This window comes from Primulina eburnea, chromosome 4, assembly GCF_022965805.1.
Source record: "Primulina eburnea isolate SZY01 chromosome 4, ASM2296580v1, whole genome shotgun sequence".
In the NCBI taxonomy this organism is placed as follows: domain Eukaryota; kingdom Viridiplantae; phylum Streptophyta; class Magnoliopsida; order Lamiales; family Gesneriaceae; genus Primulina; species Primulina eburnea.
The window spans coordinates 36,555,409-36,627,497 of NC_133104.1; the positions used below are offsets into that span (position 1 = coordinate 36,555,409).

Here is a 72,089-nt window from a genome sequence, read left to right on the forward strand (position 1 = left end):
CAGTTCAAGGAAGCCTCCAGCTCCGAATTTCCTTCGACTAACATTTTTTTCGAAGGGCCTACTTCTAGTGGCGCGAAACGCTTTAAGCAGATGCTCAGTCTTTCTGAGGCGGCCTTTCTAAAAAGTGTTCCGGCCTGCAATAGATTTCTGGAAGGATCGAATCGCCTCTATTCCGTAAGTTTTTCTCCTTATTACACTTATATTTTGACACATTCTTTATGACTTTTGCTCTTTGTTTTTGCTTAGGCTGCTCAAATGATAATGTCTGCTTTTGAGGAGGTGGCTGCAGTAGCCACCAAGACAAATAGGCAAGCCCGGGCGGCTCAAGAAATTCATGATCAACTTCGAGAAGATATTGCCCGGGCTACCAAGCTGCATGAGGAGAAAGTCACCGGTCTCCTGGCCTCCCTGGAAATGGCCAACCAGCATTTGGCTTCCGCTCAGCGTGCTCGGGATGAAAGTTTAATCCGAGAAGAGGCCTCTCAAAGGCAGATTGCTTTCTTGGAATCCCGGACCCGCTACCTTGAGGAAGAAGCTACTCGCCAACAACATCGAGTCGTGGCTGCTGAGGATAAGCTTAAATCCTTACAGCTTACTCAAGAGGAATGGAAGACTATTTTCCTTCAATCCTCAGATTTCCAAGCGGCTGTTGAAGATAGATCATACAACTACTTCAAAGTCGGTTTTGAGAAATGCCGGGAACAGTTTGAAGAGGAAAACTTAATCCCGGCTAACAAAGAAGGCTTCCCGGATATTGACAAAGCCATTAACTCCCTTCCTAAAGATGGTGATGCTGACCAAGAGGCTGGGGAGTCCGGGGATCAAACTGCACCTTTAGAGTAGGATTGTTTACCTTCTCTCTTTTTTCTTTGTAATTTCCGGCCTTCGAGCCCTTTAATGAAGAACTTTCTTTTCTTCCTTGTGACTAAATGATATGTGAAATACATATGTATTCCCAGACCCGGTCCTCATGGTCATTTGGGCCTTTTAAGAGCCAAAGCGCGGAGCCTTGGGCCGGGGAGCACGTCCCGGGACTTGGAATGGTCGAGGTGTGTGGCCCCGAGCCAGGGTGTAGTGCCCTGGGCTTTTGAGAACCAAGGTGCGGAGCCTTGGGCCGGGGAGCATGTCCCGGGACTTGGAATGGTCGAGGTGTGTGGCCCCGAGCCAGGGTGTAGTGCCCTGGGCTTTTAAGAACCAAGGTGCGGAGCCTTGGGCCGGGGAGCATGTCCCGGGACTTGGAATGGTCGAGGTGTGTGGCCCCGAGCCAGGGTGTAGTGCCCTGGGCTTTTAAGAACCAAGGTGCGGAGCCTTGGGCCGGGGAGCATGTCCCGGGACTTGGAATGGTCGAGGTGTGTGGCCCCGAGCCAGGGTGTAGTGCCCTGGGCTTTTAAGAACCAAGGTGCGGAGCCTTGGGCCGGGGAGCATGTCCCGGGACTTGGAATGGTCGAGGTGTGTGGCCCCGAGCCAGGGTGTAGTGCCCTGGGCTTTTGAGAACCAAGGTGCGGAGCCTTGGGCCGGGGAGCATGTCCCGGGACTTGGAATGGTCGAGGTGTGTGGCCCCGAGCCAGGGTGTAGTGCCCTGGGCTTTTAAGATTAGTACTCGTCGAACTTAAGATGTAAGAAATAATAGAACACTTCTGAGAAAAATATATCTTCCATTATATCTTCAATCAATACATCCATTTAAGCATAATACTGTTTTAAATTAAATACATTCCAAGGTCTCTTGAGGGAACGCCCTTGTGCATCTTCTAAATAGAAAGATCCCGAACTGACTTTTCGAGTAATCTTGTAAGGTCCTTCCCACCTGGCTTCTAACTTTCCGACTTCCCCAGCAGGATTGACCTTTTTCATGACGAGATCTCCTATTTGGAAATTTCGGATCCGGACCCTTTTGTTATATGATTTCATAATCCGATTCTTATATGCTTCCATTCGGATGCATGCTCGATCTCTCTTTTCTTCTATCAGATCCAATTCCATAGCCCTGGCCTGATCATTGCTGCTTGGGTAAGCTTCTACCCGAGAAGAAGTCATTCCGATCTCTACGGGAAGGACTGCCTCAGAACCATACACTAAGCTGAAAGAAGTTTCTTGAGTAGGTGCCCGGGGAGTAGTCCGATAAGCCCAGAGAACACTAGGCAATTCTTCCACCCAATCTTTTCCTTTACCTTGTAATCTGGTCTTTAGTGCTTGCACAATGATTCTATTGACAACCTCTGTTTGACCGTTAGCTTGTGGATATGCAACAGAGGTAAAAGATTGAATAATCTTCATTTCCTGGCACCACAACATAATTTCTTTGCCCTGGAATTGTCTGCCATTGTCCGAGATTAGTCTTCTGGGCACCCCAAATCGGCATACAATATTCTTCCACAGAAATTTCAACACTTCCTGCTCGGTAATTCGGGCTAAGGGCTCGGCTTCAACCCACTTGGAAAAGTAATCCACTGCTACTAATAAAAATTTCTTCTGAGCCCGAGCAGTTGGGAAGGGACCCACAATATCCATACCCCATTGATCGAAAGGGCAAGATGCCCAGATGGGCTTCATGAGAGTGGCCGGGCTGTGCTTAAAATTTGCGTGATGTTGACAGCTCTGACAAGCTTGAACTATCTGGGTGGCATCTCGGTTAAGAGTTGGCCACCAAAACCCGGCAAGCATGGTTTTTCGAGCTAGAGACATTCCTCCAAGGTGCTCTGCGCAGCATCCTTCATGAATCTCCCGGAGTACATAATCTACCTCCTCTTCAGGTAAGCATTTTAAGAGAGGCCCCTGGAATGATCTTTTATACAAGATTGAGTTTAAGAAAACAAACCTGGAAGCCTGTCTCTTAATCTTCTGGGCTTGACCTCTGTCCTCGGGTAGTGCACCTTTTCAATAAATCTGATTAAGGGCGTCATCCAAGAGTTTTCTGGATCGGGGGCTCTTCCTTCGTCGGTCGAGAGGATCAAACGGGAGACGTGCAACACTTCTCGGGTACTTACTTCACTTAGGGAGGCAGCCATTTTTGCCAGAATATCCGCCTCGCTGTTCTCCTCTCGGGGTATCTGTTCGATACTCCAATCCGAAAAGCCCTCCGCTCGTGTTTTGATAAGCTGTAAATATTTCAGCATCCTGTCATCTTTGGCTTCGTAGACACCCCTTATCTGCTGAGTGACAAGCTGTGAATCAGAATATATAATTATTCGGGAAGCCCCGACTTCCCGAGCAGCTCGAATTCCAGCTAGCACAGCCTCGTACTCGGCCTCATTATTAGTTACTCGGGAATCAATCCTTATTGCCAATTTGATTTTTTCTCCCGGGGGAGATATCATCACGACTCCTACTCCGCACCCTGCCAGGCTAGACGCCCCATCTACAAAAACTCTCCACACTTCCTCTTCACTGGGCTGGATCATCTCAGACAAGAAGTCTGACAAAGCTTGTGCCTTGATAGCCACTCGTGGTTTATATTCGATATCGTACTCCCCCAATTCCACAGTCCACTTAATCATTCGCCCAGATACCTCAGCATGAGTCATGATTTTACCAAGAGGGCTGTTGGTAAGAACCACTATTTGATGTGATAAGAAGTACGGTCTTAGCTTCCGGGAAGTTACGATTAAAGCCAATGCAATCTTCTCTACCTCTGTATACCGGAGTTCGGGCCCTCTTAGAGCGTGGCTGACGTAATAAATAGGCTTCTGATCAGAGCCTTCCTCTTTGATCAACACTGAACTGACAGCATGCTCTGTAGAGGATAAATATAGGAATAATTTTTCCCCGGGCTCGGGCTTTACTAATACCGGGAGCTCTGCAAGATGGGCTTTCAAGTCCTGGAAGGCTTGTTCACATTTATCGTTCCACCCGAATTGCTGGGCCTTTCTCAAGATTTGAAAGAAAGGATAACTTCGGTGTGCTGATCGGGATATAAATCGAGAAAGGGAAGCAATCCTTCCTGTCAGTTTTTGTACTTCTTTTACAGATTGGGGGGAAGGCATACATAAGACAGACTTCACCTTCTCTGGATTTACCTCAATTCCCCGATCTGTGACCATGAATCCCAAGAATTTGCCACTCTTTACGCCAAAAATACATTTGGCCGGGTTAAGCTTGATCCCATATTGCATGAGGGTGGCAAAAGTTTCCTCCAGATCATCAATAAAAGTAGTGACCTCCCGGGTCTTGCTTAAGATATCATCCACATAGACCTCTACGTTCCGCCCCAGCTGCTTCTCGAATACTTTATCCATAAGACGCTGATAGGTGGCCCCTGCATTTTTCAACCCGAAAGGCATTACAACATAACAAAATGTACCTCCCGAGGTGACGAAACTGGCCTTATCTTGATCTTTTTTGGCCAGGGGAATTTGATGATACCCCTGGTACGCATCCATAAAGCTCAGCAGCTCATAACCAGAAGTGGAATCTACCAGCTGGTCAATCCGGGGCAGTGGATAATGATCTTTGGGGCATGCTTTGTTTAGATCACGAAAATCTACGCACATGCGCCATTTGCCAGTGGATTTAGGTACTAAAACCACATTGGAAAGCCACGTAGGGAATTGAATCTCCCGAATGTGCCCTGCCTTCAGGAGCTCCTTTATTTGTTCGGATATGACCCTGTCCTTTTCAGGACCAAAATGCCTCTTTTTTTGCTTCACGGGGTGAGATCCCGGGATGATGTTCAAATGATGCTCCGATATAAGGGGAGAAATCCCCGTAAGCTCCTGCTGGGACCAGGCAAATACGTGAATGTTAGTTTTTAAACACTTAATTAAACTTACCCGGGTGGTCATGCTGAGATCCCGAGCCACCCGGATTTGCTGTCCCGGCCCCACTTCCACCGCCTCCTGCTCTTCTTCTGCCACAAAGTGGATCTCCCCTTCCTCCACTATTCTTTCTCCTGTCCTAACTCTCTTCCCCTCCCTCTTAAATCTGCTCCGATCCGCCCGGACCGCTTCTACATAACACTTTCGAGAAGAGGGTTGATCTCCCCGAACTTCTCCTACCCTTGCTCCCACAGGAAATTTTATTTTCTGGTGGTAGGTAGACGCTACAGCCCTTAACTCATTCATAGCCGGCCTCCCCAGGATAATGTTATATGATGACGGGGAGTTCACCACAGTGAAAGAAGTCATCACTGTTTTCTTTAGATCGTGAGAGCCCAGAGTCAGCGGCAAAATAATCTCCCCCTCTGGATAAACCATGTGTCCGGCGAAACCAAAAAGAGCAGTTTCCACTGTTTCCAGATGATAGCCCTGTAAGTCCATCTGCTCAAAAGCATCTTGGAAAATTACATTCACAGAACTGCCTGAATCTACGAAAACCCGCAGAATGTCATAATTCGCCACCCGGGCTTGGATCACCAAGGCATCGTTGTGGGGTAGATTCACCCCTTTCAGGTCTTCCGGGCCGAAACTGATGACTGCCTCATTGCCCCTCATTCCTTCCACCTCCAAGCACTCTTTCCTACTTCTTGACTTCCTTGCCCGATTGGAGTCTCCGTCAGTAGAGCCTCCGGATATCATTTTAATTGTCCCTACAACGGGGGGTGACTTCTTTCTCTGCTCAGGTTCAGGCCCCCTTCTTCTTCCGGGCTCGGTTCTAGAGTTGTTTCTCACACCTCCTCTCTGAGAACTAGATCCGGGCTGTCGGGATGCCCACGGCGGCACCCTAGACATTTGAGTATTGATAGTGGGTTTTGGGAAGGAAGGCGCAACATAATTTCCCTTTAGAACTTTGCAATCCTCAGTATTATGATAGCCTAATTTGTGAAGCGCACAAAATCCTGTCTTCTCTGGCCGAGCCAGTTGATGATCCGGAGCTAAATCCCTACTACACTCCTGCACCTCCCTCTCTCGGGCAATCTTCAGAGGCACATGATGAGAGAAATGCCCTGGATTGCCCCTCTTCTGTCCTCTCTCCTCGGGTTTGGATACCCGGTCTCCCCTTTCTTTCCTCACTGCTTCCCTCTTCTGTTTCTGGGCTTCCTCCATATTTATGTACTTCTCTGCCCGGGATAACAGATCCTCAAAATCCCCGGGCACTTTTTTGGTTAGCGATTTAAAGAATTCACCCTCTCTCAGACCCTGGGTGAAGGCAGTAGTCTTGGTCTCGGTGGCACAAGATGGGACGTCTAGAGCCACTCTGTTGAACCTTTTGATGTAAGCCCGCAAACTCTCCTCGGGACTCTGCTTCACCTCAAAAAGACTAAAAGCAGTCTTTTTGTACTTCTTGCTGCTACTGAAATGGTGTAAAAACACCCTCTGGAAATCCTGAAAGGAGTTAATACTCTGGGATGCCAGGCCTTCGAACCACCTCTGAGCTGAATCCACCAACGTCGTTAGGAATACTTTACACTTAATTCGGTCAGTGTAGCAATGCAACATGGCCGTATTTTCAAATCTGGCCAAGTGTTCCTCTGGGTCAGCGTTGCCATCATAATCTTTTACTTTGGCGGACTTGAAATTCCCGGGAAGAGGTTCCCGGACTATGATGTCTGCAAACGGACATCCTCTCAAGATTGTTCGGGCAACGCTTCGTTCTTCCAACTGTCCTTCGAGGACCTTCATCTTCTGCCGTAAATTTGACAATTCCTCTGCCATGGTAGGAGATTTGGATCCGGCGCTAGACTCCTCATCTTCCCCTGTTACTTCCTTTTCCCTCCTCTCCTGTTCTTGCTCCTCTTCATGTCCTTGTTTATCACCCTGTTTATCACCGGGTGGTGTAACAGGTCGAGAGACCTCCTTTCCAGCTGCATATAATGCGACGGCATCAGCCATCATTCTTTTTAACTCCTCAGGGGTCAGGGTAATGTTTGGCCCAGTATTATTGACATTGGCTTGTCTCGAAGTCTGTCCCCCATCCCCCTGGGCATGAGGATCACCCTGATCGGTTCTTCTTGTACGAGCCATATCAACGTCTTGAATTCAGTATATTTCCCACAGACGGCGCCAATGATGCGATCCAGGCGAAATAGATGAGCAGGGTCGGGTGCTCCACCGGATCGAATCAAGTATTTGTAGTGTTGTTTAGGAAAATGAACAAGGTATATGGCTTCAATCTTGACCTGCAAACAAGAAGATGAACTCGTGAATGGGCGCCGGAGGGGTGTCCGACGTGACCACTCCGATGATTAAATCAGCAGGCAAAGAAGAAATTAAGCAATATATATGCGAATATATGTGAACAATACTTTTTAGTTCAAAGAGTCTCTCTTTTAAATGAATTTAATACCTGCTATTTATAGGGGAGGAATGAGTAGTTTCCTCGATTTCCGTGACATCTACTAAGTCGGTTTACCTTCCTAGCTTCTGATGACTTCTCGGACACTCCAAGCCCAAGTTGCTCTGGCAGATTAGATGGCATGTAATGATTATACTCAAGTGTGGCTCACTTGTCGAGGTAACGCTATTTTCGAGGTTGCCAAAGTGGATATGCAACTGGGAAACACTACCCGGTCAGGGGAGAAGCACCCGACCAACTCTATGAGAGCCCGGGTAAATAATAAAGAATTGCGTACAACACCAATCCATCCGGGAAGAGGAGTTATACCATCCGGGAAGAGGAGTTATACCCGGATACTCCTGAAATCGACCCTGACTATGACCCGGATCCTACTAGGGGTATCACTGACATCCAAAACCGTCGAAGTTGGCTGAGAGACACCACGACGCGGAAGTCGGCATCCAAATCTGTCAAAGTTGGCAAAGACACCTCGACTTGAATACTCACATCCAAAGATCACATCTGTCATACGTTCATCACATATCATTAAATTTTTTTACAGTTTCTTTCTTAAAACTTTGAGAATATTCTGTCCAATTTTTAAAATTTACACACACATCCTAAAATCTTTTAAACTACACATAGAGCACGTTTGGTATCAAAAGTTTTTTGATTAAAAAAGTGATTTTTTAAGTTGGCTTTTAAAAGTGTTTTTTTTAAGTAAAAGTTGTGTTAATATTGTGTTTGGATGAATAGATAAAAAGCACTTTTTAAATTAATAAATGTGTTTGGATACATATCATTAAAGTGCTTTTTTAACTCATTAATTTATATATATATATATTTTATAACGGATTTCTAAACAAATGTGATGTATAAATATAAATAATTAAATTCATACCAAAACAATAAAATATTGAAATCTTAAAAACTATAAAAATAATTGTTAATAACAATGGTTAATGTTTACATTCTACTTTAATTTATTTAAATAAAAACTAATAGTTCAATGTCGACCTTGTATTGGCAGTGAATTTCTTATGTCATCTCTCAATTCTTTCATTTCCGTAATATTTTCTTGTGTTGGCTCTTGCCATCTCGTACCTCTGTCATGGACATAAACATTTTCACCATCTTGCTCGATTTCTTGTAAATCATCAATATTTTCGAGTTGTTCAAGAATATCTCCAGCCGCATCATATCATCTTATGAAATTGTGTAAAGCAAAACATGTCACTATAATTTTAAATTGATTATCTAGACAAAATGTGAGTATATTTTGTAATACCTTCCATCATGCTTTGCACACTCCAAATGTTCTTTCAATAACCGTCCTTAAACTGGAATGATGATAATTAAATACTTCGTTTTTTATCTGAACTTTGGAGCCAATCGAAATTGAGGTAAATGATATCTAGTATCTTTATACGGTCATAAAGCCTTTGAAAGTAGGATAACCTGCATCAACTAAATAATATTTACCTGCAAAAAATAAGAGTTAAAGTGTAAATATTTATCTAACAATTATTTAAAAAAACATATAAGATATATTAATATCAAACCTTCAGGTAGGAGTGGAAAATGCAATCTCTCTCTGCACATAGCCTCTTTAAAAATTTTAGAATCATGAGCAGAACCTTCCCAACCAGCCCATACAAAAGTAAAGCACATGTCGAAGTCGCATACAGCCATAACATTTGTTGAAGTATACCCTTTTCTTCCAATGAAATCTATTTGCTTGCTAGGCGGAACACGAATGCATATATGTGTGCCATCAATAGCCCCTATACAATCTTTAAAATAAGGCCAATATCTTTTGTCATTCTTAATATATTCAAGGACATCTGTAAAATTAAGATCGATAGGTTTGATGATATCTCTCGACAACTTCCATATGGACTCTAAAACGATGTGAAACTGTCTTGAAACAGTTTCCCCTGAGTGTTGAAAACGCTCTTGAACATTTCTAACTGAAGCAGGTTGACCCATCATGTACAAAAATAATCCCACCTTTTCATAGATATCAACTCCTTTTGTTGGCTGTAAGCTATATTTTTGGAGTAGATCGTCACATAGTTTATAAAAAACATGTTTCCTCATTCTAAACATTTCAAAGCATCGTGTCTCATTACCATTCAATATCTCTGCCACCCATTGAGACCCTGATAACCACGATGTCCTACATTTTTCTTTAACAATATATTTCAAAACATAATTCGTAACACCACACAAGGATAACAAAACCATTCTTTTCTTAGAGACATGTGTATTTCTAATAGAATCAACGGAAATGTCGGAATCACTTGATGCATCAGAGTTATCTGATATAGTGGAGCCTGAACTCGAAGACATCATGTAAAAATATATGAATAAAGATAAATATATAAAAAAAAACAATAAACATTGAAAGTTTTAGATTATTGCATTAAAAATTTAAACATACTACTTAGTAAAGTTGACTCATCAATCAATAAAAGAAAAAAAACAAATGCATTATTCAAGTATTTTTCCTAAAACATAACTAATGTTAATAACGCTTCAAATCATCTTTAGTGAATGTCTTTGCCCAACCAAGTTGCAGTTCCGAGTCCTTCAATCCGATAAATGTTTGCCTATTATGCTTTTTACCCAAAACTCTAGTAACTATGAAGAATTGCTTACTGCCAACCACCATATAAGGCAAACTACGAAGAACCTCCAGACAATTTTCAATGCTACATGGATCATCTTTTGGTGTTTCGTGTATAGACTTTTGAGTCTCAAATTCTTGAAGGACACGATCAAGTTGATCGGCTAACCTAGTGGCAATGGGACCTCTTTGTTCCCCACTCTCCCTTCTTTTTCTCTTCTTTTGCTGCATAGAGTTGTCAGCTCCCATTGTTGAGTTTTCCATAAATTCGTGGCTTTCAACATTAATATAAACATCACTTTGAAACTCTCCATCTAACTGAACATCCCAATCATTTGTATCATCGTTGAAATTATTATGAATTGGTTGATCCTCTGATGGTGCTATTACAGCATAGCCAGTTGCTATGGAACCTTTAAATATCTTTTCCAATAAATCTAAATTCTTGGGTCCCCTCAATCTAAACTTTGCATACTCGAGATTTTCTTGTAATTTGTAACGTAACAATAAATAAATAAAAATAATTGATTAAAAATTTAAAATGTAGTATATAAATTATGTACCTTAATCTTATCCTCCCACCAACTATTATCAGCTTGCACGGTCATCTTGTTATGATCCCAACCAAGGACAGTCTCATTATTTCCAATAAGTTGTGCCCACAGTGCAAAATATTTTCTCATAGAATCCCATTTATTTTTGAATTGTTTTTTATTCAAAGAAAGTCCCGTTCTCTCATGAAATTTTGAAACTAAATTTGTGTACCCCGTTTTGTTTATGTCACACCCTTACTCTATACTTAGCATAATTACCATAATCAAAATAGGTTTTGATTGATATCACTATAGTATGAAGCAAATCAAACAAGGAACATCACTTTGACGGTTTAGAAAAATTTTGGCATGATGCCCCTACATTTTGTTTAACCCAAAACTCAAGCAACTACATTCATATATATAAAAACATATTTCATCTACACAAACGTATTCTGCTTCATTCTACACATAGACATAAACATTGTAAAACATGTTTCAAACCCTGACATTGTAAAACTTATAATACATATGCGGAAGCTATACAATAAGAAACCCGGTTCTTGTCGAGGTGAGACACGTCACAAGCATCCATTGGCGAACCGGCATCCTAGGTCTCTTCACTACCTGATCCTGTAATACATGAGCTACGTGAGTTTATAAAACTCAATAAGTTGGCACTTGTATGTATCAATATGCATCGAAGGAACATACATATCAAGTCGTGGCAACAATGAAGCTTTAAACCATGTCATATCATAGCATATATTCATGTTCATTTTGTACTTGAGCCTCATTAGTTGACCTGTACTACCGTGCTTGCTTTATTATATAGCTACTACTGTGTTGGACGTCAGGGAGCAACCTTTGGCAACCCCACGCCCCATGAACATATATTGGCCAATAGCTTTGGTGGACTTAAAACCACCCATGATGTCAACAAGCTCTATATCATGTAAAATCAGTCCTTTTTCTTTCAATGTTCATGTTCATGTTCATAACATAGCACCCATCATCAATATTCATGAGGTTCTTACATATTTAATACATAACAATGGAATATGGTGCTATGTTTTCATCAATAAGATACTAACAATGTACATATAACAATAATCAATGGGAAGTGTTTGAAATCATAATAGTACTCATGTATTACTTCAAGAACATGCCAACTTACAGTCCAAGCTTAAGAACACTGGTTTGAGACGGTGTTTCACGCTCCTATACTGTCAAATATACCAATAATTCAGTCACTATTGTATAAACTAGCTGAAAATCACTCCTATACATGTAGGATAACTAAAAAGGAAGAAAACTTACACCTATATGATGTTCTTGAGGTGGAGTACTAAGATCTATCTTCAAAATGATGAAGGAAATGAAGAAAGAAGCTCTTTGGAGAAGTTTTCTAAATGTTTCCTTCGAGTTTTCTGTGAAAAAGGGGAAGAGGAGCTGATGGAATGGTTTAGAAACCCGTAACTTATCTTCTTATATGTAAGGCGGCGCTCGGGCGGTCATTTTCTACCGCCCGAGCGTGGAATGTTCTGTCCAAAAGGTGCAGTTTTCGTGCACTGGCGCTCGGGCGGTCATTTTCTACCTCTCGAGCGCCATATGTTCTGTAAATTTCGTGAACCATTAGTGTACCGGCGCTCGGGCGGTAGAATCTTACCGCTCGGGCGCCACTTGTTCTGCCTCTGCGCACTGACTCTTCAAAGATTGCTCCGGAAATGGTTCTTCCGCTCATAATCTGAATAAATGGTAAACTAGACAGTTGTAGCCCTATGTCTTGGCTTGAATCTCCCACTAGTTTCAGGTCATTTGGAGGTCTGAGTAAAAAGTTATGCCAATTCTCCTAACATGTGTCAGTGAAGGAATGACGGTATACACGACACACTTCGGGGCGCTTTTGGCTTGTCCTCCACAATGCTTTGGACAAAACCCAAAACGTGAAAGTTGTAGCATTATGTCTTAGCTTTCTAATGGTTATGGCCTCACACAATTTGGATCAATATTCAAATCATTATGCTAAAACCCGTAAAAACTACCATATCTACATCTCATTTCCTACCAACTTCATAACACTATTTCTATGTACACATCTTACCATCACTATTTTGACATTTATTCATTCTCAATGCACCATAAACAATATAAAAGTCATGTTCAATCTCAATATTGATACTTCAATCATCACGTGAAATCTAATAAGGTAATTAACTACAAAATAAACGACATAAACGTGTTATAATCATTTGTACGAGTAACCGGGCATTACAATTCTCCCCTCCTTCAAAGAATTTCGCCCTCGAAATTTGACGTACCATATAGTTCAGGATATCTCTGTTGGATCTCGTCTTCTCGCTCCCAAGTTGCTTCTTCAATTGCATGATTACGCCATAACAATTTCACCAAGGGTATTTCCTTGCCTCGTAACACTTTTGATTCCCTGTCAAGGATTTGGACCGGTCGTTCTTCATATGAGAGATTCGATGCCAGCTCTAATGGTTCGTAATGAAGAACGTGAGAAGGATTATCCAAATACTTTCGTAACAAGGAAACGTGAAAAACATTATGAACATTTGACAAGTTCGGTGGTAAAGCAATTCGGTAGGCCCTGTCTCCTATTCTTTCCAAGATTTCAAATGGACCGATATATCTTGGACTCAATTTTCCTTTCTTACCAAAACGCAAAATGCCCTTCAATGGTGATATCTTCACAAACACATGGTCACCAACCTGAAATTCCAACTGACGACGTCGCACATCAGCATAGCTTTTCTGTCGACTCTGGGCAGTGTGCATTCTTTCTCTGATCTTGGTTACCAATTCAGCCGTCTGTTGTACCAATTCAGGGCCTAATAATTTTCTTTCTCCTATTTCATCCCAATGTACTGGAGAGCGACATTTTCTACCATATAATGCAGTATATGGTGCCATTCCAATGCTTGATTGATAACTATTGTTATATGTAAACTCAGCTAACGGTAGTATACTGTCCCAACTACCTGGAAAGTCAATAGTACATGCCCTCAACATATCTTCTAAGATCTGATTCACTCGTTCTGATTGTCCATCAGTTTGAGGGTGGAATGCTGTGCTGAATGACAATCGAGTTCCCATAGCATTATGCAAGCTTTTCCAAAATACTGATGTAAATTTTGGATCTCTATCTGATACAATGAACACTGGGATACCATGAAGCCTCACTATCTCCTTGATGTATTCTTCAGCATATTGATTCATCGTGTATGTGGTCTTCACCGGAAGAAAGTGAGCTGATTTTGTAAGTCGATCCACAATAACCCATATAGCATGGAATCCTCTTTGTGTTCTTGGCAAACCAAGGATGAAATCCATTGTAATATGCTCCCATTTCCATTCAGGAATGGGTAGTGGTTTCAGAAGTCCTGCTGGTCTTTGATGTTCAGTTTTGACCTGTTGACAAGTTAGACATTGTGCAACAAATTGAGCAATGTCCTTTTTCATACCTGGTCACCAAAATAATGGTTTCAAATCTTTGTACATTTTCGTGCCTCCTGGATGGATCGAATAGGGAGTAGCATGAGCATCAATAAGAATGTCGGTTCTGATCGTTCCTGGTTTTGGCACACACAATCTCCCTCGATATGTCCATATTCCTTCCCCATTCAATTCAAAGTTCGCATGTCCTTTATTCTCATCTCGCTGTCTCAATTGCTGGAATTCATTATCCTGCATTTTGTTCGACCTTGATCCTGTCTGCAAGTGTTGGTCGAACCAGGAGAGATGATAATTGGATTGCAGTTCTCTTTGGCATAACATCAATATTCAAATTCTGTAAATCCCATAAGATTTGTTCTTGTACTAGCATTGCAGCAATAGAACTGGACTTTCGACTTAACGCATCTGCAACAACATTGGCTTTGCCCGGATGATAATTAATTACACAATCATAATCCTTCACCAATTCCAACCAACTTCGTCGTCTCATATTCAGTTCTTTTTGCTTGAATAAATATTTCAGACTCTTGTGGTCCGTGTAAATTTCACACCGTTCACCATACAGATAATGGCGCCAAATTTTTAACGCAAATACCATTGCTGCCAGTTCTAAATCATGTGTGGGATAGTTCTTTTCATATTCTTTCAATTGCCTAGAGGCATAAGCAATCACTTTCCCATGTTGCATCAAGACTGCTCCTAAACCTTGTTTCGAAGCATCACTATACACTACAAAATCTCCTGGTCCTTCTGGTATAGCAAGGACTGGTGCCGATGTCAATTTTACCTTTAACTCTTGGAAACTGCGATCACATGCTTCGTCCCATACAAATTTCACATTCTTTCGGGTTAAAGCAGTCAAAGGCAATGCTATCTTAGAAAATCCCGCTATAAATCGACGGTAATAACCAGCTAGCCCAAGAAAACTACGTACCTCGGTAACAGTGGTAGGTCGTAGCCAGTTATTAACAGCTTCAATCTTACTTGGATCTACTGATATGCCTTCTTTTGAAATGATATGACCCAAGAATGATACTTGTTCAAGCCAAAATTCACATTTATTCCATTTTGCATATAAATGTTTATCCTTCAAAGTCTGCAAAACTAATTGCAAATGTTCTCTATGCTCCTCTACAGTTCGTGAGTAGATGAGAATATCATCTATAAACACAATCACGAACTTGTCTAGAAATGACTTGAAAATTCTGTTCATTAAATCCATGAAAGCAGCTGGTGCATTTGTTAGTCCAAATGGCATTACAAGAAATTCATAATGCCCGTACCTGGTTCGGAAGGCAGTCTTAGAAATATCATCTGACTTCACTTTTAATTGATGATAGCCTGATCGTAAATCAATCTTCGAAAAGATGGCAGCTCCTTGTAATTGATCAAACAAATCATCAATTCTGGGGAGTGGATACTTATTCTTGATTGTCACTTTGTTCAACTCCCTATAATCGATACACAGACGAAGGGTACCGTCTTTCTTTTTAACAAACAAAACAGGTGTACCCCACGGTGAAAAGCTCGGTCTAATAAACCCTTTATCAAGCAACTCCTGTAACTGTTCTTTTAATTCTTTCATTTCTGTAGGAGCTAATCGATAAGGAGCTTTTGAGATCGGATGAGTTCCTGCCACAACATCGATTACAAATTCTATCTCTCTATCTGGGGGTAAGCCTGTTACATCATCAGGAAACACTTCTGGAAACTCACAAACAACATCTGTATCTTTTAATTCACGAACTGGTGGATCAATAACTAAAACAGATGCTAAATATCCTTGACACCCCTTCTGTAATAATTTACAAGCCTTCATACAAGAGATTATCCGTAGAGGTAAGGATATACCTGCACTTGATACTGTGAATGGTTCAGCTCCTACTGGCGCAAACTTGATCATCTTTAAGCCACAGTCAATAGTAACTCTGTACTTCGAGAGCCAATCCATTCCCAATATCACATCAAAATCAGTCATCCTAAGAACTATCAAGTCAGCATACATCTGATATCCTTGGACATAAAGTGGACACCCTCGCACAATTTGGTCTGTCTGTAATTCTTACCCGGAAGGTAAGGATATGACGAGTTGTGTCTCTGTTGTACTTGGTGTAATGCCCAGTCTCCTTACAAACGATTCCAAAATAAAAGAATGCGTGGCTCCTGAATCTAGTAAAACAATAGCAGTAATACCAGAAATCAAGAACATACCAGTGATCATCGAAGTATCCGCATCCACTTCTTCCTTGGTCATGGAGAAAAGGCGTCCCTGTACTTTCTCAGAACTTCCTGGACAATTCTTGGCGAGATGCCCTGGCTTTTTGCAACGATAACAGACATTAGAACCTTGCATACATTCCCCACCATGAAGTTTGCCACATTTAGGACAAGGTGGTATGTCATGTTCTTTACGTGGAGGGGGACCCTTACCACGGGATTCCTCGGGTTTGGTACCTTTATTGTCTGTCTTCTTGCCTTGGCCTGTTGCTTGGCTTTTCTGAAAGTACTGCTGCCTTTGTTGTTGTCTGTCTATGTCAATGTCATGTTCATCTTGTTCAGCCATAAGTGCTCTTTCCACTATCTCTCCATACGTAGCAACTTTGGACATTCGTACATCTCTTTTAATTTCCGAGCGAAGTCCTCGCATGAAATGTTCGCCCTTACTGGTGTCATCTTGTGCAATATATGGTACATATTGGACTCCGGCCTCAAATTGTTGTATGTATTCTGTCATTGCCATAGTTCCTTGCTTCAGGTTAAGGAAGTCGCTGGCTTTCTTAGCTCGTACGTCTTTACTGAAATACTTGTTGTAAAACACGGTTTTGAAAGTTCCCCATGTCAGTGGTCCAACCGGTAATGCCACTTTTGCACTTTCCCACCATATTCTTGCATGTTTTGTTAAGAGAAAGATGGCACAAGTCACTTGGTCAGCATCATCCATATGAAAGTAGGAGAAGATGGACTCCAATGACTTAATCCACTCTTCTGCTACTGCTGGATCGGTGCTTCCAATGAATTCCGGAGGATTCAAACGTCTAAAACGATCATATACGTCTGTTTGAACAGGCACATGTCTGTGTACTATGGCTTGAGCTTGTGCCTGTTCATGATTAGTCCGTTGCATCTCCAGTAGCTGCTGGATTTGTTCACCATGGACCTTTGCTTGTTGTTGGAGTAATTGGGCGAAGTCATCTACAGGTCGTGGCGCACTACCTTCACCTTCGACTGCTGGGGCCTTGCCCTTAGATGACTCTCCCTCATGTACTTTACGTTTCGGTGGCATCGTTGCTTATCTTAACCTACATGTAGGTCACGTAGAAACACATAACTTAGCATAAACTATGGAATACAAAGATACTTACTTGCCAAGTTCTCCATATGGATGAAGTGCAGTGTCTTCCCTGTCAAAGAACCGTGGGCTCTGATACCATATTAATTGTCACACCCTTACTCTATACTTAGCATAATTACCATAATCAAAATAGGTTTTGATTGATAACACTATAGTATGAAGCAAATCAAACAAGGAACATCATTTTGACGGTTTAGAAAAATTTTGGCATGATGCCCCTACATTTTGTTTAACCCAAAACTCAAGCAACTACATTCATATATATAAAAACATATTTCATCTACACAAACGTATTCTGCTTCATTCTACACATAGACATAAACATTGTAAAACATGTTTCAAACCCTGACATTGTAAAACTTATAATACATATGCGGAAGCTATACAATAAGAAACCCGGTTCTTGTCGAGGTGAGACACGTCACAAGCATCCATTGGCGAACCGGCATCCTAGGTCTCTTCACTACCTGATCCTGTAATACATGAGCTACGTGAGTTTATAAAACTCAATAAGTTGGCACTTGTATGTATCAATATGCATCGAAGGAACATACATATCAAGTCGTGGCAACAATGAAGCTTTAAACCATGTCATATCATAGCATATATTCATGTTCATTTTGTACTTGAGCCTCATTAGTTGACCTGTACTACCGTGCTTGCTTTATTATATAGCTACTACTGTGTTGGACGTCAGGGAGCAACCTTTGGCAACCCCACGCCCCATGAACATATATTGGCCAATAGCTTTGGTGGACTTAAAACCACCCATGATGTCAACAAGCTCTATATCATGTAAAATCAGTCCTTTTTCTTTCAATGTTCATGTTCATGTTCATAACATAGCACCCATCATCAATATTCATGAGGTTCTTACATATTTAATACATAACAATGGAATATGGTGCTATGTTTTCATCAATAAGATACTAACAATGTACATATAACAATAATCAATGGGAAGTGTTTGAAATCATAATAGTACTCATGTATTACTTCAAGAACATGCCAACTTACAGTCCAAGCTTAAGAACACTGGTTTGAGACGGTGTTTCACGCTCCTATACTGTCAAATATACCAATAATTCAGTCACTATTGTATAAACTAGCTGAAAATCACTCCTATACATGTAGGATAACTAAAAAGGAAGAAAACTTACACCTATATGATGTTCTTGAGGTGGAGTACTAAGATCTATCTTCAAAATGATGAAGGAAATGAAGAAAGAAGCTCTTTGGAGAAGTTTTCTAAATGTTTCCTTCGAGTTTTCTGTGAAAAAGGGGAAGAGGAGCTGATGGAATGGTTTAGAAACCCGTAACTTATCTTCTTATATGTAATGCGGCGCTCGGGCGGTCATTTTCTACCGCCCGAGCGCGGAATGTTCTGTCCAAAAGGTGCAGTTTTCGTGCACTGGCGCTCGGGCGGTCATTTTCTACCGCTCGAGCGCCATATGTTCTGTAAATTTCGTGAACAATTAGTGTACCGGCGCTCGGGCGGGAGAATCTTACTGCTCGGGCGCCACTTGTTCTGCCTCTGCGCACTGACTCTTCAAAGATTGCTCCGGAAATGGTTCTTCCGCTCATAATCTGAATAAATGGTAAACTAGACAATTGTAGCCCTATGTCTTGGCTTGAATCTCCCACTGGTTTCAGGTCATTTGGAGGTCTGAGTAAAAAGTTATGCTAATTCTCCTAACATGTGTCAGTGAAGGAATGACGGTATACACGACACACTTCGGGGCGCTTTTGGCTTGTCCTCCACAATGATTTGGACAAAACCCAAAACGTGAAAGTTGTAGCATTATGTCTTAGCTTTCTAATGGTTATGGCCTCACACAATTTGGATCAATATTCAAATCATTATGCTAAAACCCGTAAAAACTACCATATCTACATCTCATTTCCTACCAACTTCATAACACTATTTCTATGTACACATCTTACCATCACTATTTTGACATTTATTCATTCTCAATGCACCATAAACAATATAAAAGTCATGTTCAATCTCAATATTGATACTTCAATCATCACGTGAAATCTAATAAGGTAATTAACTACAAAATAAACGACATAAACGTGTTATAATCATTTGTACGAGTAACCGGGCATTACAGTTTAAATGTTTGGTAGGCTTATTGCCGGATTCAATTTCTTCCTCACAAATTTTTAAAAATATTTCGGTATTCTGATCAGTCCAATCCGCCTTATTATTCCCATCAGCAACAAATCCAGGTTCAATAGTCTTAATCGTATATCTAGGTAATTGACTTGGATTTGATAATCCTCGTTTAGGAGCTAACTTCGAATACATTCTATATTCAAAAAATAAAGCATAAAAAAACAATAGGGAGTGTAGATTCTGCAGCAAAAAGAAAGCAGAAAAAAATGAACGAACAAAAATCTCGACGGGAAAAAAAATTGTACCTTGTAGAAGAATGGAGAAAAGATTGAGAGGATGCTACTGGTGGATGTTTTTTTTAGGTTATTGAAAAAGCTAGTGGAAAAAACTATAAAATAGGGCTTTTAAAAAAGCTCTAATTTCAACTTAAATAAGTGCTTTTTTAAGCACTAGAAGCCCACCCAAACAAGTTAAAAATTAAAAAAACACTTTTTTTTTTTTTTTATAAAAAACACTTTTTTAATTGTAGCTTCTTATACCAAACGAGCCCATAATGTCCAAAATCTATAAAATGTACACATGCTTCCAAAACTTTTAAAAAATTTAATATAGGATACTGCACAGTACACGTTTACCATAGAACCAAAATTTCATTTTGAAAATCTAAAGGCAACCGATTATGCCCATAAATAATCAACATAAAATTTTCTTTGCAGTACCATTTTCCTCCAGTGTCCAAGACACGCGTCCCTCCTTTTATATATATTAGTAAAAGATTCATAAACGTTGTATCATATATGTGTTATTATTATTTTTAATTTGATCAAATAATATTAAACTAACGCGAAATTATTTTCAATTTAGAATAATTGTTCGATTTAAAAAGAAAATTTTATTTAGATTTTTTTCTATGTAAAATATGAAGTGATTTGAGGAAGTTTTTAGTAGGATAAAAATGATAATTATAAAATTAAATAAATATTTTGGTGTCTTTTAATATATTTAATATGATGACAATATTTTTTAATATAATAATGAGTGGGTCTCATGTGAGACCGTCTCACGGATCTTAATCTGTGAGACGGGTCAATCCTACCGATATTCACAATAAAAAGTAATACTCTTAGCATAAAAAATAATATTTTTTCATAGATGATCCAAATAATATATCCGTCTCACAAATACGATCCATAATATCTTCTCACAGAAATTTTGATATAAAAAAAATTTGCTAAGATTCTATTATCCGATTTGACTATATGACGTAGAATTTGTTAATATTATTTATTTGATTAACAGAATTTACAAGGTACTTGTTGTACTTTTTAAATTAAATTCCGTACATATTTATCATTTTCATATATAATAATATCTTTATATTTATATATAATATTTTACTTGAGTATCTTATGCTTAAAAATTTCACATTACGAAAAATTTAATTCGTCTCCTTTCTTTCTCCGCTAGCCGATTATCAGAATTTCCCCAAATTTAAATACAAAACCCTAATCCACATCCCTCAATCGACACGAAATCAATTTTCGTGATCCTTTTGACAATCATCCACCGTACATATCTGAGCCACTTTACCCCTAAAACTCGCAGGCGGATCCATTAATGTCAGGAGCGCCGGAAAAAATCCCGAATCAGAACTCGCTGATTTCACCCACGAGCTCTCGCTACGTAACGGAGACGATTAATGGTTCTCACAGGTTCGTGATCCAGGGGTACTCCCTCGCCAAAGGCTTGGGTGTCGGCAAACACATTGCCAGCGAAGATTTCACCGTTGGAGGATATAAGTGGGCAATTTACTTTTACCCCGATGGTAAAAACGTGGAGGATAATTCTACTTATGTCTCAGTTTTCATTGCTTTAGCTAGCGATGGTACGGATGTGCGGGCGCTGTTCGAGCTTACTTTGCTTGACCAGAGCGGCAAAGGGAAGCACAAGGTGCACAGCCATTTTGATAGGTCGCTGGAAAGCGGTCCATATACTCTTAAATACCGCGGCAGCATGTGGTAAAGTCCTATGTATTCTTGCTTTTTTTTTTCCATTATTTAAGCTGTTTTGTTGATATACCGTGGGTTGGGCAAGCCGTAGTTTTATTGAATTTTCATTTGGTTCTTGATGATGGTGTTTGTTTTTCTTCTGATTGATTGTGTTCTGAACCGTAGAAATGTAAATTTATTGGGATATTTGCTAGAGGAATTGTGTTTTAGATTTGGCTTCTGTTGGTCTCTTGATGACCATGTTCCATCTCGACAATGGGATCGGGAAAGGATTGTGGCATGCTTGGCATTCAAAGTTGAGAAAATTATTGTATTCATTTTCTAAATATTTTGCAATATAAAGTTTAAATTTTGTGTTGTCCACTGTGCTAGTTTAAATATTGGAGTAACCAATATATTTTGATCAAGTATTTGGTAACATCTTAGCTCTTATGAAACCATAGTAACCCTCAGTTTCAGAGTGTTGCGTCAAGAAAAAGGTACCCTTAAAAAATTGGTAGATATCATAACATTTATCAAACAAATACTCCAGGGGAACAAGTAGTTAATCTATTCTTGAATGAGCCTCATCTGAATGCTGTGGTTGATTTGATTACACTAAAATTCAGATAAATCACTTAGGAATTCACGACCTTGTGGGATTATAGTTTCTGATTGTAGGATTAAATTGGTGGTTCTCTTTTAATGAAGTTTGTTGAGCATGCGATTTCTGAAATGCTTGGCGCAGTTTCAGGTCTATTAATGTATCCTTTTCTGGGACTACCGAGGATGATTGCCTAGTGTACATCAATTTGGTACCTTATTTTCAAGCTTGTGGAGAAGGGGATTCGATTACCTCTCGGTTACTGCTGTTGCAGTTTTTTGTGACAGCATATACGTAGGATGTTTGGTGAATACTAAATAGGTTCATCAAATACTTCTGATGCTGCAACCAAGCCCGGCAATAAACTCGATTTTAGTTTTTTTGTTGTTTGCTAGTCGCCATATGACAATGAGCGAGTCCTGTAAATTGAAAAGTTTGGGTGATACTCAAATGAATTTCTTTTTAGGTTGAAAAAGATTCTCGTGGAATGGCAGTCTAGATCACAAATAATGTGATAAGGGTTGCTGTCTCTTGGAGCAAACGTGGAGAACACATTCTGAAACTTTGTTTGGAATATTATTTATATTACTTAAATTTTATAATGAAATTATTTTATTCTTAAGATTAGAAGATTTTCATCCCTCACCCAATTTTGAGCTCTCATAGGTGGTTATCAATATACTGAATACAGGGGATACAAACGGTTTTTCAGAAGAGCGTTGCTTGAAAGTTCAGATTATCTTAAAGATGATTGCTTGAAGATTAACTGTACTGTTGGAGTTGTGGTTTCTGCCATAGATTCTTCTAGTTTAAACTCGATTCATGTCCCTGATTCTGATATTGGGTCGCATTTTGGAATGCTTCTGGAGAATAGGGAAGGTTCTGACATTGTTTTTAATGTGGCTGGGGAGAAATTTCATGCCCACAAGTTGGTACTTGCTGCACGTTCCCCCACACTCCGGTCTGAGCTTTTTGAAGGATTTGATAGTGATGAGCAAGAGATTATTGTTTCAGACACGGAACCTGAAGTTTTTAAGGTAAGACATAAGAAATTGCAATATAATCTGTTCCTGGTACTGTTTTCTTACCTCTTACTCTACTGTTTACTTGATGGTTTGTTTCACATCTAGAGGTGATATCCTTTTAGGACGTCAACGAATTTTGTTTGTTTCTGCTACTCTTATTGATTACTGAAGTTTGTTGATATTTTTAGGCTATTCTGCACTTTATATACCGAGATGCATTGGTGGAAGATGAGCTCATTGCATCTAGTTCCTGTTCTTCTCCCTTGGTAACTGACACATTAACTGCAAAGTTGCTGGCAGCAGCTGATCGTTATGGTTTAGGAAGACTTAGACGGATGTGCGAATCTCATCTCTGCAAGGATATATCTGTGAATTCTGTGTCACAGATACTTGCTTTGGCAGATCGTTGCCATGCTTCAGAATTGAAAAGAGTTTGCCTTAGTTTTGCTGCCGAGAACTTGGCAGGTATAGGATTAAATGCCATTTTTGTTTATAAATCAATTTCCAGTGGTCTGTCATTACGAAGTCTCATCCGTCTGCGTTTTTTTCTGTTCTCGCCGTGATAATTCCCATTCTCATCATGGTTGCACTTATGCTTATTGTCAGGTCCTGACTGACTGACTGACTGACCCACCCACCCTACCATTTAATGTAATGGCAAATACTGCCTTGAATTTTCAACAATAACAAGCACCCATAAATGTAACCAACATGAAAAAAGGCTTAAGGTGGGTGGGGCCATGTAACTAAACTAATTGCTTCTAGGTCAAATTTACCTCATATTCTTAGTTAAATGGTTCTATTTGACTTTTAATTTTTATTATTAGTTTACCTATGTGGTTTGTAGCCATGTACTTTTCAGTTTTTTTTCTTTATTTTGAAAGTTAAAATGTTATGGGTTGCTTATGCATATTATAAGTGCGCCCAAAACTCGCAAATATAATTGGTTTGAAATTTTAAGTTTAATGAAATGGTGCAATATTCATAAGCTCGGGGCTGATATTTTTACTGAAATCTGATTTTTTTTTCTGATGTTTTTTTATTTGCAAAAAAAAAATCTTGAAAATTTTATGAGTTTTTCAAGTCCTTAATCATGCCTTTTCAGCTGTTATGCGTTCGGATGGCTTTGAAAACCTGAAAGAAAATTTCTCAGCTCTACAATCCGAGCTTTTGAAGACCGTAGCTGGCTGTGATGAGGATTGCGGCGGCGGCGGCGGCAAGTCTCGAAGTGTTTGGGCTCAGCTATCTGACGGTGGTGATACTAGTGGAAGGAGGGTGAGACAGCGGAGTTAACTTTGGATTAAGGTAATGGATGCCTCTTGTTCAGTAAATGAACGTTATTTGTGAAAAAAATTGTACCCGAAAGGATAATGTAACTACATTCGTGAACTTTCATGACGATACCAGTAAACTGAAATTTCCATATATTCATTGTATTTGCTGCAATGTTTAGAGATTATGTACTTTAAATGAGCAAAAGTTCAGTCAGTAACTGATCATTGATAATTGTTGCTATCAGACTGTAAATTGTATTTTTTCAGGACAGCTTCAGTTGTGCTGTGGATAAATCACATCAATCCATGTATGTTGATGTTGTCCCATCAACATTCTGCTCCGAATATCACTTTGTACGAAACATTGTTTTTAACGAAACGTATCATCAATGTAGCTGATTTTATCAATCACTTGTGAATCCTGATTTTGCTCTTGGCTTTTCTGAGGGGATCAATTCGCTTGTTATTAAACTACCAAATACTTCAGGTCTTGTCTTCGTGCTAGAAAATTTGTTGTTTCTGAAAAAATGTGTTTGGGTAATACATAAAACATGTAATCCGAAAGACGACTGAGTTGCTTATTAATCCTTTATGTAGAAATAAGGTTCAGTAAGACACCACATATATATCCATTGAATTTGAAGAGATAATACAGTTAGGCTATGTTTGATGTGTAGGATAGGATAATTAATTGGATTGATGTCAAAACTAAAGGTAAGGATATACAATTGGATTGTCAATCCCTCCAAAACAATGTGATAAACAATGTGATATCTTTTCAAACAAGTATGTTTTTTTTATCATGAACTTCTTGATTAATTGGATCCATAAAAAATGAGACAAACATAAGTTTAATAATCTATCCTTTACTTATCACCCACACCAAACATACCCTTAATTCATTATTTGGAATCCGGAACCGAGTTTCTGGTTCATTTAAGTGAATGTTGTTAATGGTAATGTGCCCATGAGACTTTGAGAACCGACACAGATTGATCAACCAAAAGCAAAATGATATAAAAGCACTGACAATATTCAAGCAAACTCCAAGAAATAATGAAACTCTGCGTGCGACTCTTAAATGAAACACGATGTGCCCCTTATCTTGGTTTCCAGATTTAAACGGGACAACCAACAAATATCACGGAATAGTTCCAGATTTATGAAAAAACTGCAGTCCATAGCAAAATCAAGTTGGAAACTAGAAAAGTGTGTTAGCAGGTATTGTAAGAGTTGCAGCAAAAGTGAGAAGGTAAAGTGACTAAACGGTGGGCATAGCATTCCATAAACATGATTCGGGCATATCCATTTGCTTGCAGTCCTTGCTTAAATCATCACAAAGAAATGTGCCTAGTGCATCTTTCAGCAAATAATGGTTGTTCCACTGCTGTTTCTTAGGAGCAAAAAAGTCGGAAGCTAACAAGAAATCTGGTGTGGAGAAGACCATCTGGTTTATTACTTCAGTCATGTTGTGATTTTCCATCAGAACCAGGTCATCCGTAGCTTCGTCCTTAACTTTAGATTCAAATCAACAGAAGAAGTAATTAGCATGTTCCAGATAATAAAATGCGAAAAAAAAACAAATTTAAAAGAAACGATAATTCCACAGTCGGTTAACGATGAATATTAAAAAATGCAGTATTAGAAAGATGCAGACCTGGCATTGTCCCTGAAGAATGGAGCTCGTCAAATGAGTTTCTACTAATAGGGGTGCACTCACTGAACATGGATGACGATGAGTGACATAAAGGAGAGATTGGCTCTGCAATTGCTTCCCATTCAGTTTCGTGGATATCATGAGATGAGGTGTCCATCATATCAACCTGCATAATGGAAACATTTGAAGTCTGATGGAAAGAGTTGTTCCTCGAGTTTTTCATACTATGTGATTCATACAGTACAGCATGCAACAATCCACTGTCTTGAGGTGAAAGGTTACACGAGTGAACATTTTCATTTGGAAGAGTTTGGATCAAAGTATCAACAGACTCGAGGGAAGGCAATGGGGGCGAGGGTGTGCCCCAACTACCCACATAAGTTTGGAGTGAAGGGAGCTCCAGCTTCATTGCCCAAGGAGGCTCAGAAGAAGAGGTGTTGCTATTTAATATGGCATGGGTGCCGAGAAGTGCACTTGAGGATGATGCATGATCAGGTGTCGAATTATGATCAAAGGCGGATGGGAACACAAAAGATTCAGAAATCTGCATAGAACCATCACTTTGAAAATGATTTTCATCTGGTGCAGTGTTGCCTACACTGGTATTTAAACCAGGGAACAAAGATTCTGATCCTCGAAATTTCTTGGATGGATAAATCGTGGAATGGAAATATTTCTCAGGGTAAGAAGAATCCGGACCTTGTGATAAAAAGCTATTAGCCGGGACATCAAGCAAGCTTTCAGGAGGAAGATCAAGGAATGCCATAGGATACAGAAGTTGATCTAGTTCCATCGTTTTAAATTCGACATGAGGAAATTCAAAGTGATTGATTGGCAAATAATCGGGATGATGGGCGTCACCATATAGGAAAGCAGCCATTTCATCATTTTGTTCGTTCTCATTTGATGCTTGGAAACAGATATCAGGTGGATAGATTGGCAAGCCAGCACGCTGTCTTCTTTTGATTCTTGTGTTCCAATAGTTCTTGATCTCATTATCTGTGCGACCAGGCAACTAAATAGCAAAAAAAATGAGAAAATGAATTAGAAATAGTATATGTGCAGGGTACGCGAATAAGGTAATGCCGTAAAGGTACATCTGAAGTTGTAAAATTAATATTTCAGTGATTAGCATTACCACACTCATGAACACATAAAGCTGAAAATATCTAAGGCTAGACAATAAAAACCTAAACCTGCATTAGCCTTATTTGCCAATCATGTAACAGTACAGATGGAGTTTCCTTAGAGTATGATCAGAACTGAAGATTGGAAGGGCTCGGTGAATGTATCAAGCACATTGTTATGGAAACTAAACAGCAATAATGAAAAAAGTCATAGCAGACGACCAAACAATAGCTGTAAAGAGAACATAAGCAGCGGACAGTTTTCTACCAAGGAATGAATCTCATAACTGTTACCAGGAAATGGACAAATTATTTCATAAACTATAAGAAAACACTAATAAAACCCAAATCAATAAACCCCATTGTTTTGAGAAGATCTAAAAACTGAAATTACTTAAATTTCCTGTGCACTTCTGGAGCTAGACAAGTGCATACATTTGAACTGAGTCAGATAACATATGTATTTTAGATATTACAATCGACAATCAATCCCCAATCTGACAGAAAATGAGAAGTTATGGTGTAATTTAAGATCAATGGCAATTGTTGTACAGCATAAAATCATGAGTAATTAGTAATTTAAGCCTGCTGCAATTAATGTCAAAGTGTCTTTATTAATTTGTGCAGTATCTGCAAGTTTTCCTTCTAGTAACCATGGGCTGAATTTTTCACCTTCCAAATAATAAAAAGTAATAAAATCCGGATATATTATTCAATAAAGAACCTTCTCCTTCCCGTTTTCACTTGGCTAATAGATGCATGTCATGCACATCACGTCTCGTGTGATGATGTTGTCTCATGAACAAAGAACACATTAGTATAACAAAACATTTGCATTCCATTTCTTTAAACTCAAAAAACATGAAAGTGGACCTGTTTTACAAGTTTTTCGAAACAGTATTTTTTTTTATTGATGATATATTCCTGTGTAATGCCTGTCAAACGGTTTTGTAAAACTCAGGTAAGGCCGTATAGTATGGATGAGATTAAAAGATGACAAATGAGATGGGGTCTTTATCAGCTCATTAAAGTTATTAACTTTCGGGACTTCTTGAATTCAATTCAAGGAAATTGATCATCAAAGTTAACAGTTTATTTTCATGAAACAAGTATACCTTTTTCGAATATAAATACGATAGTTATATCATTATTGTATTCATTATCAGACACATTTTACGGCAACAAGGGAAATCTGCAACGTGTTTTTACGTATAGATGGGACTATTTGAAAGGGTAACACACACCTCAGCTGCCATTCGGGCCCATTTATTTCCCATCTTGGCATGAAGTTCAATGATATGGCGCTCCTCCTCCGGGCTAAATGCACCTTTTTTAAGATCTGGTCTGAGGTGGTTTGCCCATCTCAAACGACAACTTTTTCCACAGCGGGCAAGTCCAGAGTGTTTCTGAACTGCATTCCAATTCCCTTCACCGTGCTTGTTAACATATTCAACTAAAATTGCATCTTCTGCAGAAGTCCAGGGACCTTTTTTTAGTGGACCATTCGCTTCCATATTCCCACTGCTGCAAATATCATCAACAGATGGTGAGTCAATGACGTTCTTGGAATTCATCCATTCCTCACTTTCACTTGTCATACTCATCTTCAGTTCTTGCAAAAAAACAAATAAAGAAAGTAAATAGAAATCTCGAGTTTAGCACACAAGCAGAAGAACATAAAAAAATTATAGTTGTGCTCTGAAAACGATAGCGCAAGTGATTCCAGATAAGCCATAAGAATGGAAAATTGTTTTCCATCAAAACAGTAAAAACACATAGCAACATTCTTTGGAAGAGTCCATGCTAATAACAGACATCAACAAAATCAAAGCCATGTGAAGTTAAAATAGATAACCGAGGCAGCACATTGAAGTCCAATTCTTTATCAAACCAATCAGATTCTGAGAGATCTACAAATCACCAAATCATTCATCCATGGACCATGATTCACCAATCCCAAACCGAGGAAACAAACTTAACATAAACAATTGAAGTCATCAACTTACCTTGATCACATGAGTCAAACTAATCAAATACGTCAGAAAATCCAGATAATGGTCAAAGTCAAAGCAACGGTAGTTGTTTATTCCGGGTGTGTAGACAAATATATCAAACAAGTCTTCATTTTTTTCAGCAGTTATTTCTACTATTCCACAACGACAACTCAAGCAATGCGACAACACAAAAAAAAAAAAACAAAAAGAAGCTCATAACTTAAAAACCAGCCCACGGAGCACAACCAATAGACATCAGGTACGAACAAAGTGACTGAATTGATTTCTCTCCATCCTTTCCCTATTATTCTCAACAAACCAGTTTTATATAATCTGCAAAGGCTTTCACACATTCTGAGCTAAACACTAAATAAAGGAGTACATATCACACGATGTCAATCATTAACCTCTAAATCTACATAAGAACTCTCCCATACTCTGGACAATAAGGCAGTGCCAGAAAGCAAAGTTCCATAAGAGCTATGCTAGTAAAAACAAATGCCGCATCAGTACTGACTGTCACATAACAAATAGACAGTGTTGAAAGTTTAAGATTAAAAAACAGCTGATAACTGAGTTTAAACATAAGTAGTGGCACATATACCATACAGATTTTTAAAAAAACAACAAGAAAAGAGCTTGCACAGTTTCAGGTCTATCATGCCCGACATCTAAATGTCCAAAACTATGCTCTATGTGCAAACAACAATGGATAGTAATCACGCGCAGTGGCGGACTTCACCTGACAAGCGGCAGTCTCATGAAAATAATTCCAAGTTCTATATTTATTTCTTTCTAAAATTTCAAGTTTCTACCCCATCACTTAATTTGGGATTGCTTAGAATTTTACAATACACAAAGGATAGAACCGATCAAGCCGATACGACAACACATATGTAAAAACATTAGCTGTCATTAAAATCAGCAATACAGTTTACTTATTAATGCCAAATCTCATTTATTTCAACTACCTTGATGCAAAAAATTCTTGGAGCAAATGCAAGGCACTCCGCAGAAGCAAATGATCCGTCCCACAAGAACTCAATACAATAGTAAACAAATGCAGATCATTCCAAGAAGACAAATTTGTAAGATAAACATTTAAAAAAACAAATAAAGCTCAATTCTTTTCCTCCAAAAACCCAGAAAGAAAAAACAAAGAAAATCCCATGAAAGGAAAATGCCACAAGATTCACTCATTTACCAAGATAGAAAGTGATAGCGATGAAAAACAAAAGGGGTGTCAGCTGATGGAATTGAAATTTGGAAAAGAAAGAAAAAGAAAAGATAGAGAAGGAAAATAGAGAGTGGGGCTAGATGGCAAGCCAGGAGATAAAATAGTGGAGAGATTAAAGGGTTAAGCAACAGCTCAATTGAAGATCAAACAACATATATCAACCCAAAATTTCTTTTGTAGTACCTTACATGTGACAATTATCAAGTATAATTCCATTCTTGATTGTCTGTGTGTGAGAAAGAGGAGAAAACCAGCTAGCAGATTGCCTAATACTATGAACGAGTTGTTTCACACGAGAAATGGAGAGGGGTGTTACACTTGGATGTGGTATTTATAATAATAATTGTTATTTTAATATGCAAAAAATATTTTATGTTTAATAAAAATCTATTTTAGTAAATCTATAATTATCGACTACAATTTATTCACCATGTTCTTGAAATTTCTAGAATATTTGTTATTTTTTAATGTATTTTGTATTCATAAAAAATAGTACAAATTATATTTAATTAATCGCTAATAATAATGGAAAAAAATTTGTTTTTAGATTGATAAAATCCATGTGTGTGTAGTTTCGATTCGTTGCCACTCATATATTAGATGCGATGAATCATATCCAAATTATATATCTAATAATGAGTGATACAACATTAATAAGCACGATAGATGAGTAACATATTAAAATTATATATCCAAATTATTTAAACTCAAAAGTTGTTTCGTGTTATATTAAATAAAAACTAAATTAATTTTATGTTTGAAGCGATATTAAATGCAATGTTGATGATGTTATCATCTCTAATCTCCCCACTCTGGTTGAGGCTGTATCCCAAGGGATTCTCAAGGCCTATTAATCTTTGAAATGCATGGAAACACTCCTGGAATATAATCTTCCAATGCTCAAATGGTCGGTCAAAATCCTAAACTCGGATATATCAAGTTTTCGGATTAATTATAGAAGATTACAATACTTTTTCTTTAGATATTACAAGCTGTAATTTTGTTTTGTAAACAGATCAGCGAATATAGACCGTGCTACCTTATTAGGACTTCACTCCAGTCACTAGCCCTTCAGCATCCCCCTCATTGCGGTTAAGGTAACGACTTCGGGCATGGCCAGCTCCCATAGTGTGACAAGCGGTGTGTACAAAGCCCGGGAACGAATTCACCGCCGTGTGGTTGACCGACGATTACTCGCGATTCCGGCTTCATGCAGGTGAGTTGCAGCCTGCAATCCGAACTGAGGACGGGTTTTTGGGGTTAGCTCACCCTCGCGGGATAGCGACCCTTTGTCCTGGCCATTGTAACACGTGTGTCGTCCAGGGCATAAGGGACATGATGACTTGACGTCATCCTCACCTTCCTCCGGTTTGGCTAAGCTTATGCTTCCTTCTCTTACGTTTATTTTGTATGTTTCCTAAATATAAATATATATATATATATATATATATATATATATATATATATATATATATATATATGCCTAATTATTTAATATTTTGAAAACTTATAGATATTTATTTAAAATTGAAAAACTATAGATATTTATTTATTTATTTTTTAAAAAACAGATTATTAGAAGCTACTTAATTTCAAGAAAAAAAGTTAAGCTATAAAAAAAATCTTAACAATTGAAATGATAAAATTGTAGTTTAGAAAAATATATAATTAAATTTGATAAAAGAAATTATCTGAACGTAATGAATTCGTCAAACATTAATAACTACTTGCAAGATTATAGTTCCATTTAATTTGGAGGCCATCTACCTTGAAAATTACTTATTTTATGTGAGGAATTCATTAATTACTCATTATATTGTAAATATTTAAATATTATATTTCGATAATAAGTAATTAATGAGACCGAATTATACCTGAAAAGGAAATAAATAATATTTGTTAAATGAAATAATATTGAATTATTGGCCGATTCCTTATAAAAATGTCACTCCGAGATCCGCCCACAACGTTGCCACTCTCCGCTATGAAATCCAGCAGGTCAAATCTTTAATTAATAAATCATAAAGTTATTTTTCAACTTATATTAATAAGAAATAAGAAAATTTATTATCACAAGTTAAATTTTATTAATTTATATTCAATCATAACAAAAAATTATAAATATATATTTTCATATTAAACAAATCATTAAAACAATTTATTTCAATTTAAAATATTATAAATTAATATTAAGAAATAAGATATTTATAATTCAATATAAAAAAATGTACGAATAATAATAATAATAATAATAATAATAATAACAACAACAACAATAAATATATATATATATATATATAGATATATATATATATATATATATATATATAATGGCGGGATGACTTTGGGACGAGTTTATTAAATCTCATGATCTGTCCCAGATATGTTTATAAAACCTTTTAATCAGGTCTAACTTATCCAAACAAGGAAGTTTAAACTCGTCATGTTGTCATCTTTAATTATTTATATTTCATTTGATATCAAAATCATAAATTTAAAACGTTATTTAACATTTACGATTCGATTATAACAAATCCGTCCCAACCAACCAATAATAATAATAATAAATAAATAAATAAATAAATAATGATTGAAACTAAATAGGGTGAGTCTCATGTGAGACCGTCTCACGGATCATAATCTGTGAGACGGGTCAACCCTACCCATATTCACAATAAAAAGTAATACTCTTAGCATAAAAAGTAATATTTTTTCATGGGTGATCCAAATATGAGATCCGTTTCACAGATACGACCCGTGAGACCGTTTCACACAAGTTTTTGTCAACTAAATATAGTTTGCACATCACTGAGCTAAAAAACAAGCATGTATCTATCACATAGGGTAGGGAAAGTACAATCAATGCAATGGTTGAAAATGTCTTCTTATTTATACGCACAATCTGTAACAATCATTAATTAATTTATTGGAATAAAAATAATGGATGTACTTTTGCGGGTATGGCCATTTTCTCAAGTGAAATCGTCGTACGAATCTTAATATGTGAGATGAATTAAATATACTGATATTCAGAATAAAAAGTAATACTTTTAGCATAAAAAATAATATTTTTTCATGAATGACCCAAAGAAGAGATCCGTCTTATAAATACGACCCGTGAAACCGTCTCATGCAAATTTTTGTCATTTTCACTACGTGTTTTGATTCTAAATTTCTATTAAGAGTAATTCTCCTGATCCAATGAAAATACTTGTATTTTTAGAGTAAGATCGGGAGACTCCAATTAGGGGTACAAACGAACCGAATATGTTCGCGAGCTTTTCGAGCTTGCTCGATAAATATTCGATTCGTATTCGAACTTATCGAACTCGAGCCGAACTCGAACATGTTCGAACTTTTTTTCGAGCCGAACTCGAGCCCATATTATTTTGTTCGATAGTTCGCGAATAGTTCGCGAGCCTTAATATTTTATTAATATAATATAATTATATAATAAATATATATACATTTCGAGTATTTTCGAGCTTTCAAACCTTAATATTCGAGCAATAATTCGAATAGTTCACGAATATATTCGAATATTTCGAGCCGAACTCGAACTCGAACTTCATTTCGAGCCGAGCTCGAGCCCAAATATCTGAAAATTTCGAACTTCGAATCGAGCTCGAACTCGAACACACTAGATTCGAGCCGAACTCGAGCCTGAAATTTTTAGCATTATTCGGTCCGATTCGATTCGTTTGCACCCCTAACTCCAATCGCCTTAATCGAGATAACCAAAACTGGATTTTTAAAATATTTTTTTAAGTTCAGTTAATTCAATTCTATTTGTCGAAGTTTTATGCTCACCGCAATCCTAATCCTAAGACTTAAAAAGGGTTAACTCCTCGTATCTATTTAAAAACATATTTTTTTTATAAAAAAAAATCAACTTACTCGAGTAAAACTGACAATGACTGTAAAAATTTTGTTAGAAAATTTGTAACGTGGGAATCATAATTAATTTATATACTTTAAATCTTTGAAAAGAAAAAAGGTGCACATATACACCCAGATATACAAAAAAGTATATATCAATGAAATGAGATGAGATGAGTTGATCTGATCTATATCTAGAATAAAAAATTAATATTTTTAGTTTAAAAATAATATTTTTCGTGGATCGGTCATATAGAAAATTTACGTCACAAAAAGTAACATACCGTGCTAAATTTAATTAAATAGATTGTATTTTTTAAATATTGTTATTGATTTGATTCTATTTTATTTTATTTTTCAGTTCATAAAACAATCAACTTAGTTAATCAGGGCCAAAAGAAAAGGAAAAGGAGAAGGAAGTCAAGAAATATTCTAAAATAAGGAAATAGAAAAGAACACGAAATGAAGACAATAATGTTCTTAAAGAGGAAAAAAAGGAGATGGAAAGAAATCAAAAAGATATTGTCTTTTTGACCAAGACGGACTACATAAAAATGTGAATCTCTCGCTTTCATTGGATTGTGCTATCTTCAACTAATATTATATTTTTTGATATCACATAGTCATGTTGTTATTCTTGGAATATGATTGATATTCACAGAAAATCTAGCATAATCAATTTTTTTTTTTTTTTTGGCTTTTAGCAATACAATTAGACAAAAATTTGTGTGAGATGGTCTCACGAGTCGTATTTTGTGAGACGAATCTTTTATTTGGATCATTCATGAAAAATTATTATTTTTTATGCTAAGAGTATACTTTTTATTGTGACTATCGGTAAGGTTGACACGTCTCACAGATAAAGATTCGTGAGACCGTCTCAAAAGAGACCTACTCATACAATTATGCATCTTTATGTAACACACATCCCTCTATTCAAAATTATTTATATTTATTTACCATAGAGGAAAGATATTTTTTTAAAAAAATAAGGAAATAGAGGTATTACTTAGGAGAATTGGAGAATTAATTTAGAATTTTGTATTGAATTTCTACCATTTAATAATTTATTTATTAAATGTGGAGATGGTGAGATGTGGAGTTCCGAACCTCACACCATTAATATACTTAAAATAAGGGAGCAAATTTAAAATTTAATATATTCATTTAAATCATGTCCAATTTAATTTTAAAATAATGCTGACAACATATCTTCTGAAATAAGGATGTAAAAATAATATAACCCTTTCATAGAAAACGCGCGTCTACAACAAAAACGATACAATAATGAATAATATAATAATATTAACACACAAAAATAACATGCCACGACAAATAATCACATAAGAAAAATTTCTAGGATCACAACCCGTGGACATAATGCATAAGTAAATCTTAGACATACTCATAATCCACAAAAGAAGATCATAATAGGAAGCATGACAAAAACCTAGGATCCGGACATCTCAGTCTAACATTTCTATTATCATTTACTCATGCTACTCTCTTGTAACTCTTATCATGTACCTCTTATTGTCGCACCCACACACAAAACAAGACAATAAGAGGAAAATCGGATTATATAAAACCCAATATGAAGGACAACAATAAAGAAAACATGGAAAGATAGAAATATCTACTGAGTAGACACACAATGTAATGCATGATTTAAAATCTGGGTGATCAACGAATCTGTATTAATCTCTATAAATCGTAGGGTGCCTAATCTCTAGGGAGGTATGTGCTCCATCACAGGTCTTACTGGCACCAACCTTTCGGGATGGTTCTGTGTGACACGGCTCTCCCAAACTATGGTACACCTATAGGGTATGTCATCCCACAATGACCAAATCTCTAATACTAGTGGTCTCCTTATAGCCCCATACTTCCTCTAATCTTAGGCCAACCAGCTGTGTTATGTTGATGATATCCTGTTCATTAGAAATTATGTTATTTCAATAAACTAAAGTATGGTCAGCTGGTAAATTTTTCATGATTGATATGGATGGAGCATCATATGTATTGGAACACAAATCTATAATGATAGATCCAAGAGGATGTTGGGGTCCACCCAATCCACATATAACAATATCATAGTGAAGAGGTTCTTTACGGAAGAATACGAGAGGACATCTACCATGTGTCATGATGTCACTCTATCAAAGTCAATGTGCCCCAAGAATGAAGAGGAGATAGATATTGACACGTGTGTCCTATGCATTAGCCATTAGTAATATTATGTATGGTAAGATATACACATGACCTGATATAGCATATGGTCTGAGTTTCATGATCAGATATCGGGCGAACCCTAGTCCAATGCATTGGAAAGATGTGAAAATATTCTTAAGTACTTGAAAAAAGCTATGAATGTTTTTGTGGTTTATGAGGGTGGAGATTAAAATTGAAAGGATACATTGATTCTAGCTTCCAATCAGACGCGAGTGATTTGAAATCGACCTCTATATAAGGTAGAGTTCCAAGGACACCACGAAGAATTCCAACGCTGAGGCGGAATACATCACAACATCGGCTGCTATGATGGAAAATGTTAGGATGAATTTTTTCCAAGAGTTGCGTATTATTCCCAATGGAATTGATTCAGTCTCGGTATACTGCGACTACACTGGTATCATTACTCAAGCAAAGGAACCAATGTCTCATCAATGATCGAAACATATAATGAAAAAGTTCAACATAACCTAATAGATTGTGAGAAGAGTAGAAATAATGGTCTAAAGAGTCGTCATTGCAGATAACATAGCTTATCCACTTACGAATCCTTACCAGGATGGTTATTTGAGAAACATCCAGAAGCAATGAGTTTGAAACTCATGAGTAGTTGGCTTTATGACAATTGAGATATTGTTAGAGTAGGTGCGCCTCAAGTCAATTTTTTGCTAGGGTTTCATTGACTCTATGTAAAAATTATCTTTGTTTTAATATGATTTACATTATTTTAGCAAAAGCTTTGTCTGTTTACCCATGCACGCTGTATAGATAAATACCTTGAATATATTACAGTACATAAAAGATGATATCGTACGTTTGATGGATGTCATGACAAATGTTTTTAATTTCTTTATACTCTAAACATGTTCCAAGTTGAATGAGCCATCTGAAAGGAGGATAAAGGTTATCCAAGTTCGAGACTACATTTGTGATAATGTGTTCCATGTTTCATTGATAAGGACACATAGATGTTCAAACATACAGACGGATACTCATAGGACAAGTTCATCAAACTACACTCACTTGGACTTTCCAAGTGGTGACAATTTTTGAGTGGAAAATTTTTTGGTAATGTTTGTACATCATTAATCTTTATGATCCCAATACAACATTGAAGCTCTATATACTAGTGCTATGTGTTGACTCGTTTACTAACTCCATGAGTGCCATAAATTCACGAGATTGAGTGTAATTACAAAATTTATAGGAGCCAATACATTATATTCGAGGATTCACCACTCACATACGGTGGTGGATATCCTCTATGATCTGAAGAGATGTTAGTGCATAGATTCTCTGGCCAAAATGTGTGCTTTAAGAAAATTTGTTCCCTAGTGGCACGCGCGATGAAACTATGTATGTTTTAAGATGCTTTGCATGGTTATGTAAAAATGGTTGTAGATTCTATTGAGATGTATGTTATGAAAAGATGTACTGTAAGCTAACCATAATCAATTGGTTCTTGCGGATACTATCAATGATATCTAGATAATAATGGGGTTGTACTATTAGACACTCTTATCCTGATTCAATTGTTAGAATCAGAAATGATTTATTATATTATTATGATCAACGAGTTAATGCATAGAATGAGGCATATTAGTGTGAGCCTGAATAAAAGACAAGCATTGTCCTGAATCACAAAGAGTTCAGACTCAAGGCTAGCCTGTATCCCTAAACCATTGAGGGTCATACATGTATTGATTTTCCAATTTTCATTAAGATATTCAAATTCAAGGAGTTGAATTTGTAGATAAGAGTTTGATAGGATCAAACATTTTAAGCTTATAAAAAAGTTTATAAGCGTCTTTAATTTTTAGAAGTTATTAGATAGAGAACCATTGCTAAAAATTGAGGGGAGAATGAAACTGCCAAATAAGATTGAAAGTGATCCAAAAATTGGAATTCACATTTATAAAAGTTCAGTGGGTCGAAAAGTCAAACAATGTATCATAATAAGGAGCTATTTATAATCGTCACATCGGTGAAAGTGAATCATCGATCGAGATTATGATAATGAATCAAAGTTTGGTTATAATACTTGTAGAGAGTTTTGATGAGCTTGGAGATTCCAAGTCTTAGTCAAACTTGGACTACGACTCCCACTTGAAATTGGAGTCCATTAATAGCAAATATAAAAGCTAAGTGAGCCTATTATGTTGATGTATCGTTTTCTCATGACCAAGATACATCAGAAGGCTTAAAAAATTATTTTGACATGCAAAACTATGCTTGGACTCTCATATGGTTTAATCACAACAATAGGGTGTTTGTAAAATTTTTACCTCCAAAAGATAAACGCTTGATAATGGCTCCAACTATTCCGAAATTATCAAAGACAACTCTTCAAGGTAGAGTTCATGAACCACGAATTTGAACACCTTCTTGTGCCTTTTGAAAATTTCCTTGAAAACTTTTAAATAATCTCGTCTATCAAGTCCACCATTGATAATAAATTTCATCTCCTAGTTTACATCAGAAAAACTATAAGGTCCTAGAAGAAATTATTCGATATTTTGAAATAATTAGAATTCATTTTTAATAGGTATTTAAAAATTTTGGTATGTCTTATTTATGGGGAGGTCATACCAAAATTTTTTCAAACCCTAAGGCCTATTTTTAAGTATTTTAAGTATTTTTCCGCAGTAGATTAAATTAAACCATTATTGTTTTATAATTAATTATAATTATAATAAGTGAGCCTCACAAAAACTAGAAAACATTCAACGATGAAATAAGAAAATAATAACCCCATGATAGATTATAAATAAAATATTGCTTAATAAGCAATACCATTCAAAAATTTATGATGAAGCGTGAATCCCTATTAGATAGGAGGGAGGCTTCGACTTCTAGGTTGAGAAAGAGGAGAGAATTTTCTTGTATAACAAGTCTCTTGTGGAGGTTTGTCAATTATAAAATACGGAATTGAAGACTTGGTCGTGCACTAGCCTTTTAATAATTAGTTAGAGGGCTTCGGTTAGATGGGCTTAATCGTTGAAGGACTCTTTCTAGGTTTGGATTTTCCAAGCTCATGATCCTTGTCCATGTCGTAGTGACGTCTTTATAATCTTAATCGATGATCTGACATCACTGATGTGACTAGTTTAAATAGCTCTTTATTATAATGCAAAGTCTTTTTTTTTTTTCAAAAAAAAAAATTGATTTTAATTATAAAGCTATTAATAGCTGTATATGCATATAAAATCCTTTATAAGATAAAAATGTTTGATCGCATCAAATTTCAGTCATCAAATTCAACTCTTGAATTCGACAATCTGAACGGGAACAGATAAACCAGTGCTTGTATGACTTTCAATGGTTAAGTTATATAACTAGATGTGGTTTCACAATTCTGTGTGATTCAAAACAACATTTTTTTCTACATATTCATGCTTACCCTAATTAACCTCATCTATGCATCAACACATTGATCATAAGAATGTCACAACTCATTTCTAATTACATCTATAAAGGTAAGAGAGTTTAGTAGCATTTCCTCATGATTTTTTAGGTATCACTGATAGTTCCTATAAGAACCAATCGACTATAGTCAATGTATAGTATAATCATTTCATCTCAAATATCTCAATCGAATATATAACTATTGGTACATCGAGATTAATTCGTTAACGATATGATATATCTATGAGTAACCATAATGACATCGAATGTACAATTAATAAACCACTTTACCGTGAAGCGAATCTCATGGTTTATTGGTTTTCAAATTAATAAAACAAATGATTTGATTAAAAAAATTCAGACCAAACAAATTTTATAAATATATAATATTTTTAATTATATATATAAGTATTTGTTACCTCATGGATGGGCCCATCACATCAAGCCCAAACTCTCGGCCCATCCCTAACCCAGTGGAGGGGCCCATGAGAGGCCCATGTATTATCCTATAAAATATAAGGTTTGAGTGTATGATTTATTCATTCAATATATTCTTTTTTAGCAGCACCCTTAGCTGCCCTCCACTTATATCCCCAGTCTCTGACTTGAGAGTCGGAGCGGCTACACCGGGACACCCTCCTGGCCCCTTCTAACGGTCTTATTCGTGATTTTAGGCTCAGAGTAATTTCAAAACCTGTGTCTGGACAAGTGACACTTGCAGGAATCAAACCCTAAATCTTCATTGAGTATCAGTATTAATTGATTTTTAGTTTATAGCGTATCATTAGTATTATGAAGAATTGGTAATAGGTGTTATTTTTTAAATTTTGGAGTTTTTATTTATTTAAAATGAGTTGAATATTTAAAAAATGAAGTTGAATGTACAAGGAACGTAAATATCTCTCCTTTTAAGTGTATAGCATATGATGGTAAAAAAATGAACTACTTCATAGAGAGAATTTATATTTTAGTAGACAAATTTGTGATTTCAATATTTTACATTATAATATTATTTGTGAGACGGTCTCACGTGTCGTATTTTGTGAGACGTATCTCTTATTTGAGTCATCCATGAAAAAGTATTACTTTTTATGTTAATAGTATTACTTTTTATGTTAAGAGTATTAATTTTTATTATGAATTTCGGTAGAATTGACTCGTCTCATAGATATTCGTGAGACCGTCTCACAAAAGACCTACTCTTATCATAAAAATGAAATGAAAGTACAGTAGGACACTCTAATAACACAATCAGAGGCATCTACAGACTATAGTCTACAACGGTTTCACCTATTCAAAGGGTCCTTTGCCAGTTCACATGAAATGTTCGACGCAAGAAAAAAATGATGAAATTAAGTGTTATAATTAATTATATCGTGTTAACGTTTTCGTCGAGTGTTAGATTAAGCAATGAACAACCATCCGATCAACCACACTAAACACATGTTAGATTAATTATCGTATTTGTTAAATAATATTGTTCATCAGTAAATATGTGTGTGTGTGTGTGTGTGTTGTATGTTTAAATCATAAATCTTAAAATTTTAACGCATGAATGAAATCAGGGAGACTGAAATGATTAAAGTTTGATATAAAAAAGAACACAAAACACAGGAAAATTTATGAATTATATTTAACAAAGAAAGTCTAAACTGTCCTAGCCTTTCTTTCCTAGTCTTCTCCCAAAAAGAAAACAAAAAAGGCAAATTAACCCAACAATTAAACTCACAGTTTCCCTTGCATACTTCTTCGAATGATGATGAGTTTAAGCTACCGCATCATACGCTTATATTTAATGATTAAAATTACTTGTTCTACAACTTCTAAGGCTCCAACCAAGCCAGAAACAAATAAAGAAAATTTAACAACTGCAAAAACTATCTTGAATATCTGTAGAGATCGCAGCAGATAGCACCAACTACCAAGTAACCGGCAACCTAAAAAGGGTAAAATTAGATCCATAAGGGCCAGAACCACCTACAAAATTTACCGGATGGTGGCAGAAACAGATGGTTTAATGTGTTTACCTCCAATATTCTCTAGTCAATTAATCACCCGAAACATAGGATTTATCTTCATAATACCTTCTTTCACTTTCGGCCTTTTTCTCATTTCGTCTCTGCGTAATAACAAGCCAGCTTCTTGTCACGTGAATTTGTTAAAGAATCACATTTCATAGAAATTTTTCATCTCTCAAAACAATGCCAGAAACAAAACCTGGTATGCCTCATGATTTGATACAATCCTCTTGATTATTGTGCTAGTGGTAATGTCCAGAGGACTTTCCAAGAGCTTGAAAATACCTAGGCTGATTGGAACAGAATAAGGATTCCTCTTCTCCTATAAAATCAGCAACCATAAACAACTTTTGGTAACTAACATTATACCTCCAGAGATCAATAGACTCCAATAAAACCATACCTTCTGAAAATCATTATCCTCTGCCACGGTTCCATGCACAACCAAAGAAATATTGAAGGTTGTTATCTACAGTAACAAGAATATCGAATGAGATTCAAACTGAAAATCGTGCATGCCATGGAACATTCGTCATCTGGATTTGATTACACTACCCATTTTAACCCCTCCCAGCCTTTCCTACACACAACATTTTTGGGGGTAAAAAATAAAAAAAAAAGAACAAACATCCTTTGTACATGTACAAAACTTTGACATGGATTCATGGTAACCACAATTGGTGGAAGTGGTTAAACATTTCATTTTCTTTCACGAAGCACATTTAATGACATGAAAACAAAAGCATCAGAAAACTAGAACTTTGTACAGCAAAACATTAAGCTAGGTTGACAACATTCTATGAGATAACTTTTACTTAACCATTCACAATTTTGTAATGCCCTGACACCCATAGTTAAAGGCGCTAAGTGCACCAAGACGCAAAGGGATCTTGGAGCCTGAAGAGCAAGGCGAGACGCACACCTTGTCAAAGCAAATCGCACTATTAATTTTAAAAAAACATATTTATATACTATATCATTATATGACAAAAATACTGTTATTGAAATAATTAAGCTTTCCAGTGCGAAAATTCATCAATAAAAATGGTTCTTTGTTTGTTTGATGATTTGGAGACCCTTTGTTGTCGTCGTGGCGCTGTTTCTTCAGGATGCTTGCTGTTGTTGGGGCTTTGATCGTTGATGCCCATGCTGAGGGCCTTCCGGAGTACTACATTTACCTTGTGCATATTCTGAAGTTCTTTACCTCGTAAATATTCTGAGGGCCTTTTCCGGAGTACTATTTTAGGAACAATGGGACCTCATAGTGCTTAGTTTGAAGCGCTAACTACAAAGTTTTCCCCGAGCTAAGTCTTTTATTTCTTTTGCAGGGAGGTTCTGCGGTTCTTCTGCCGGGACCTTGTAGCGGTAAAAAGGTAGAAAGTCAAACCGCTAGAGAAGTAACCTGTCTTTTCTTTGAGCTTTGTTACTTTTGTTAGAAGCGTGCACTAGGCTTAGTTATACTCTTGTAGGTGCATGTTTAGGGTTAAATTTTGTTCAAGTATGTAGTTAGTACGCTTATAGTGGTAAGACATACATGTTCATGTTAGCCTAAGAAAAATAATCATTAGTTTTGAAGCCCACAAGTACGAATTATATCGTTGTTTTATATCAATTATTTGTCGTACTCGTGTTCAATTGGCTTTTATTCGTCCAATTGTCGCATTTATTTGGTTCATTTTTATCATGTGCAACCAGGGGCGGAGTCAGGATTCATAAGTACCTGGGGCTGTCTCCATCATGTGTTAGACATTAATAAGTTCAGTTAAAATCGAACCAAATTTTCTAAAATCGAATTAACGGAACTTTTTTTCGACAAACCGAACCGATCGAACTTTGCTACGAAAACCTAGCAAACCAAAAAAAAAAAAATCTATTATTTCGGTCAGTAAAACAATTAACCGAAATTTTAGAATTTTTTTTAAAATAATCATGTTTTAAATAAAAAGTTACAATATAAAATTTATATTAAATAAATTTAAAATTTATATATTAAAAAAATATTTTTAAATTTAGTTTGTTAGGTTAACCGAAGTTTTATCTTAAAAACTGAAATCGAACCGAAATAACCTATATTTTAAAAAATTTAAACCGAACTTCTAAATAAATTGAATGTCGGACCAAATGTTTGCTATTTTACCAAAAGCTATAGCTGGTGGTAATGGTACAACTCAAATATTTTAAATCGCACAGTAGCTCAAGTGTCATGTTTCGATTACTCTACCTAGTAGGGACAATTCTTGCACCTCAACACCAAACCAAATTTTCAAATTAATTCATTTTATTTTGGTTGAAACCGATATTTTGTTCACTCATAGACTGTAATCGATGTTTTCCCATTATTTGTTGATATATGCTCTTTTGGTGTAAAATAACTAAACAGTTTTTATTTTCTTCATTCTTTGAGTTACTTAACTAGAAAAATTCAATATTCCCAAAATTTTACAACAAAGAATTAATTTCATACTTATTCAATTTTTGGTTATTATAAATAGAAAAATCACAAAACAAGCCCAATAATAATTGTACATCAATAATCATCAAACATTACAACCAATTGATTATCATTCCAAGTTCTTCAACAATAGATTTTTAGAGTGAAATTTCAAACTCGAAAATTCATATACATCATAAGATAATATTATTGCAACTTGAATAATCACAACTAAATATTCAATATAATTTTAGAGTCATTTAATTTTTATTTAAAAGTTGCATAATTTCAAAACATACGACAATAAACCAACTAATACACAGTAATGAAATATGATTTGTGGAGTTGTTTTATTTGTAATTTTTAAACATGAAACTAAAAAAATAAAACTGATAAAAATTTTATTCTATTTTTAATATGGGCGGAAAAAAATTAAAATTTAAAAATACTAACTTAAAAAAAAAATTGGTGGGGCTGGAGCCCACCCTAGCCCAAGGGGGGCGGGCTAGGGTGGCTCCGCCCCTGTGTGCAACGTAGATAGCATATTGGAAAAGAGATGAATATGAAGAAAAGTCAATAAAGAGAATGACACATAAATTCACTCTCGAGATTATACCGCTGAAATTGGAGGATAAAAAGTGATCAAGAATCGAAGCACAGTCCCACATATAGGGTTGTGAATGCCATGTTTAGAGAAGAAAACTAACATGCAAATTAAGAAGCCAACAAAGAAGCAAACACGGCGTCAGATGCATGGTTAGTGTGAACGGTGTCGTGCGTTGTGGCCAGATGATGCGATGTATGATAGAGTAAAAAATTGAGGCAAAAATAAAGTAAGAAAAACGGCACGTGCAATGAGCTGTGTGAAGGAACTTATTCCTTTCATAATATGCTGCCGAAGCAAGAAGGAGCCAAGAAGCAGTGCACAGTGCCGTGCAGCGGTGCAGGTGCTCATGGTTGATTTCAAAATAAGATGCAACGAACAACGCAAGCCTTTGTGCTTGAACTGTGATTCTTGAAAATTAAAGTATTGTATGAAGCACGAACATGAATAAACGAAAAGAACGACCGCGTGAATGCAAGTTAACAGTCTAAACAATTTGAAGCAGTAGTCCGTGCAATGCTTGTGTGAGGACCGTCTATCATGCAAGTTTTGATGGAAAGAACTATTAGTGGTATGCGGCATCGCGTAGCCCTCCTTGTCCAAACTGTGAGTCGTACGCACATTGAGATATTAAAGAACGAATAAAACACAAAGAAAGGAGCAAGGCAATGGCTATGGGCAGCAAGAAACGCCAAAGAACTGAAAAAGAAGACAAGCACAAAATCATGTTCAATTTGGGGGACAAGACCATGTATTGCACGAGATTTCATGTGAATAACTAACAAACATACATATGGTTGTATGAAGGTAGGTGACAAAGTCGCTTGGTAGCACAGACTAGTGGACTTTAACACTTAGTTGATACTTTAAAGTTTAAATTTAATTTGTTTTGTTTAATTTTTATTAGGTTAATAACTGCTATCTTCATTCAATTAATTTAGTTTATATTAAAGTAAATAATTTATAACCTAGTAATTAGGTAATAATCCATATGAGGACGATTTGGACTCAATCCACCTATAATATAACTTGATTTAGTGCACTCGCTAATAATCCAATTGAATCGACAGTCATATGCCCAGTTTCTATTACAAGTAGTTTGCAGCAGCAATAGCTTTCCTTAAGCCTCATAAGTCTTGAACTAGCTCAGTAAAAACATTGTGAGCTTTGCATGATAGATAGATGTTCTGAATTAATTATGACATAATCACATGACATCAGGAAATCTGCAACAAACCTTGATATCTGTTGCAGACCTCTTTGTCGCGCCTTGCTTTTCTATGACATGGTGGCACCAAATACCAATGGTCTGCCAACTCATCATACGAGCTATGGTGCTATGATACCTTTGTTCACCATGAATAGATGTGAACAACCAACTATCACTGCGAGTTAGAGTACGACACATCTACTAAGGCTCCGTATAGTTTGACTGAGGATGATTTGACCTTCCTCATGCTTGATATGCCTAAAACTATGATGATATTTTATGACCTTCAGATGCTTGTTCTCTCTTGCATTCACGCACGGCCGTTCATTCTAATTAAGTATTATTATGTTTTCTTACTTTTCTGTTAATGTCTATATACAATTGCTCAGTTTCAATGAGACAAGCGTGAATCGTGAGAACCACAACAAAAAGCCGGAGACTGAGGCAATGATGTTTGAGGTTTTAAGCTTGATTAGTGTAGCCTTTGGCGTCAACTATTTTCCTAAATATTTTGTAATGAATGTACCTCTTTACTGTATCTGTAATGTATAATATATCTGTTTGTTAACGAGATCTTATGTTACTGAAATTATGACTACCTTACTAGATTTAGGAACGGATAGTTGTTAAAAATATGACTTGAAAGTTAAACCACAAAAAGCAAGCAATGATTGGAATACAACCGTGCAAGGAGTGCTGGCACAGGACCGAGTCACTCAAGAAGATGGCATTTTGCACCACGAGGTTCTTCCTTCAAGACGACTGGGTTGAGATCTTCGTCTAGTTTGAGTGGACCATTGAGAATATGCATGGATGATAGGCAAAAATTTTGTGTAACCACAAGGGAGACATCATACTATTAACCAGTGCTAAAGAGTTGTTGGAGCCTATTTTAACCGTGGAGGGCAACGCTCTATGATTGGAGATTGCCCCCAACCCAAGACTTTCGCACAAGGAAGAGAACTACCGAAACTATCACGAAGATCGGCGGGGAAGCACTTATTTCTACACAAGTATATATGGCTCAAGGGATTTCCAAGCAACCGCAAGCTTAAGGACAAGTCTACGTACTCCTCATGAGCAAGCTAATGATGTCGAAGGAGATATAGTAGAAGGGACGGGACAAGATGAATTAAGAGAGGTGAAAATGAACTTTCTAAAAATAACCATTATCAAAAAATCAAAAGAATATATATAAATATAGTAACTGGCGTAGATTCACAAGATAATTAAAATTACTACATTGCCCATATATTCAAACAAAAAGTGATTATACAAAACAGTCCTAATTTAATGAAAATAAAAATAAAAATAAAAGCTATTTTTTTATTAAAAAAAATTAGCTAATAATAGGATATCAAGGTACAAAACCAAAGTTTTCAGTGCTTCATCCATAAAATGTTTCACAAAAATCAAGTTAATGAAAATTGACAAATAATGTTTTAATCATTGTAATCTAGTTAGTGATTCGAAAAATGAAGTAACAAAATAGATATTAAATAATTGTTTATTAATTACTTATCATGTTTTACTGGTTTTAAATTTTGATAATTTTGATCGATGTTAATTGCAACTTCAAATTGATCAATAATTGAGATGATAAAAGTTTGAGAAAACTCTTTTTAATGTATACCGGTAACTAAATACTTTTCATAAAATTTATTTAATTTCAATAATGGCTTAAGTTTAATATTCAAAAAATTAAAATATAAGCATCATAAAAATTCAAAGGTAGTTCAGCGGAGGAAATAAGAGAAATAGAGGAATTTGGTGAAATTGAATACATGCAATCCAGTGTATCACCAATCAACCACAGATCCTATTCGCAGAGAAAAATGATGGGACAATGAAGTTGTGCATTGATTACCATCAAACCGTCAAGGCGACAATAAAGACAAATGCCCAAAGCCTTGGGTCAATGACCTGTTCAACCAACTGCAAGAGACATCCATGTATTCAAAGACTGACTTACGACTAGTTATTGATCCAAACGATGACCTGCTCAACCAACTGCAAGGGACATCCATATATTCAAAGAGATCCGAGAGTAATGCCTTTCGGCTTATCCTATGGACTAGCAATTTTCAAATACCTGATGAAGGGCACTGCCAAGAGAATATCTAGATTAATTTTATGTGGTCTTCATTAATGAGATTCTTATTCATTCCAAGATATGGCGGGAACATGCAAAACATTGGCTTTGCAGAGACTCGGAGAGTATTAGCCATACACGAAGCTGAGAAAATGCATATTTTGGTTCCACTATATAACGTTTCTAGGCACTTTCCAAATATCATATAGGAGAAAGTGTAATACGGGGATTGCTAATAACCCCACATGAAAAAATGGTCTATTAACTCCAGTGTTTTCAGAAATCTCGGAATTTCAAACCGGTAGTATACGTAATTAACCCTATCATGTATAAAGGAATCTCAGCAAAAAGCAAGTCATAGTAAATTGGAAATGACCCACGTATGTACAAAAGATACAAAGATTCCCAATGACCCACGTATGTACATACAATGATTCCCAGGGATGCCTATACCACTAGCTGCTAAGTTTTGCTCAAGCTAAATGGATTATTACCTATGTCACTCCCAAGCCAAACAAGCAATATGGCAAGACGAGAAGGTACACATCCTTACTATCAATATTTTCTATAGAATATCCAAGGAAATTTAATCCACATTTAGGTCATGCTTGGTAGTTGCGAATGAGGTTGATATGGAATGGGCATTCCTAACTCATTCCTTCTACACATGCTTGGTATGCCATGGCAGTCCCATGGCAATGGTCGTTCCTATTCCCATTTTCATTCATTAGTCATTCCATCCTTTTAAGATTGGTGTAGCTATTCTCACTCCCTATTCTTCTATTTTTACAAATTTTTACAAAATTGTTCTTTTTCTTCTATTTATTTTAACATATCTAAGCTTTAGCTTATTGTCGTTTTAATGATATTATAATTATAATAAATAACAAGAATAATAATCATTAATCAGTTTCATAATTTTAAATTGATGATAATTTATAATGATTATAATAATACTAATTAATAATAACAGTGATAATAAAAAATAATAATAATAATTTAATCATGGTAATAATAATAATAAATAAATATAAACAATAAAATAAAGAATAATAATAAATAGAACATTAATATTTATCATTTAATAACAAAAATAACTAATTAATAAAAATAATAAATAGAAGACAACTATTTATCGTTTAATGACAAAAAATCTTTAAATATAATAATAATAATAATAATAATAATAATAATAATAATAATAATAATAATAATAATAATAATAAGAATCTATATAATATTATTAAAGTAGAAACCCCTATACTAACTAATCTCAAATTAATTTGGTCTCATTATACAACTTTATTGTTGAAACATTTTTTGGTTTTAATAAAATAACTCTTTTTAAAAAACTTTTAATCTTATTTTTAAGGAGAAAAATAGTTTTTCTCACATTAGTTATAGTAGAAAAATATTAAAATACTAACTAATACATATAATTTTATATTTATTTATGACTTTGCACTCACGTGTGTGTGTGAACTTTGAATGCTATTAATTATAATAACTTCTTAAATAACTACTATTTATGTAAAAATAATAATTAAAAAGTGATTTGGTTATTAAGAATAATCGTATTCCATACCAAACATAAGAATGGCATAACCTTATCATTTCACTCTCATCTATATTCTATTCCAAAGTCAATTTTATTCATATCTTATGCTATTCCAACATACCAATCATGGTAGCCTCAATGTTTCCTTTAGAAAGCTCATGTTTTCTTATCAACCTTAAATCAACATTAGACACGAAAGAGTAAAATACTTTCATTTAAAATCACTATTTATCCAGATTATGATGAACCATACTCACCATATCTTTTGAGACCTCCCATGGAGCACCAATTATAACCTCATCTGCATAGCGACAAGCCAAAACACTTAAGCTTCGTTCGTGTAGATTCATAATTGGACGGTGTGCTCCTCTATTTGCACTGCAGAACGTCACAATGGTAATATGTCATATATATCCCTCCAGTTGTATAAGAATAATGACAAGTTTTTTTATATTGCTTCAGCTAATGACCAAAAACGAATACAGTTAAAGTAAATTGGGATTGCTGTGTTTAGCAATCCAGTGTACCATCTGCCTCAAAGCAATATATTCATTAGATTCATAATGCTAAGAAGAGCAATTAATATTCAGAATTTAACTTGAGCAGCTCTCTGAAACACTAAAACATTGAAGAAGTGAACCAAAAACAGGCAGACCAAAGAATGGATATGCTTCCTTCACGTTCCATATTTCTGAAATTCTCCAACATCAAATAAAGCTTAAAAGATTAATATCGCTTTTGTCCAGCATTAGATAAAAAAGGTTGAAGCCAGATGACACTCTCAATCTGCCTCACAAGATACATATCCCCACCACATTTCTAGGCAACAAGTTGGAAGATTATGATGATGATGAGACTAGAGATGCAATCAATGGTAACAAGATCCAGTCCCAATACATCACCTAGTTGGTATTAATGCTAACATGCTGAGAATGAATACATTCTATTGTTTTGAAAAAACAAATCATATCAGGAAAATGAAGAAAAATATACAGAACTCTAAGACAAATGGATCCAATATATATGGAAAAACGTCAGAAGTATGTGTAAAACCTTCAAACATAAAATAGCAACTGCCAAGTTAAACAATTGAAGCTAGCCACTCAAGCGATCATGCTTCTAGAGCAAATGAAGTGTTGTTACAACCGGCAACCTCATATATCCAGAAAGAGAGATTAGGGAAATATTGATGTGAAATGGATCATCAATGTCCTGGAAAAAATTAAGAAATAAACAGGTGCTTTCATAGCAAGGAAATGAAGGTAATTTGGGGAAATCTGATACAAGAAGCTCTCTAAGTAGACAAAACACGATTGGCTAAGTACATTCGTCCTGGAATGTAAGTGTTATAGAATGGCATGATAATATAGCCTTGAGCTATAGCTTTCCCAGTCGTAAGGCACAGAACATGAATTTAGTGAAATACAGGTAGAAAATGACATTCACACGAGGAAAAGGACAATAGGGAAAGGCAAAAATATAAAGCATCTGTTTCCACCTGATAGTTTGGTCGGGATGGATACCAACAAGCAGAAAGTCGCCAAGCCCTCGGGCAAGCCTAAGTATCTGTAAACATGAGCATACAGAGTAAACAAGGAATAACCTTGGTAAGGAAAGCATCACACTTTTATCAGATTTTATTTTATTATACATTACAGTAGACATGAACGGGGGAAATGAAATTTCTAAAAGCATAAACAAGCTCTTTAAGCACATATAAAAAAATGATAACATATTGAAAACATGACAGGAAAGATAAACCAATAGTTGGAAAATAAATAGCCTTAAGTGTCAGCCGCCAAAAACTAACGAGGATGCATGCGCATTTCGCCATTGTTTCCCATAACAAAATCTTTTCAAGTCAACAAAACGAGTTATAACAATCACCCACCTCCACATGTCCAGCATGGAATAGATCAAATGCACCATCTATATAAACTATACGAGCATCTTGTCCAGGCCCCTAAAGAGTCAAAAATCATTAACTTGAGATATTAAGTAACATCATTCAACATTGCAATCAAAGTGGAACTAAATATCATGCAATAAAGCAGAAAGACACATGTTAGCTTACAATCAGGATCTCAACATATCAGTCCGTTAAATGCAAAGCTAGAAATGAACGGCATGCAGCAGGGAATGTAAATGAATGAAGCAAATTTTGTATAAAAATCCACAGTAGAATTATGAGCTATCACTTATGATTTGGGTGAGTTCGGTATTAATATCCGAATAAATTTCCTGATACAATAGGTAAGCTACAGCTTAGTCCATATTGGCTAATGCCATTTAGACTGAAAAGTTTTGCTTTCTTGGAGTTTATACAGGAAAAGACAGTAGGATAAGGAAAATGGCAGCATAAAGTCTCTTTTGATTTTTATGGACAGAGAAAAGCTAGTTGTTGAAGGCAAGAAAGATATTGCTTGCTCTGAAGAAAGAAATTTGAAATTATTTATAGACAACTTCATCAATAGCTAGAGCTACATTTCTTTGGCTAGTTTCCAAAACGATCCTGCAAATGTGTACAGATAGAAACATCATTTTTTGTTTATGCAGAAGACACTCCTTGGTGAATTATAGTACCTTTCCATTTGAAAATTGGACAATCCTGCGAGATGTAGGTAAAAAATGAGATATTCTTGTTCCACTACCAGACCCTCCATCTACAGATTTGTGGCTATGACCGTGGCTGAATTGTCTTTGCAGAGAAGAGTGGTTATGACTGTCACCAGTTGACCTCTCTCTAACACAGAGAAGCATACGACCTATTATGCAAAACCACAAAAAATTACTTTAATTTGTAGAAAATTACATGAGCATCCAGGAGTCGAATGTTAAGTTTTACAATTGACCAAAATATAATGTTACGGGTTTTGTCTCCAAATGCAAGCGCTAAAAGAGCGACTGCTGAAGAAGTGATATCACTGTGTATTTGTTTTTCTTAGAAAACAACTATATAAAATTAGACCACCCCTGTGCTCTTAAGTCCGATATATATATATATATATATATATCAGATTTGCAAATATATTAATGGAATAGTCACATCACATGCCAGTAAATCAATGAGAAGTTGCAAGAACGTACCAACAATGTCAGTACTTGAGACCCCTTCAGTGCGCTTAATCTGTTTATATCGTCCAACCTTCTTGGCAAGGGCATAAGCATCAGTCCCATCTGGAAGAATGCAGGGATCGTCCCCATGGATAATGTAATCAATATTGTACTCATCAAACAGTTTTCTCATGAAATCTTCAGTGATAGCATATGGAGCATCAGGAATAACTTCGTCCACCCATTTCACACCACTTACCATGATCATCCTATGACGAGTAAAATCATAAAAATGCAGGTGTTGGTTAGAACTTAGATACGCTGCAGTGCAGAAGGCTACTTGGGTAGATTGAAGAACAAAAACTATTGGACTGCATTAATGAGCTAACAAAATAAAAGAAGTGGCATAGTGATCTAATTAAGATGAAAAACATGCAGCAATAATGGATGTAGACAACCTTAATTAATTTCTAGTACAAAGCAATCAAGCTACCATGAAGAACAATCAAATGAGTAACGACGAGTAGATCAACAACGTAGCTCGCCAACTATTTATGATTAGTAATGTTTTAAGCTACAGTTAAACCTAAGACCCACAAACCAAGACTTAGACATGGTGTGAGGGTGGAAAGGCGCTACATTATTTGGGTGGTTAGGAACTCAATCCAATCATGACGCAGAGCGAAAATAGAATTGATAGCCAAAGAGCACGCAAGAACCTTGATGTGTATGAAAAGAGGGTAAATATAAGAAAAAATCACCAATTAAATTAAGCAGCCAACGCAGTAAAAGAGTATGGAATGAGAGAAAAGGGAAGAGGGGAATCTGAGCCCATACCTCTCACCAAGAGGCGTGACTGGAGGGCCTTTGTTGGCAATAATTTCAGGATCACTTACAACACCGACAACCAATTGATCGCCGAGGGCTCGAGCCTGACGAAGGGCATTGCAGTGACCATAATGCATCATGTCGAAGCACCCGTCCATATATACCCTTATCGGCCTCTTCTTCCTATTCTTTGGAAGGGCAAAGTTTAAACCCAGCAATGAGACCCCAATTACCAGCCCTCCGATTAGCCAAGATGCCAGAATCCGTGAGTTCAGCTGGACATTCTCTCCCTCATACCCCATTTCTTCACTCCTTCGACGCCCTTCTCTAATAATAACACAATAACCATCGACCAAGCAACAAAGTTGTGAGGCCCGTTATTCTAATTTGAATTTATTAACATGCAGTTACAAATATTTCTGAAAACGAGTTACAAATTCCCTTTGTGCAAACTAACAATTCATACAATTTCAGTTTGCATGCCTTTAGAAATTTACCCATAACTTCACCAAAACTCACCAAATTTTCATTTTTCTAACTTGGTAGGAAACCTAACTCATCCTGGACATTTCATTTGTTCAACACTCGGTGAAATTGATTCATTAACCTTGCCGAAAACAGCCCATAACAGCACCCATATGCAAACAGGGCGGAAGCAATTTCCTATTCCACACATTTTAGTAGAAAATTCAAAACTTTCTCATACTTAATCGAAATCTAGTTATTCCAGTTGGAAATTCAAGCCAACCTAAAGTCCATCAATTTATCTTCACAAAGTGTTGCCAAATACAATCATTTAAACTGGCCTAAATTTGTCTCAGAGAACACAACTTTAATCTTGTATGCTGCGTTTCTTTCAGATTGTATAGTTTGTGGAAAATTGGGTGTATCCCATTCATTGCTAAACAAAATTAAGCGATTTTCGCATCATTTCGAAAATAAAACAATGCTCTACAGCTTTCATTTAAGTCATATTTTCAAATTTATAGCGTACAAAGCCTAGAATTTCGAAAAACATTAAGCACTCTGCACTGCAGCTAGCCCGATTCTCGTTTAGGACAAGTTTCGGTAATATGAGCATATCTCTTTCAGTTTTAAACAAAATGAAGTGAATTGGCGTCAAATCCAAGACAAGACAAAGCGCTACAAGCTTTCTTCAGACCATAAGTTCAAATTCAAAACCTAAAAGTTGCGGTAAAACAAAAAAAGACCCAATATGCACTGTTTCTAACGCTACAGAACATGACTACATGTTTTCAGATACAATTCGAACCATATGCACAAATAAGCTTAGATTCGAATCACAAATCCAACATTTACCCATATACCTTCGAGAATTTCAGGTTTAAGACCGATAACACCACTGGACTTGATCAAAATTCAAGGATTTCGTTGATTCTTGTAGTCATCGAAACCAACTTCGCTTCTTCCTTCCATTTCCTTCACGATTGTCAGCTGCTGAGATTCTTCTAAATCCAGTCGTGCGTGAGTTTTTAAGGCGAAGGAGATTAATTGTTCATTATAGAAGAATCGCAAAAGAACGAGAAGAATCAGGTGTGGGCGATATGGTCTTGGTGTGTGTATGTGGTGTTGTGTGTGTGTAGTGCGGCCTTTTCACTGATTAATTTAAGTCGGTATAAAAAAATAGTCAATTAACTAAGGTAACTCGGGGAAAATTCGTAATATACCGGAAAGGCGTGATATACAGATTTTTAATTGTTAACAGTAAATATTTTAATCAAATAAAATTTATATATAAAAAAGTGAGTTTTTTAACACGTTAAAGTCCGTTCTCAAGTGGGCCAGTAAGCAGGGGTGGAGTCAGAATTATTATTCAGTATAGGCAATAATATACTATAATTAATAAAGAAAAAAAACCGGTTAAACAAAAACCATAAATAATGTGTTTTAAGGTTAGAACACAAGCTACACAAAGCCAAAAACATCAGTTAGTTGATGGAAAACGTCAGAAAAATGACAAAAACATTGCGTACAAAACCAACAATCAAAACAAAATCTGATAAAAACTATAAATTTTACAGACGAAAAATATGCATGAATTTATTCTCGATTGCAAAAAAATAAAATAGTTGAAATATCGAAAAATATTGAATGAAAAAAACGATCTTAAATTTCATAAAATTTTGGATTTATTGGGAATATAAAAAATGAGACATTAGGTAATATGAATTGAAATGATTATTACTGAAATCATATGAAGTATGAGGCTTATGAGGAAAAAAATTGTATAGAATATTACATATTTCAATCAAGATAGTACTATCAAGTAAAAAATTTAAATTTGAGTCTATAAATTATTAAAGAATTTTTTTTTTAAAGTTAAGTTTGGGGAATTACACAATATGAGAAGATCAAAATTTAATTTTATTTAAAACTTATAATATATATACTTAATTTTTTTCCTAAAAATTATAATATATACATAGTTTTGTTTTGTCCCAGTGTACGCAAGTGCCCGCACTGGGCCTTAGCTGGCTCCGCCCATGCCAATAAGGGTCGGAGAAGGTCGAGATTAAAAATAATGTACAAACCATAAAAGGGCTCACTCAACTGCAGTTCCACTAAATTTGATTTAAAGATACTAGAAAGAAGAATCGATGGCTGTCTCATTCGCTTCCGAATCACCTCCGGGGTAGGGATTCCGAGTGGTATGTGACCAACACGGAAGGGTGAGTGACGAAGAAAGAAGTTATGAGCTTTCAGTCGACGAGAGGACCATGCACAGTTAACTCGAAGTTCATTTTCTAGTCTTACAACTCGATTCACGTTACAAATAGCTTGTTTGGATCATATAATCCTAAAGACGATTCATCGAACAACTACTTTGACGGTGGATTGTGCAAACCATTCAACCTCCTCGATTACAATCAACTGAGAACTTATCGATGAATAATAGAACATACAATGTGACAATCTATCGACATACCTTTCGAAAATGCACGTCACTTCCTCTCAATGAGCGTAACTTGCATAATTTTTTTTAAAGCAAATCACGTCAATTCATTGAACGTGGCTTGCTTAATTTTTTTTTAAAAAAAGTTGACTTGCTTAAATTTTTTTTAATGAATAAAAACTGGACGCTTGTGATGGATGAATCATATCATGTGAAAGACTGACAACTCACTACAGTCTTATTAATTATTGACATATGCAAGCATCTTTCTTTTTTTTTTACAAAGAATACGTTGAAAAAATTATTAAATTTTTTTAAAATAAAATTCACGTGCTAAAGTGATGTGATGTATCACTGATCAGTACAAATCACGCCATGTTAAATGACGTGTTTTTTACCTGAAAATTTTCTTGTACTAGTATTTATCCTGTGCATCGCACGGGATGAGATTATTAAAAAATATTGAAAAAATAAATAGATATTTAAATTAAAAAATAATATAATTATAAAAAAATAAAAATAAAAATTATTTTTTCGCTGATTTTAAAAAACTTTTTTAAATACAATTCATGTCGATAAATTTTTTTGACTAATAATCACTAGCATATATCAAAATTTTAGATTGTGTTAGCTTAAGGCAATGACATGATGTTTATCGTGTTTAGTGTATTGATGTCTGCCACCAACCTTAATATATATTTAATTTTTTAATTTTCGAGAAGCTATATATTATTATTTTTTAACATGTGATAAAAAAATATTTTTAAATCACATTCAATAAAATTAATTAGAAATATTTTTTTAAAATTCAATAATTTCGTCTAAATCCATATTCACAAAAAAAATTTATGACATGACACGTGTTTGACACATTTGAATGATAACAATAATTGTTTCACCGATATCTTTATCCAAATGAGATGTGATTTATTTACAAAATCTCTTCATAATATACACAACAGCCTATTATTCCCAAAGAAAAATTAAACATGTGACCATAAGTAAATTATGTATAAATCAGAAAAATTATTTTTATTAATATTTACTATGTGTATTCCAAAACAATGACAATAAATTTTATAAGGTGTCTTCTAATAAGATGTTTACTTTCTTTAGAATTGGTTTAATCATTTTCATTACTGGACAGTTTATATTATCATCTATCCGTGGACTTTGTAATATAAAACAAAATTATCACATTAGTAATACATAATAATTAAAATTTTGTACATATAGAAGAATAATATTTTTTCGATCATGAAAGACAGATTTCACATTTAATGTCTCTCGTTGTTTCTATATGTAGGTAGTTCATAACAACGAATAAATCTAAATTTAAACAAACATTACATCTTGGAAGGAGTCAACTCATATATGGTGCTGAAAAGAGGAGTTATTTCAGAATTCAATTTTGGAGTAGATGAATTTAGTAAAATAAATAGAATAAAATTGGTTTCTAATATAATATGCAATATTGAATTATTTATAATTTAAAATTCAAATAAGACATCCCAAGGGACAAAAAATATACATTTGATGCTTTTGACAAAATTATACCATACATTAACTCTTTCAAATTATGAAAATCTCGAATTGTATGCATTGGGTGTCAAACATTTCTGATTATTGCGGGTAATCTACATGTTTATTGAGAGCAATTTAATGTCCATTTGAAACTCTTTTGAATCTATCTCTTTTAATTTTCTTTTGCTCTCTTATTTGAATTTTTAGAAGACAATTCAAGATGTACAATATGGTTTTGGAAAAAAACTACAATATATTAATTCTTTCAAATTAAGATAATTTCGACATAATATGTATTTGAGATAAAAAAAATTATGATTATTAAATGGTAAATTAATGTTCATCGGAAAACCTTGTTGTAGTGATAACTTTTAACACTCAGCCAATTTTATTTTTAGAAAAACTAAATAAACTAATTAAATATTGTATTTCTTTTTTAGTAAGTAATTTGGGCATAAAATTACTTAAAATAGCAAAATTTATTTTTAAATGATTTACCTCATAAATGATACTGAACATTGCAATAATTTATGTTTTAAATTTATTTATACAGTTTTTAATTAAATTGATTGACGTGATCAATGGAAAAATTTTAATATAGTTTACGTTTTCAATAGAGTTTAGTTTTAATTTGAGTAAAAAAATAAAAAAATATATAATACATAAATCACATTTGAATTAATAAAAAAATAATTAAATTCAAAATTGAATTAAATGAATTGATACAATCAATACAAACAATAATTGAAGTGATCATTTATTACAGTACACATATGTCAATATTCATGATAAATCTTTTCTTTTTTAGAAATGACATTTTAGCGAAAAATTACTATGTTTGGCAAAAACTGTGCTTTTATCATTCTTCATTTCTATGTGGTTAAATTTTCAAATGTATCATTCTTGCGCTTTTATTATTCTTCATTCCTCTTGATTTTCGTTCGACGTTTGATCAAGTAATTGCACTTCAGAACATGAGGTTTATGCTTTAATTAAGTTTGTCCTTTACGTTTGATTAAAACCGCTAATTTATTTATTTATGATTATATATTTGCAGATAAAATATTGATATTGAACTTTTATTTGAGGTAAGCATTGATATAATTAATTTACTTAGCTTGAGTATTTGAATATAAATTATGCATATATCATAATCTTACGTATCAAGTTTATGAATAAAATGCTTAATTATGTTTCCATGTATTAATAGTTATTCTTATTATTTTTTATTATACATAATAATAACAATACTTAAAAATATAATAATTACTATTGTTGTGTTTTATACAAGTAGTATATAAAAAATTTAGTACAACAATTAAATTATTTTACACAAATAATATAAATGTTCTTATATACAAGTAGTATATAAAAAATTTAGTACAACAATTAAATTATTTTACACAAATAATATAAATGTTCTTATTATAAATATTGCTAATGAGTAAAGAGACAAGGAAGAGGAAAATATGAAACACAATATTCAACTTTTCATATAATATAAGAAAAGCATGTAGATGCTTCCAATTATCAATTAAAGAGAGAGCACATGGCTTTTTAACATTTGACTATCGCGCTCTGCTCCATATTCCTCGGTCGATGAGATAAAATTGTATTTTAAAAAAAAATTAAGGGAAGTCAACTCCGTTTCAATCGGCGTGAATCAAATTAAAAAAATAAGAAAACCCTATCACGCCTATTCAATTGGCGTGATATGTTAGTTTCATAACTTCCCTCAAAATGTTGTCTTATGTTTAATTATTAAAGTATTAATCTTAAACAGTTAAATACCTACAAAGTCGCGTTTGACTTTGCTAGTTTTAAAAAAAAAAAGTTACATCGTCTAGTGCCATCCTAGATGGCGTTACTTGAGTTTTAAAAAAAATAATTAAAAAAAGTAGTCACGCTCTTGTGTGACAATCTAAATTATTTAAAATATTTATCAAAATGCACATGACAAAGTGATGAGATGTATCATGAACATGAGGGAAACCAATATCACAGACGAGAATAAAGATAGAGTCCCATTCTAAATGTCAATACCGGCAACAATGAAACTTATAGTAAGAGGAAAATCGACTTTACAAATCGTGAGGGTTCAAGTCCCTCTATCCCAAAAAATCCTATGATTGACTCCCAACATATTTATTATATCTGCTTTGTTCGATAACGGTTCAAGTTTGAATTTGTTCATTTGGAAATGACGTGTTTTTTTTTATCGAATATTGAGAATTTGCTTATATACTTGGTGAACGTCGCTCGTATCATCATTATTTATTTGTCTGAAATCATTTATTTGTTTGTATCATTCTTCGAAAATTTGTGGTATGAATTTTAAGAGTGACGTACTAATTGAAGTGTTGAAAAACAATTAAGCATACATTTTTTTTCTGGTTTTCGAGCATCTCAATAACCGTTTCCACTTCAATATATGAGGTAGTTATGCTTTAAATTAAGTTTGTTTTTCAAGTTTGATTGAAATCGATAATTTATTTATTTGTGATTATATTTTTGCAATTAAATTTTGGTTTTGAACTTCTATTTGAGGTAAGTATTAATATTTATGTGAATTTATTTTTTGAATATAAATTATAATTTAATCATTATCTTATATATCGAATTTATGATTAAAATGGATAATTATGTTTCAGTGTATTATTATAATCATTGATTTTCTTTGATAATTTTAAATTAAGTTGCTATTATTATTATTTTATATTATGCAAATATTATATAAAAATCAGTATTATTATTATTATCAACTTTTTTATTTTTTATGATCTATTTAATAAAATTGTCAACAATATACGATTTGTATTTTTATCAACTTTTTATTTTCGTGTTACTATTTGTATTATCATCAACTTTTTTTACGATCCATTTAATTTTTATGTAGGAATGGATAATGTGTCGTTTCTTTCATTCGTAGGTGGTAATGTTATAATAGGACATCACACTGTCAAATATAGTATCACTGTGTTGAGAGCAACACGAGTATCACGATCTATTAATTTTCGTGAAATGAAGGAAATAGTATATTGGCTGACAAATTTTGGAAGTTCAAAATTTGACTTAAGAAAATATTCTTACATGGATACGTCACGTTGTGTAGAAGTGTATCTTGTCATCAATGATAACAACAATTTATAGTTTATGTTGGATTATATTAATGAAATGTGGTGTATAGAATTGTATATTGAAACATATTCCATCGAGCATAATGTACATGTTGAGGTTTTGAATCATCATTTAATATATAACTGAAGGGTTCAATTCAATGAGATTTAATGATGAAGCTGGTACTTCCACTGCTGGTTTTTCAGATCAATAGATGAAAATCGATATAGTTCGGGGTATCGAACTGGGGATGGGATCGGTATATTATGTGTGCCGTAGAAGTAAATGTTTGATGGCCGATTTCCACACGAGGATGGGATTCTGGTGCAAGAGGATAGTATTCGGTTGACACAAATCATGTAGGTATCGATTGTTCACTGAATGCACATACTCGTGGATCGGGCCATGTATTGACACATGTCGTACTTGAAGAACAAAGATCACGTGAGTTGTCATTAGATATTCACCTTGGCACCACCGAGATAGTTACTGAACCTGATACAACTGCAAGTAAAACATATGAAGATGAGTGTGATGACGGGAATGCCACATTTTCTAGTATTGGTCCATCTGTCCCACCTGTTGGTCCATCCTTATATGATATACCTCAATTCTTTAGTACAATATACGATGAGCAATGCCCTGATCATGTTAGAATTTCATCTGCTTCAAATTTTAGTTATTACAAAGCAGATAAAGGAGAACTTTGCACGAACATGGTTTTTAAAGACAAAAAGAATTTGATATCAGCAGTTAAGGACTTTCAGTTAGGGTTGTTCGATGTGAATACCAAGTCGTAAAGAGTACAAAAACTTTGTGGAAAGTTCATTGTAAGAATTATATATTCAAATATCAACTGTAGGTGGAGTCTTCGTGCACCAATAAATCAAAATTGAGGTATTTCAAGATGACAAAATATGGTAGTGCATATATATATATATATATGTGTGTGTGTGTGTGTGTGTGTTGTGTGTGTGTGTGTGTGTGTGTCTAGCCAGGTGGGGTTAGACCACCATAAGCATGACAAAATATGATTGCAAAAACATTTACAGATATTGTTCGGTGTGATCATTCATGTGAGATTAAATATGTTATCCAACTTGTTAAATATCGATATAATTATTAAATATCATATGGTAAGACATGGTATAGTTTAAAACGAGCTGTGGAAAATGTATATGGTAGTTCAGTACGTCTTTTTCCAAGATACATGGGTGCCCTTGTGAAGTATAATCTGGGAACTATTGTGAAGTGGAACCATTTACCGACATACAATTTTACAAGGTGTTAAATTACGTGTTTTGGGCCTTCCGACCATGTATAGATGGGTTCCGAAATTTTTGAAAAATATTTGTTGTTGATTGTACTCATTTGTACACAAAGTATAAGCACAAGATGCTTATAGATGTGGATTTAGATGCAAACAACCAAATCTCACCATTAGAATTTGCAATTGTTGATGAGGAAACATTTGATTCTTGGAAATGGTTTTTAGAACTTCTTTGCAAGCATGTGATTCATGGATCCACGGGTGTGTGTCTTATCTCCGATAGACATCGTAGCATCATTAATGTTATTGAAGAGATACTTGATTTTAGACATCCATGTGGCATACATTGTTTTTGTCTCAGACATATATGTTCTAATTTCAATACACATTTTCAAAATGTGCACATAAAGGATCTATGTTGAAAAGCAGACACACAACATCAAATACACAAATTTGATGTCATAATGGATGAAATTAAAAATCTCTATGAGAGAACTTTTGTTTATATCTCTAAAATTGATAAGCACAAGTGGACTCTTGCTCACGATGGGGGATGGCGACGTGGAGTTATGACAACCAACATGTTTGAGTGTCTGAATTCTGTTCTTAAGGGTGCTCGTCAACTTTTTGTATCAGCGTTAGTTTAGTTCACATTCAATCGTTACATGCAGTATTTCATTGATCGTATCACACGAATTCATCATATGACTCAAGGCAATCAGCCTTGGCCTGATTATTCATTTCGTCTGTTTGAGAAATGGTATGTGAGATCTAGTGAACACACCATTGCTCGTACTAAGATCGGAGACCAATCGGCATATATTGTTACTAGGGCGACATGGTCGGGGTGATTGGGTTCAGGTTGTGACCCTTAGTCTAAATGAATGCTCATGCGAAAAATGGACTATTTTTAGAATTTCGTGTTCACATGCAATATTTAATGCCAAATGGTATGTATTAGATCTTACACAACTTGTACGCAATTGGTTTCAGATCAGTGAGTACATAGACACCTACAAAGGAAGATTTCGCCGATAGCCGACGAGGAATATTGGGATGCGTTGACATTTGAATTATGTCACAACCCAAATAGGCGTAAAAGATGGAGAAATGTAAGGGACCTAACTAAAAGAATCAGAAATGAGATTGTGGGGACCCGGACGCTAATCATCTTCTTAATCATCTTTGGGATTTAATTATCAATTCTGATAATCAGGGTCTAAAAATTTTTCTTTTAATAATGTAACTGCGGAAGGTAATGGAATCTAAATACTATACATGTCTGTATAAAAATACATTTCAGTATTAAAAGTACAATAATCTAATCTAAGGTTCAACTACTAAAGTTCAAGTAGTAAACTCAAGTCTACTGCAAGTCCGGAATCACCACGCTAAACTCGTCTTTTCTCATCATCTTCTTGACCCCGATCCAGCCCCACCTGTTGTCATGCACACATACAAAACAAGACAACAGCCGGATAACTCCGGTGAGAATCAATCCCAGTATAAAACATGGTAAGCATGTATATAAACAAACTAATTCATAAACCATGCGATCATGTATAAACCCAATATATTTCATAATCTATGAAATTAAGCATGCAACTCAAATCAGATAAACATGCATATAAACAATCTAAATCCTAAAAACATGCTAGCACAACTGGAAGCAATAACGATGGGTCCAATGATCTAGGAGCCACATCCATATAATCATGCAGTCCTAATCAAATCATGTCTAGACTTGACTCGACTAAAACTCTAGGGATCCCGGGGTGAATAAGACGTCACTGGCTGTCACCTACCCTACCAATCGAGGTGATGTACGTCTTATTCCTAGACTTCGGCCTGATCTGTATCCACATCTACAAAGGGGCGGTGATCTTCCCCTAAGCTGAGATATCGCCGAACATCTAGAAGTCTGCCTGATCTCCAGACTGTCCTATCTTAATGCATGAATACACAATCTGTAAACAAACATAATCATTCTAATGCAATGCCACAAGATCTGTAAACAAAGCATAGCAAGATTTGTATACAAGTTCTATAAACAAATCTATAAACAATCATATCAAAACATAAATAATAGTCTAGTATGTGATTTTATTGGGCAACTCAAATAAGATCTGATTTGAGTTATATCTTCCCAGATATCACATGAATTATACCTTTATCTTCCCCGTCTGAGGAAGACGAAGTCTCGAAGTCCAGTCTGTCCATATCCGATCTGAAATGACAATATCGAATACACTGTGTCAATGAATAACTCAATATACAATCTGTTCTGATCAATACTCAATTCAGTACATAATCTGACCAATATCTGAACGAAATACAATCTGATTTATATCAACGAATCTCACGATGAAATCTAAATCATAACTGAATCTGATCAATCTGAATCAACTGATGTTTTAACGGTACAACAATACAGTCTTGATATCCCGTCAAATCAAGCATCACAGATATAATACCAGAATTCATAGAAAAACTCATCTTTCTATTCTTAAATCAAGAACACTACAAGTCTAGTGTTAAATCTCAGTCAAGATCTTCTGAAATTCATAACAATTACATAAGCAGTCTGTTTCTCGATCTGACTTTGATTCTATGATGTCTAACATGACAATAACATCATATATGAATTCTATTCAATTCTGACAACATCATAAATTCAACTCGTGTCTAAACGTAATAAAACTTACGTCCAGTTGTAGCCTGTGTTGATAGGAACACGGTACCGAAGTCGGATATAAAATCAGACGGACGGATTTCTCACAAAAGGCGTAAGGATATTTCACTCTTATTCAGAAACCTTTTCCTCAATCCTTTATCCTCGTTTCTGAAGAAATCTCGAAGCATACATATATATATATTTATATATATATATATATATATATATATATATATATATATATATATATATATATATATATACATATACGATGCATGCAATGAGCCAAGTGGCTCCCTCTAGTTTTGCATGACTCGCGCTCGAGCAGTCAATCTTTACCGCTCGAGCGCGGAACCTTCTGTCCATGCTTCGGCGGTCTACACGCTGGCGCTCGAGCGGTAACTTTCTGCCGCTCGGGCGCCAGGCATTCTGTCCAAATTCTCCATTTATGATTCATTGGCGCTCGAGCGGTGCTTTTCTACCGCTCGGGCGCCATAGGTTCTGTCCGAAATCTTGACTTGTTATGCACCAACGCCCGGCTTCCTGATTCACGTTTTATTTAGCCCCTGTGATATTTGCTAATCACAATTCTGACAATTAATCAGCGTCTGATTACAGTAGTTAAATCTCGGGCATTACATTTCTCCCCCTCTTAGATCTGAGTTCGTCCTCGAACTCATAAGCAATCAATTCAAATATAAGAGAAGAAATGTATAATAGAGTTTAACATCCAAACTCCTCTCTTAATGAATCCATCCTGAAATCTCTTTCTTGTATCAATCTCTGATTTCAATTCTGGAATAAAACTTCATAAAGTATACTATTCTAATACTTCTTAAACTAACTCTGACAGAATCAATCTTGCCATGTTGGTTATACAACATCCGTATAAACCAATCCCAGTTCATAACAAAACAATACTAGCAGTTGTTATCAAACCTGTTAATCCCAATCAAGGACATATGAAATCTTCAGTTTCAAATACCAAGCATCATCATCCGATGTTGGTTTCTTTAATCTGTCCATTCTGAACTGTCTTGATAACTATTGTTATGCAGTAAGTCACACAATGACAATAATCTATATAAACTAGTACTAACATCCAGTACTAAAGCTCTACAAATCTCTGTCAATATCTGGTAACTACACCCTGACTATCTGTCAATCTGTGAATAATCTGCACAAGAGAGCTTATGATATACTCTATCATAAGTACAAACTCAATCAAAATCACAATCTGATATAATCTACTTAAATTTTCTGTTCCATCTGAACATTTCTTTGACATTGATCTATGTCATCTAGTTCTGTTTGTACGTAGTCTGGTACAAACCGATAGATATAGATTGAGAAATCTGTCAATCATAATCATATCATATCTCAATCTAAAGAAAATGGCGTTAATTTCATTACAAAAGCCATAGAAATGTACTCCCATTTCTATTTAGAAATATACAAAATCTGTAATAATCTTCTGATTTCTATCTTTTTGTCTTTTTCTGTTAGCGATTCAGACTTATCAGTATGATTTCTGCCAACATTTCCGTACAAATTCTGCCATCACTGATATACTCTGTCTATATTACACTATCTGCTCGAATATCATACATTCCCAATCATCAGAGTGAAAACTGAACCCACTACTGTGCATTTCTGACACTATCTGTGCTTTCAGATTCGAACTATTCTGTATAAACAATCAGTTAATAATATGAAATAAAGAAGAAATACCTACCTGGTATTAGGCACTGACTACAGATATCAAATTCTGTTATACAATTCGGAAATATTCTGATATCATAAGATAATCAATCTGATACACACACAAATCACATATCGGTTGCTCTGATTGAAACCCTGTTCTGATTATCGAAATACATACAACCTATACAGATCTAGTGAGTTTAAGAAACTCATAAAACAGCTATTTCTGGCAATACTGATAATTCTGACTACTGATCAATCTTCACAGTGCCCAAATCATCGGCCATACCTTATCTGCAATTAGAATATGCTCCCAAACAATATCAGATGTCTCAAATACTCACTACAACAATAAATGACTATTGTGACACTTTTTTGTAGACATTTTTAATTAAATGTTGTTACAAATACTTAATAATGACACTTATAAAAAATTAATAATGTGTAAAATAAAAAAACATATTAGATTAGTTATTATGACATTTTTAATTGATGTCATCTATTATATGGAGGGAACAATTACTTTTCCCACATCGTAAAAAATCGTTAAAAACTAAAAAAATTCACTATAAATAAGTGAGAGAATATTTGGGTTAGATAAATATTGGAGGAGGGGAAATAATTTTCTCCCTCCATGTAAAAAATGACATCAATTAAAAATGTCAGGATAACTAATCTAATATGTTTTTTTATTCTCACATTTATTTTATCTAATTTCCCTCCTCCTATATTTATCCAACCCAAATATTCTCACATTTGTTATTGTCACTATAAATAACATACACGACACTTTTAGTTGTCATTATAAATAATTTTAACTGACATATAAATTTGTCATTATTACTATAATAACAAGGCATCTGTAAATATATTTAAATATGAGTTTACCTGACATTTAAAATTTTCATTATATGAATTATTAGTAACACGTATGAAGTTGTCATTAACATCTTATAATGACATTAAAAAATGTCAGCAAGTTTAAGACGACATTGGAATAGATGACATTTGTTGGAGGTGTCACTAAAACTTAAATGTCACTAAATATTGAATATGACGACATTTATGAATGTTACCATAAGCATTTTTTCTTGTAGTGACTGATTTAGATCAATCATAATACGCAAGCAGATATAACATAATAAGAGAATAAGAAAATCTGCAAAACTCAGCAATTCTGACTTTCTGACATTTCTGCTAATTCTGATATATCTGTTACCTATGTCGTTTACAGTCGCTGATTTCTGTCTCAACTGTGCACATAAATCGGTATACAAACTGCAGATATCACATATTCTGAATACAATCTGTTTCAATTATGATTCATACCTGACTAATTTCTGTATACAATATTCACTATTCTCTGAATATTCAATAAAGTCTTCAAATATTCCATTTAATCAATCAGATGCTGTTAACATATCAAATATCATGGATATAACAAGCATAAAATCATCAGAATATCTCTGAATCTAAGAGTTAACAATCTGTACCCTTCTATTAATCTTCAATATCATTCTGTATTGAATTCTAGTTTATAACCATTACCTGGTATCGATTCAATTCTGAAATCTACTTTTCTGATATCAAACACATCTGAAATCTTATCTAGGCAAACACCAGTCAACTAATACATTACGGGCAAATATGTCACCGTTAGACTCGATTTCAGTATATCTACCAAACACATAAAGATACCATCTGTTCCTTTCTGTGCTAATCGAGTCAACAGTACAATGATCTAAGGAATTCTGGATCTAGAATCCTCATTTCTCAACTAGATCTGATCTTAATCTTACCATTTCTGGAACACATTCCACAATATTTCTGTACTTGTTTTAGCATTATATGTCAATAATGAAATCGAAATCATATAACACAAGTACATCATAATCTAACCCAATCTCGGGTTCATTTCACTGTAGTATATAACATGTCACAGACATCTCTGACCTCAACATATTCCTTAACAACCAAGTAATCAATACTACAGTATACACAGACCCCACAAACATAGCATATCACCATGCTACTCAATCACAGATACTCATGAAGAATGCATTAGTACACATCAATACGTATGCAATATAATCATAGAGTAACAGTACCTGTCACTATATCATCAAGTGTCTCCTGGGGCTGTTCTTCGATCACCATATCCAGATGGTCCTGCTCCCTGAAATCTTCGGGAACCTCTCTGGGTACAAACTCTAGCAAAGTGCCCCGGCTGTCGACAGATACGACAACTACCAGTAACTCCCTGGCATAGCTCCGTGGGATGTCTTCCTCCGCAATTCCTGCAATACACTCCAGTATAGCTCGGACTAGAACTACTGGAACTCGAGGAACCACTTCCTAACTTCTTGAATGGCTTCTTTTGAGCTTTCAGCAAATCTTGCTTCCTACTCGTACCACCGTGCTCATATCGAAGAGGGGATTGCTGTATCTGGGGTTGCTTCACACACAACCTTGTCAATTGTCTAATCAGACTCGCCTCAGCTCTCTTTGCTCTACTCAGGATGTCAGCAAAAAGGTAAGGTCGTTGCAAATTCATAAATGCAACTACCTCCGAATTCAGCCCTCTGATGAACTGATTCACTACAGCTTCATCATTTCCAGCTAAATGAGGAGCAAAACGCATTAGAGTCGAGAATTTAGCAATATATTGGTCAATATTCAGCTGTCCTTGGCTCAAATTCTCAAACTCCAATTTCTTGTCCTCTCGGTACGAAGCTGAGAAAAATCTTCGATAGAATTCAGTTCTGAATATTTCCCACGAAATCACTGTACCTCTCTGTGCCCACATTCTTGTACCAGTAATCCACCAACTCCTGGCTGCTTCTCGTAACTGGTAAGGCACCATTTTAACCCTCTGTTCATCTGTACAATCAAGTAAATCAAACAGGATTTCTATATCATCAAACCAGTTCTGACAGTCTTCAGATGTCTCGGTACCACTCAGAATCGGCGGCTGTAATAACTCAAATTCTTTAATCTTTTCTTCTAGCTGAGCTTCTGATGCATCTAACTGTTCAGACGAAGTACTACCCCTTTCTGGAAATCTCCGAGGCGGTATATCTGAATGTCAAACAGATTAGTACACCATCTATACAATCTGTCTCAGCCCTCCTCTGATCATATACCTCTGATTCAGACTCGGTTCTGATCCAGGCTTAGTAATTACATGCTGCAATCAACTCAGATAACAAGCAACATGTAATAGGGAAAGCAATAAATCATGCTAGCACACACAATGTAATCAACATTGAAATAAATCTCATGCTAGCAATCACATGCAAGGAAAGAAAATTCAATCTACCCCGCTCATCCTCTTCTATCTCAGTCTAAAAGATCTATCAACTCTGACTATCTCAATCTAAAGGATCTATCGCTCTGATAATCTAAGTCTAAAGGTACTATCGGCTCTGATACCACCTGTTGTGGGGACTCGGATGCTAATCATCTTCTTAATCATCTTTGGGATTTAATAATCAATTCTGATAATCAGGGTCTAAAAATTTTTCTTTTAATAATGTAACTGCGGAAGGTAATAGAATCTAAATACTATACATGTCTGTATAAAAATACATTTCAGTATTAAAAGTACAATAATCTAATCTAAGGTTCAACTACTAAAGTTCAAGTAGTAAACTCAAGTCTACTGCAAGTCCGGAATCACCACGCTAAACTCGTCTTTTCTCATCATCTTCTTGACCCCGATCCAGCCCCACCTGTTGTCATGCACACATACAAAACAAGACAACAGCCGGATAACTCCGGTGAGAATCAATCCCAGTATAAAACATGGTAAGCATGTATATAAACAAACTAATTCATAAACCATGCGATCATGTATAAACCCAATATATTTCATAATCTATGAAATTAAGCATGCAACTCAAATCAGATAAACATGCATATAAACAATCTAAATCCTAAAAACATGCTAGCACAACTGGAAGCAATAACGATGGGTCCAATGATCTAGGAGCCACATCCATATAATCATGCAGTCCTAATCAAATCATGTCTAGACTTGACTCGACTAAAACTCTAGGGATCCCGGGGTGAATAAGACGTCACTGGCTGTCACCTACCCTACCAATCGAGGTGCTGTACGTCTTATTCCTAGACTTCGGCCTGATCTGTATCCACATCTACAAAGGGGCGGTGATCTTCCCCTAAGCTGAGATATCGCCGAACATCTAGAAGTCTGCCTGATCTCCAGACTGTCCTATCTTAATGCATGAATACACAATCTGTAAACAAACATAATCATTCTAATGCAATGCCACAAGATCTGTAAACAAAGCATAGCAAGATTTGTATACAAGTTCTATAAACAAATCTATAAACAATCATATCAAAACATAAATAATAGTCTAGTATGTGATTTTATTGGGCAACTCAAATAAGATCTGATTTGAGTTATATCTTCCCAGATATCACATGAATTATACCTTTATCTTCCCCGTCTGAGGAAGACGAAGTCTCGAAGTCCAGTCTGTCCATATCCGATCTGAAATGACAATATCGAATACACTGTGTCAATGAATAACTCAATATACAATCTGTTCTGATCAATACTCAATTCAGTACATAATCTGACCAATATCTGAACGAAATACAATCTGATTTATATCAACGAATCTCACGATGAAATCTAAATCATAACTGAATCTGATCAATCTGAATCAACTGATGTTTTAACGGTACAACAATACAGTCTTGATATCCCGTCAAATCAAGCATCACAGATATAATACCAGAATTCATAGAAAAACTCATCTTTCTATTCTTAAATCAAGAACACTACAAGTCTAGTGTTAAATCTCAGTCAAGATCTTCTGAAATTCATAACAATTACATAAGCAGTCTGTTTCTCGATCTGACTTTGATTCTATGATGTCTAACATGACAATAACATCATATATGAATTCTATTCAATTCTGACAACATCATAAATTCAACTCGTGTCTAAACGTAATAAAACTTACGTCCAGTTGTAGCCTGTGTTGATAGGAACACGGTACCGAAGTCGGATCTAAAATCAGACGGACGGATTTCTCACAAAAGACGTAAGGATATTTCACTCTTATTCAGAAACCTTTTCCTCAATCCTTTATCCTCGTTTCTGAAGAAATCTCGAAGCATACATATATATATATATATATATATATATATATATATATATATATATATATATATATATATATATATATATATATACACATATACGATGCATGCAATGAGCCAAGTGGCTCCCTCTAGTTTTGCATGACTCGCGCTCGAGCGGTCAATCTTTACCGCTCGAGCGCGGAACCTTCTGTCCATGCTTCGG

General features: G+C 35.4%; 3 protein-coding genes across 8 annotated transcripts; 1 reads left to right on the forward strand and 2 right to left on the reverse strand.

Moving 5' to 3' along the window:
- Positions 1-20,746: 20,746 nt before the first annotated feature.
- LOC140831045 (BTB/POZ and MATH domain-containing protein 4-like) lies at positions 20,747-24,710 on the forward strand. Of its 2 annotated transcripts, XM_073194753.1 has the most exons (5): positions 20,747-21,346; positions 22,612-22,957; positions 23,134-23,410; positions 24,051-24,250; positions 24,487-24,710. In XM_073194753.1, the coding sequence occupies exons 1-4, from the start codon at positions 20,946-20,948 to the stop codon at positions 24,236-24,238; spliced, it is 1,212 nt and encodes a 403-aa protein (XP_073050854.1). In that variant the 5' UTR covers positions 20,747-20,945; the 3' UTR covers positions 24,239-24,250; positions 24,487-24,710. The 2 variants fall into 2 exon arrangements, with proteins under 2 accessions (XP_073050854.1, XP_073050853.1); XM_073194752.1 differs by lacking the exon at positions 24,487-24,710 and having other exon boundaries at positions 24,051-24,456.
- Positions 24,711-25,166: 456 nt separating this feature from the next.
- On the reverse strand, positions 25,167-30,489 carry LOC140831046 (transcription factor GAMYB-like). 3 transcript variants are annotated; one of them, XM_073194755.1, is made up of 4 exons: positions 28,945-29,950; positions 28,248-28,913; positions 25,877-26,891; positions 25,167-25,734 (listed from the first exon to the last, which is right to left on the reverse strand). In XM_073194755.1, exons 2-4 carry the CDS (start codon positions 28,605-28,607, stop codon positions 25,481-25,483), a joined length of 1,629 nt encoding a protein of 542 aa, XP_073050856.1. In that variant the 5' UTR covers positions 28,608-28,913; positions 28,945-29,950; the 3' UTR covers positions 25,167-25,480. The 3 variants fall into 3 exon arrangements, with proteins under 3 accessions (XP_073050856.1, XP_073050857.1, XP_073050855.1); XM_073194756.1 differs by lacking the exon at positions 28,945-29,950 and adding an exon at positions 29,969-30,489 and having other exon boundaries at positions 25,168-25,734; positions 28,248-28,607; XM_073194754.1 differs by lacking the exon at positions 28,945-29,950 and adding an exon at positions 29,969-30,489 and having other exon boundaries at positions 25,168-25,734; positions 28,248-28,615.
- A 10,980-nt stretch (positions 30,490-41,469) lies between these two features.
- LOC140831048 (ethanolamine-phosphate cytidylyltransferase-like) lies at positions 41,470-55,160 on the reverse strand. Of its 3 annotated transcripts, XM_073194758.1 has the most exons (12): positions 54,874-55,160; positions 54,065-54,208; positions 53,555-53,872; positions 52,751-52,986; positions 52,247-52,428; positions 51,555-51,626; positions 51,162-51,229; positions 49,921-50,041; positions 42,172-42,237; positions 41,968-42,090; positions 41,778-41,869; positions 41,470-41,687 (listed from the first exon to the last, which is right to left on the reverse strand). In XM_073194758.1, the coding sequence occupies exons 3-11, from the start codon at positions 53,845-53,847 to the stop codon at positions 41,798-41,800; spliced, it is 1,233 nt and encodes a 410-aa protein (XP_073050859.1). In that variant the 5' UTR covers positions 53,848-53,872; positions 54,065-54,208; positions 54,874-55,160; the 3' UTR covers positions 41,470-41,687; positions 41,778-41,797. The 3 variants fall into 3 exon arrangements, with proteins under 3 accessions (XP_073050859.1, XP_073050861.1, XP_073050858.1); XM_073194760.1 differs by lacking the exon at positions 54,065-54,208 and having other exon boundaries at positions 53,555-53,867; XM_073194757.1 differs by lacking the exon at positions 54,065-54,208.
- Positions 55,161-72,089: the final 16,929 nt, after the last annotated feature.

Excerpts from the sequence above, each read along its gene's own strand:
- LOC140831045 (XM_073194753.1), top strand. The coding sequence starts at position 20,946 with ATGTCAGGAGCGCCGGAAAAAATCCCGAATCAGAACTCGCTGATTTCA. Across the intron at positions 21,347-22,611 it reads AAATACCGCGGCAGCATGTG|GGGATACAAACGGTTTTTCA; the intron begins GTAAAGTCCTAT and ends TACTGAATACAG. Across the intron at positions 23,411-24,050 it reads TGCTGCCGAGAACTTGGCAG|CTGTTATGCGTTCGGATGGC; the intron begins GTATAGGATTAA and ends ATGCCTTTTCAG.
- LOC140831046 (XM_073194755.1), bottom strand. The coding sequence starts at position 28,607 with ATGAGTATGACAAGTGAAAGTGAGGAATGGATGAATTCCAAGAACGTC. Across the intron at positions 26,892-28,247 it reads GGGCCCGAATGGCAGCTGAG|TTGCCTGGTCGCACAGATAA; the intron begins GTGTGTGTTACC and ends TTTGCTATTTAG. Across the intron at positions 25,735-25,876 it reads TTCTTCAGGGACAATGCCAG|TTAAGGACGAAGCTACGGAT; the intron begins GTCTGCATCTTT and ends TTGAATCTAAAG.
- LOC140831048 (XM_073194760.1), bottom strand. The coding sequence starts at position 53,847 with ATGGGGTATGAGGGAGAGAATGTCCAGCTGAACTCACGGATTCTGGCA. Across the intron at positions 52,987-53,554 it reads GTCACGCCTCTTGGTGAGAG|GATGATCATGGTAAGTGGTG; the intron begins GTATGGGCTCAG and ends TACTCGTCATAG. Across the intron at positions 50,042-51,161 it reads CATCCCGACCAAACTATCAG|TGCAAATAGAGGAGCACACC; the intron begins GTGGAAACAGAT and ends GACGTTCTGCAG.